We start from the raw sequence: 72,089 nt of genomic DNA, 5'->3' as shown, positions 1-72,089 counted from the left end.
TCTGTATCCTGTGATCTTGTCACACTCATCTACTCACTCTAGAAGGTTTTATTATTGTTGGTTTATTATCTAGAAGGTTTATTATTGTTTTATTATTATTATTTACTAATGTCATGGGTTAGAAAATCTAGTAGAATGTTGAATGAGATAAGTATAAATGGACATCTTTGTCTTGTCCTTGATTTTAGGGGGGAAACCATTCAGTCTTTCAGCATTAAGGATGCTAGCCATATGTTTCTGTAGAAGTCATTTATCACATTGAGGAAGTTTTCTTCTACTACTAGTTTGTTTAGAATTTTTATTATCAATGAGTGGTGGATTTTGTCCATGCTATTTCTGTGTCTATTAAAATAATCATGTGTTTTATACCTTTTGGTTTAATAATAAAATGTATATTAATTTAGTTTTGGATGTTAATGAAATGTACCTTCCTGGAATAAATTTAACTTGGTCATGATTTTTAAAAATATTTTATAGAAGTCATATAATTTTGCTGAGGAATTTGCATCTATGTATGTCTCTCTTTGTCTTTAGTAACATTTCTGATCTTGGAATCTATTTTATTTGTTATTAATATAGCTACTCCAGCTCTGCTATTGTTATTGCTTGCATATTTGTCTTTTCTGATCCTTCACTTTCAACCAATTTGTCTTTGAGTTTAAAGTATGTCCCATATAGACAGCATAAGCTTTCTTTTCTCAGTCAAGTCTAATCATCTCTGACCTTTAAGTGAGGAATTCAGTCTATTCAGAATTATTGTGATTAAGAATATTATCATTGTACTTACATTTGTCATTATGCTGTTTCTATTTGTCTCATCTTTTTGTTCTTCCATTCTCTATCTTCTTTTATATTAACTAAATATATTTTCATTTACTTTTTTCATTGCTCTTTTGATAGCTATCTATCTATCATGATTTGCTTAGTGATTGCCCTAGGGATTATAATATGAATTTTTTTAAAGTCTTTATTGAATTTGTTACAATACTGCTTCTGTTTATGTTTAGGGATTTTTGGCCATGAAGAATATGGAATCCTAGCACCCTGATCAGGGATTGAACCTGTACCCTCTACATTGGAAAGTGAAGTCTCAGTCACTTGACCACCAGGGAAGTCCCTATAATATACATCTTAATTCATCATAGTATACTCCAGAAAAATGCTAACCTAGTTCAAGAAAGTATAGAAACTTTGCTCCAATATATATCCCCCTCTTTCGTACTGTTTTATCATATATATCATATCTATATATGTTATAAACCCAACAATACAAATTTTAATTACTGCTTTTACAATCTTACCTATTTTTAAGAAATTAGAAAAAAGAAATTTGCATTTATAGAATCTTTTATATTTGCCCACATTTAACATTTCTTGTACTTTTCAGTGCTTTGGATTCCTGTTACTCTCTAGTATCATTTCCTTTCCGCCCATATGACTTCTTTCAGTTTTGTTATAAGGCATGTCTTTTAGCAACAAATTCTTTTAGTCTTTGTTTATCTATAAATATCTTTATTCACCTTCATTTTTGAAGAATCTTCTTTTGGAGACAGTACATATGGTTGACAAGGTTTCTTTCTTTCATTTGAAGGTGTCATTCCACTGACTTCTGAACTCAACTGTTACTGATGATAAATCAGCTCTTAATCATCTGCTTGATGTGACAAGATATTTTTCTCTTGCTGCTTTCAAAATTTTTTCTTTTCCTTTGACTATAAACAGCCTAATGTGTCTAGATATGGATCTCCTTCACTTTTTTTCTAAATGAGATTCATTGAACATCTTGGACTTGTCGATAAATATTTTTATTAAATTTGAGACATTTTAAATCATTTATTTGAATATTATTTTCTGCTCTAAATTATTTTCCTGGCCTACTGTAACAAAATGCCATTCTAACTAGGTGAAATTTATTGTCTTTCAGTTCTGGAGGGTAGAAGTTTGAAATTAGGGTGTCAGCAGGGTTAGTTCCTTTTTAGGAATGTGAGGGAGACTTCTCATGTCTCTCTCCTAGCTTCTGGTAGCCTCAGGCTACCTTGCCTTCTTTGTGTCATCACTTCTTCCTCCTCTGCAGTCTTTCTCTGTGTCCAAATTTCCCCTTTGTAAAAAGACATCAGTCATATTGCACTAGACCTCATCTTAACTTGATCATCTTCAAACTCCCAAGTTCCAAATAAGGTCACATTCACAGGTACTGGGAGTTAGAAGTTCACCATCTTTTTGGAAGACAAAATTCAATGCATAAATTGTTCCTTTGGCTTTTTCCTTTCCTCTGGAACACCAATTACATATATGATGTATGTTTGATGTTGTTTAATAGGTTCCTCAGGCTTGCTCATTTTAATTCAATCCTTTCTCTCTGTTCCTCAGACTGAGTAATCTCTATTGATTTATCTTCATATTCACACTTTTACTCCTCCTTCCACTCAAATCAGCTCTTGAGCCCGCTAGTGAAATTTCTAAATTCCAGATATTATAATTTTCAACTCTATAATTCCCTTTTAGTCCCACTTTATAATTTTCATATTTTATTGTGACTATTTGTTCAGTCATTGTCATCATGCTTTTCTTTTGTTGTTTAAACATAGATTCCTTTAGTTTGTTGAACATATTAACAAAAGCTCTTTTGATGTATTCTGCCTGTTAATCCATCATCTGGGGATAATCAGAAATAGTTTTTATTGACTGCCTTTTCCCCCTAAATGTTGACCAAATTTCCTTGTTTCTCTACATATTCTAGAATTTTCATCAAATACATTTTATGTAATATATTATTATAATTCTGGATTTTAACTTTTCTCCTATAAGAGATACTAATTTTTGTCATTGTTTTATTCTTCTGGTTAGTAATCTACATGGACTAAGTCTGTGAACTTTGTCTTTCCTGTAAGTTACAAATGCTAATGATCCTACTCAGTGTTTTCATTTGCTTTGGTTTTATTTTTAAGCCAGCTTCCTAGGTGTCAACTTCCTAGGTACCTATGTCTGCTTAACATGGTGTTCAGGCAAAGACTGGTAAGAAGTTATGCTCAAACATTTTGAGCCAGTAAGGTTCTACTCCTGCAAATGGGTCTGTGTGTAGGCTAGGACAGCTTTAAAATTTCAGGTCATTCCCAAGTTTGTCCTGAATTTTCCTTCCTTCTAGATGCTATTTTTTCCCCTCTGAATGCTCCATCAACCAGGGATGTTTGAATGGCTTGAGCCGTCACAGTCTTTCCTGCACATCTGCACAGTCCAGTCAATTTGGGACATGTGGAATGCTTATCAATTCTCATGTGCCTATCTCACCTTTCAAAATTTCTTGTCAAATCTCTGGCTTTTATGATGGTCTAGTCCATTGCTTGTCCCATCTGGGACTATAACCTTGGGTTAATGAAGCCTCTAGATCTCCCGAGTGGCTTAAGCTGACCACTTTAACTCCCGAAGCTCCAATATAGATGAACACTCTCCAGCATGGTAGCAGGGCTGCTCCTTTCATGAGCTAATAGAGCTGGGAGAGGGGTGGGAGAAGCAATTGACAAGAATACCAAAGACACCGTTTTTAGCCGAAATTACATATTTCTCAAGAACAGTGGTTGGTGGTTTAGTAGCTAAGTCATGTCTGACTCTTGTGACCTCATGGACTGTAGCCCCCCAGGCTCCTTTGTCCACTGGATTCTCAAAGCAAGAATACTGGAGTGGGTTGCCATTTCCTTCTCCAGGGGATCTTTCTGAACCAGGAATCAAACCAGGGTCTCTTGCATTGCAGGCAGATTCTTTACCAACTGAGCTATGAAAGAAGCCCAAATTCTCCTTAATTTGTTCTGTGCTTTTGACTGAATGATTGTTTCCGAGGTTTTCATTCAATTGTATAGTTGCTTTTGGGAGAAACAGCTTGTTTACCTCCTCACTTCATCAGGCTTGAAGAGAATGAGCTCTCATATTCGTAGCTTTTTAACAGTCTTTTCTTTGATTGTGCATTAACTCCATTGTGTCCTAACCATGATGTTTTCTTTCATTCCTTTGGTCCTAGCAGTTTGGATATAGATTACCCAAATTCTAGAGACGACTGTGACAAACAAAATGGATAGGACCTTCATTTCCAATTCCTTAGTTTATCTCTATAAAAATAGCAAGTTTAGTTAAGAACCCATGAGTTTTCTCATCTACTGGAATGTGCCACCTCCTCCTCTTCAAACAAGTTGCTGCTCTAAGACTGTGCAAGACCACTTTCTTATAAAGCCATTTCTAATTATTTCAACCTGCTCCAACCTCCCTTCTCTTTAAACTCTTTGATTCTTATTTTTTGCCATTATTTTTGGAGATTATACAGATTCTATAATATATTCTTCTCCTAGCTATTCTTTTTATGCACTATTCTTTCTTTTCTCCCCAGGGAGATCACATTTATTGAAGGTAGAAGCAAAGCTATTATTATTTTGCATGTCTCATAGATTTTACTGAAATCCTAGATATAACTAGTGCTCAATTTAGAGTTAGTAGGTTGAATTGAATATATCATGAATAGTTGCCTGATTGGTGATCATGTCCTATACTTTTAGAAATGTTGGAATCATAAAAGATGTTTTATACTCCTCTTCACATGGTACAGCAAGTCCCTGCATGCTTAAATCACTCTACTTTTCAAACTATAGATTGAGGACCTCCTTCATGAAGCTTTCCTGCTCCTCTCCTTCCAGAATTTTCATTGCATCCTGTGCTCTGCCTGTGGTGTTTATAACTTTCTGTCCTGCATCATAGCTTTATGTGCATGCCTTTTTCTGTTAGATATGAGCATGAGCTTCAGGCAAGGACTAACCCTGTGACTTCATTGGTAGAATGTTATAGTATACAATGAACTTGGTACTTGTATACTAAATAAATGAGTGAATGAATTGAGGTTCAATCTTGGCTTTATAAGTTATACTCAGTTTGCAGAATATAGTCATTGAAAATATGATGTCCTGTGAAGTTGAAGGAGATCAGCACTTAAAAGGAACTTACAGACGATCTAGAAGAGTTTCTTTTCAGATGGGATCACTGAGGTCTCACTAGATAAAGTGACTTGATCCAGGGAACGAATAGCAGAGTTCTCTGGATGGCTGATGAATTTTTGCTCATTCTTCCTTCAGGGATGCAGACTATAACTATGGTTTTGTATTTGTTACAAGCAACTATTAACTTTATCAGGATTCCAAGTTTTATTTAGTGCTTCTCTTCATATCCATGACTTTATATTCAATCCTTTTACCACCAACAATAAAGCTGACCTTGTATTCACTGTAGAGTAACAAATAAATGGGCTCACTCGAATAGCAGAGTTACCAGGCCTAACAACCAAGGCTTTTCCTTTGATTAGAAGATATTAATAGACCCCAATGTATTGACTGGCCCTTAACAAGGAAGTAAATTCAAAACCAACAAGAAAATGTAAATCTGATGTGATTTCCCTAGCCAAAAAAGAGAGTAAATAGACCCCACTGTCTGTGAAATGTAGAGCTACTAAACTTTAATGACAATATCAGTTCTGCTTGATGAGGGCAATAGTAACTCCTTGGTTCATCTATTATAAAGATTGGAATTCAGGCTGATTTCATTGCATTTGGCAGGTGGCCAAGCATTAGTGAGCTAATGTGGGCCATATTCTAGTTATACTTAATGAAGGCAGTGCCCCCAAAATAAAATTTGAGCAAAAAGCTTATCTACATATCTGATTCAGAATTAACAGCAGAACACTTGTGTTTATCATATTGTTGATGTTTAAGAGAACGTTAACCTCAAATTAAAGAAATGTAAAATCACAATTGTAGGTTCTTGAAATTGTTAGGTAGCTAACTGTCGAATTTATGCTTTCATTTTAATGAGGCGGGGTACTTTGAGAAAGGGTACTAGCAGAGTGTGGCTGACACACCCATAGAGAGATATTTCCCTCCTGTCCTTTAAAAATGGACCAATTTTACATCTTAAAATAAGCTATTATAAAAGTTGTCCTAGGTCCCTTCTTCTTTACCCATTCTGCTCCTCTGCACCATCCTACCACCTCCCGTAGCACATGAGGAAGCTACAGCTAGAGATAACTGCACTCGCTAATTCAGAATGCTTTACATGCCAGGCTCTCTTTAGATGCCTTACATTATTTCACTTAATCATGAGTCTTTTAAGTTAGGCATTTTTGTTACAAGCATTTTAAAGATAAGGCACACAGGACGCAGGGAAATGAACTGACATGCTCAGGGTCCTATAGCCAGAAGGGGACAAAGATAGGTTTTGACCATCTGACAGCCTTTGCACTGATACCTTGGTTTTATATTTTTCATCGTTGATTTTGACTTTGGGTGCCCCAAAGGCATCACACCCAGCTTTTGTTCTCCATCTTCTGTGTCTTATTGTCAGGGAAAAGAAGCTCATAACCCAAGCCAGGCTATAGTTCCCTAGGGTTCACCTGTTGGGGAAAGGGGTTACATAACAGGGAAAAGCAACCCAGGAAAAGGGACTTTGAATAATTACTCTCCTTCAGTTCTATGTGCCCAAATATCTTTGGAAAGCTATCCATGGCTTATACTGCTATGTGTGCATGCGTGCTCAGTTGCTTCAACAGTGTCCAGCTCTTTGTGACCCAATGGACTGCAACCTGACAGGCTCCTCTGTCCATGGGATTCTCCAGGCAAGAGTACTGGAGTGGGTTGCTGTGCCCTCCTTCAGGGGATCTTTCTGACTCAGAAATCAAACCTGAGTCCCTTGCATTGCAGGCAGGTTCTTTACCCACTGAGCTGGGAAGCCCTTACACTTCTACAGTATGGTCTATCAGACAATAACAATAGAAATATAGGGAAATCCAAGAAAATTTTTATTGCTGTATTATATGCACAATGCCAGGCATAGTGGCTCACACATACAAATTTGACATTTTCCGTAAGGACTTCTTGGTTATTTCATGGAGAAGGCAATGGCAACCCACTCCACTACTCTTAAATGGAAAAATCCCATGGAAGGAGGGGCTTGTTAGGCTGTAGTCCATGGGGTCACTAAGAGTCGGACACGACTGAGCGACTTCACTTTCACTTTTCACTTCATGCATTGGAGAAGGAAATGGCAACCCACTCCAGTGTTCTTGCCTGGAGAATCCCAGGGATGGGGGAGCCTGGTGGGCTGCCGTCTATGGGGTTGCACAGAGTCAGACACGACTGAAGTGACTTAGCAGCAGCAGCAGCAGGTTATTTCATGTAATAATATTTTGTCTATTCATTACACACTTATAATGTTAAGTGAAACAGAGAATAAAATCTTATCCACACTATAGTTACCAGGAAAAACTATGAGTGCATATGAAAAAGTTGGAAGGGAGTATAAAAATGGAAGTGTGGTGGGATTTGTATGGGTAGAATTATGGGATGACATGCTTCTCTCAATTTGATTCCTATTACATCTATAAAAGTGTTGTTTTGTGCAATAAATAATTTTAAAACATGTAACAATGAATACCAATTAAAAATAAAATGTGTAAGGTGTGTGCCAACACCATCAGGAAGAATAAATGTGGCATTTCTATTTCTGCTAGAATTCTGGCTTTTATAAAGCCCGAATTTATTCTTCTATCAAGAATTTACTGTCACAAAGTACATTCAGCCCTCAACTATGTGAATGAAGGGAAGCACTGATGAGGGTCATCTCAACATGTGGATGCTGAGGGGTCCAGGGTATCTTACCAGCTACTTCCCTGGAAACCATTTTGTCATGTGTGGGCCTGAAAGCCTACTAGGCATGGTTCTGTGAATCATTTCTAAGTAATTTATACTGACAACCATGACAGCATCTATACTTTGGCTTCTTTATCATAGTTTCACCCAATTGCAGTCATCATCTATTATACCATGTGATTTGATAACAACCAAAGGCACTGCAAGATCGGAACTAGTGGCTTCCAAAGTGTGGTCCCCAGGTAGAAACACTGGGGACTGGCTAGAAATGCAAATATCCCAGCCCTCCAGTCTTTCTGAATCAGGAACTCTGGGGAGGGGCACAAACCCAGGTTTTAACAAGCCCCTCCCAGGTGATTTTGATGATGAGTAAATTTTGAAAATCCCTGGATGAAACAGCTCCAGCTTGCCCCCACTGTCCACTGGCCAAAGGGTCTCAAAAGGATTGACCATTTAGCTCATATTATTCACTTTATTTCAGGGTAAAACAATGAAAGTTATTTAAATGTAAACGTGTTTCACAGACAAGGTTGTGTTTTAGGGTGTTATGTGCCATTAACATGTTAGATTGAATTAATTTATCAGTTTGCTTTGAAAGATCAAGTTCTTTAGGGTTTGGGAGTTGAGAGTTTAGCAGTGGAGAGAAGGTATGAGAAGATGAAGCCTGACTATGGGTGGACAAAGCTATTACATATGTAGTTGGGGCTAAGTGGCATTAGGACACTCGGGCCTGCAAGTAAAGCTTACCTACCTCTTGCTGCTGCTGCTAAGTCACTTCAGTAATGTCTGACTCTGTGTGACCCCATAGATGGCAGCCCACCAGGCTCCCCTGTCCCTGAGATTCTTCAGGCAAGAATACTGGAGTGGGTTGCCATTTCCTTCTCCAATGCATGAAGTGAAAAGTGAAAGTGAAGTCACTCAGTCATGTCCGACTCTTAGAGACCCCATGGACTGCAGCCTACCAGGCTCCTCTGTCCATGGGATTTTCCAGGCAAGAGTACTGAAGTGGGGTGCCATTGCTTTCTCCGTACCTACCTTTTAAGACTGCACTAACCAACATGCTATGCATTCAAACCAGTTCAATGTTCTCCTTGGGAAATGGCTCCCAGTCTACCTGTCTTTGTTGTTAAGTAAAAGGTGGCTGTACCCATTCTCTGAACACACATTAGGAATTTAACACCCAAAATGGATCTTCTTGGAAGCCTCAATTCCTGTCCAGAAAACACTACCTTCTTATGAGATGCAAAACTATTTTCAGAGCAAAACTAATATGCAACTCAAACCTTGCCTTCATGTATAATTATGAATCATTTATCCTGGATTGAGCCCTGCTGAGTGTGGTTTCATCCTAGGCTCACCATAATCCTCCTGAGAATACAGACCTCCTTGCTTTAGCACTTCCCCACTGAGTGCTTATTAGAGAAAATACACAGAAGCTACACGACCAAAAACAAAACGTTTACCTGAGACTATCAAAGATGTTACCTACAGCAGTGACCTATAACAGAGGACCTTGGGGCTGCACACCCTTCACGTAATGCCACCATTCATTATCTGTGTGTCACTTTGGGTTTGGCTTCACAGCCACATGTCTTGCTAAAAATGAGCAGCCAGAAGGAAACAGAGTGAAAACATAAAGCTGCTTTCTTGGGCACTGAAAGAAAACTGAATGCTGAAATCATTAACACAATTTCCTATCTAGCAGGACCATGGTCAACCCTAAGCAGATTTATCCTGTGACAAAGTTTGTTTTCTTCCATTGCTATACCCTTTTCTCCCCAAAGAACATCTTTTTTCCCCAGAGTGCCAACCATTTATTCTGTAAAACTATACTGACGAACTATACTTATTTTCTCATCTAACTTGCATTCATGCCTGTTCTTGTTCTCCTCCAGGCTAAATATCTGCAGTCTTCTGCCTCTTTGCTCATGACTATGTAAGGAAGCTGGAGATAATGAAAGTTATGAATATGGGCTCCTGGGGAGAAGCCCATGATGGTGTAATAGAAGGATGTGTGCTCTTCTTCTTTGAGTACCCCCAAATCAAAACTAGCTGCTGAATGACCATCAACAGCAGGGTGTTGGAACCCACCAAGAAAAAACACCCCACATCCAAGGACAATGGAGAAGCCACAGTGAGATGGTAGGAGAGGTGCAATGACACTAAAATCAAATCTCATACTCGCCAGGTGGGTGACCCACAAACTGGAGAAAAAAAATACCAAAGAAGTTCTCCCACTGCTGTGAACGTTTTGAGCCTCATGGTCAGGCTTCCCAACCTGGGGATCTGGCCAAGGGACAGGGAACCCCCAGGGAATCTGACTTTGACGGCCAGTGGGATTTGACTATAGAACTTCTAAGGGACTGGGCGAAGCAGAGACCCTTGGAGGGCAGAAACAAAACCTTATGTCCTCTTGAGCTGGAGTGTCTGAGTTCAAATCCTGTCTCCACCACTCAGTAGCTGTGTGACCTTGGCCAAGTAATTCAACCCTCAGGCTTGTCAGCTTTCCATCAATATTGTTGTGATGTATTTAGTTACCTCATGGTGTGGTCACAGGGGGTTGAATGAGATAACACGTAGATATCCCCTGGCACACAGAAGGTGCCTATGTAGAAGTCTGCTTTCTTTCTCATGCTGGACTACAGCCTGTCTCCTTCTCATCCTTCTCCTCTGATCATACTCGTGATCAGAGTCACCCTGATCCTGTTACCCTTCCTCCAAAAATAGATCACTAAAAGTATAGCACACCTGGAATGCACTGTTTTCTCCTGGACCCTGTATTTCTCTAATAAGAAATACATCTTTATATTTAATCCACTTTTTATAAAAGCTTGGGAAAGCCTGTCAGATGCAATTTATTCATTTACACATATTTTACAATTCTTTTGTCTTATCAAACAATAGTGAAATGCCCTTCTTAAGATGGGAATAAGATAGAAAAAAGGCTTTGGTCTCACACATAGCTGAATGGAGCCTGGTTCGCACCCCTAATAAAACTTCAGCTTCATTTCTAATCATGATTTAAGGTCTTTTTACACCCCTGGTGCTCTCTCTTTCAAGTTCAATATTCACTGGTACGATACATTAGTAGTTTTAAAATGTCTCTTTCAGGCAGGAAATGTGAGCTATTAGCAGCGCTGTAATAGGCCAACTAAAAGTAAGGGTGATAGGTGTGGGTGTGGGCGAAAGGTGTTTTATACAACCCCACTGGGACATCATCACTTTAGAAAACAATTTTACAGCCATATAGTTAAATTAACTGGTAGTTAGAGGCAATTAGGTGATAAAGTAAAAATATTTATGTTCTTTAGAGCTCCAAAACTGTCATTTGAAGTGTGACAAATTTTTAAGTAATTTCACCTGCAACTTTTGAAAGATTAGTTCTATGACTAAGGGCATAAAATTGAAACAGGTTGCCACTGTGAAATAAAATCAAACTTATCTCCTCCTTGTAATTTCGCTTGAATTTAGTGCTCATAAAATGTCTCACTGTCACAGTTCTCATGCTCAAAATTTTTATTTTCTAAACAACCACAGCTTGGAACTTAAAATTTAAAAATGCCATCATCCCCTGAGGAATCTGAAATAAGCGCACACGTACATGAATCCGCACGTACATACATTTCTTGGTGCCTTGCCCTATAATTTTTTGTCATTTTTCTTGATGATAAGCATAAGCTCACATTTTCCCCCTCATTCTTGTTAAAAAGTACATTGGAATCCATAAGCCATAAAAAGAACGAAACCACCTACTATCATATCGTTTATGGAGCTGTTTTATGGATGTTCATTACCATTTTTGTCTCTGCTCATGTACATTTACATTTTTACACAATTGCAACTACATAGTTGATACAATTTTGTATTTTTCCTCGATATTTTATATTATGCATTTTTAGTGTTGTTATGTAGACTTCATGACCATCACATTAACAAGCTGCAAAATGGCCTTCTGAATGACTGCACACTATTCTTTCTTCTACTGTTGGGCACTTAGATGGTTTCCAGTATTTCACTATTGTATACAGCACTGTGATGGACATTTCTACGCATATGTCTTTCTCTTTCTTTTACTCTCTTTCACCGGGCTACAATCCCACAAGCGGGGTTTCCAGGTTAAAATGTATGCACTATTTGCTTTGATAGCTCTTGATACCTAAGGTCAAATTGTTTTTCAAAGTGTTGTATCAATCTAAATGACCTCCAGCAATGCATAAGTTCATCTATACCTCAGTGTATTCCTATTTCACAGAAACATGTTTATTTATATGGCTTCGGTGATATTATACCAAATTCTAAGGTATCTACTATGCCTCTGAATCTTTGGCCTTGGTTAAGGTCTTTGATTCCTGCAGTTTTTAACAGGTGTTAATATCACAGCATTCACATGCAAGTGCATGCACGCACACACACGCGTGCGCACACACACACAGCCCCAGATGTTAGACTTTCACTGGGGTCGGAGGTAGAGAAATCAGTCAAACACATATCCCTGCATATTGGAAGCAGAAAGATGCAGAGAAGAATGAAATGTAGTATGTGGAGTTCAGAATACACGCTTTCTTACTTCATCCTTACCTCTTCATCAACTCACTGCTTCAATCCTAAACTTTGGCTCCTGTAGAGGCTGTACCTCTTTTATCTGAGGCAGGATACCAGCCTTTATACATTACTGTAGGTTCACTTGGCCTTTTGCCATAGTTAACTGCCTCTGAAATTCACAGTGCAAATATGTGTATATTCAGTCCATCCATTCCCCCACCCTACAAACTGCTCCCAACAAAATAAACAAAGGATGGACCAGGGAGGCATGCATGGCACAGGCTGGGGACCGCAGGGAAGCACAGGAGTAAGTATGCTCCTGGTTGGCCAAGCAGTGGTGACCTCTGTGAGCTCCCATCAATACGGCTCATGAGTTGTGGTCATCTGAGCATGAGAGACTGGATCAGAGCCCACAGCTCATTGCATATGGGTCACTCAGGAGACAGACAGAAATAAGTTTGAATCAACACAATCAAAAGGTGAAAAGCTCCATATAACTAGAGATGTAAGGAGCAAAGTTTACAGATATCTAGAGTTGTTCTCAGAGAAGGCAATGGCACCCCACTCCAGTACCCTTGCCTGGAGAATCCCAGGGATGGGGAAGCCAGGTGGGCTGCCGTCTATGGGGTCACACAGAGTCAGACACGACTGAAGCGACTTAGCAGCAGCAGCAGCAACAGAGTTGTTCTAGCTCTCATAAAAAATCATAGCTTAACCTTTCATATATGATGGTTTTAGTCTAATTTTTATTTTAATGTCATGAATAATGTATATCTGTTTATAGCATATGTGCACTTTTCCAAAATGATAATGCCATATTTATTTTAAAATTTTCTTCCATATAGAATTTAGCTACCATTTTGGGTAGTTTCTACTTGGACTGTAATCATAAGGGTCAGCTTCTTGGGGTTACAGGATATTAGTGTCTCAGCCACAAGACAGTGATTGATATAATAATACAGGCACCGTTCAGCTCTGTAACAAATCTTGCAAAAGAGCTTTGAGGGTTACTTGAGTTTGAAAAAAGAACTGTTCTGTACCTCTGAAGAAGATGATGCTCACTTGTCTATTGCAGCTGAGAATGGGCCCTGCAGGGATGGCTAGATGGGTTCCTCTAAGCAGAGGGATCAGCTCAACAGTGAAGATGAATTCAGTCACAGAGATTCTCCATAAGCATGTTCCCAGATTCTTTTGCTATAGCAGTTTGGTTCTCACACTAAGGGACATATTTTGTATCTTATAAAAAAGAGGTTGTTTCTATCAAGATCTACATACAAAATGAACTAAAATCAGGAGCAAATAGCATGGAGTTACTTATTTTTTAATGGAAAGACGTGAAGGAGAACACTGTATCTGCTATAGTTCTCTTTTGCTCCCTCTTCTGTGATAATTCTGCCCTCCCTACCTCTCCTGCTGCATTAGAAGAGTATTTGACTTTTGTTTTACTTTACATCCTGAATATTCAAAACCAAACCCAGAAAAGATGACTGGCCATTCTTCCCCTTGATCAAAACTTCAAAACTTGGAAGAGAGGGACTTCTCTGGTGGTCCAGTGGCTAAGACTCTGTGCCCCCAATGCAGGGGGCCTGGATTTGACCCCTGACTGGGGAACTAGATCCCACATGCTGCACCAAAAGATCCCATGTGCTGTAACTAAGACACTGCGCAGCCAAATAAATAAATAAAAATAAACATTATAAAAGAAAAACTTGGAAGGAGGAAACCATGGCTCAAAAATTTGTTTTTTCATTCACTTGCTCACTCTTTTTCAATTTTAGCTTCCTGAGATATATAAAAGTCTCTTGAAAGGTTTATAATGTACCATAACAATGTGCTCTATATTCTCTCAAACAAACCAGCACATGGGTGGTGACACTTCTCTTCTGTCTCTTTAATGAGAACAGAGAGTCCTTTAAGGAAGGAAGAACACCAAGTGGGCAATCCAGATTTCAATGATCTTTGTCATATCACCTGTACAACTTCAGGCTAGTATTGGCAACTCCAGGCAAGTTTAATAAAAAGAGTGAGACTCTCAAGGATGAACAACACTTGCCTAGGTCTACAGTGAAGACCTACTTTCACACTCCTAGAATCCCTTTCATTTTCTTAGTTATGAAAGGTTAGGGTTAGGGTTATGTTAAGACCTAGGGTGGAGAGGCAGGTTATACAAATCAGTACTATAAATGTTTATAATCTCCATCTTCATCTTTTTGTGTTAGTCTCTAAGTTGTGTCCGACTCTTTGCAACCCCATGGACTGTATCCCACCAGGCTCCTCCATCCATGGGATTTTCCAGGCAAGAATACTGGAATGGGTTGCCATTTCCTTCTCCAAGAGTATCTTTAGTTACAACTGACTTTGATTTTGGTTATGCTATTTGACAGTACACAAATTTATTTCCTGTGTATAGAACCCACAGTGAAAAGTTCACTGATACTCTAGACTTTTAAAAATCATATTTAAAACATTTCTTCCATTTCCTGGAAGATGGGATTAAATGAATTTGCCCTCAATAAAAGCTGCATGACAGGGAATATCACTGTAGCCATGGAGAATCTGATACCACCACAGACTTGTCGTAGAGTGCCTTCATGCCCTGATGGGAGCATCACAGGAAATCAGCAGACTGTGCTGGGGAAACAAAAGGACCCTCGAGGGTACTATGACTTTGTTGCCAGAATCTGAGCAGCTTTGCTTCATGCACACAGCTGGCACAAAGTTCCCTAGGGTTCCTCTAGCAAGGAATCCTGGCTGGGACCCCCACTCCCGCTCCTGTAGGAGCTCCTCCCACAAGCATCCTTTGCCCGCTGCTGTGGGAAAGAAGTATGTAGTTGGCTTCACAGGGGCTGGGGAATAATAATACCCTGTGATACACATAGTTAAGTGAACATGTATTTTTTCAGCCTTAAGGGTTGAATGAGTTGATTCAGATCAAAGTGTAATGATCTATAGCAGTATGTCCTTATGATTCATGAGGTGAGTTGAAAAACACGGATGCCATGCTTCATGCTCCATGATTGGTGCTGTTAATAATATTGATGATAATAATGACATATAATTAATAATAATAATATAGTAATAAATAAAGAGTTCTCGTGACCCAGGAAAGCCCATTATAATTTTATGGGATCATGCTCCTATATTTTTCTAAATGTTTACAACAGACACATTATTTTGGATTTAGAAAAAAAAATTATACATGTATATGTGTATGTGATAATCTTCATATATATATATGTATGTATGTGTGATATATGTATCAATCATCATACTGAAGTGAATTCTCTTATTCTGACAGCCATTTTTGCAAGCATAATGTGCTGTCCTAGGAGTGTTCATGCTGCTTTGAACAATGTCCAAATGGCAACTGAGGTGACTCAGGAGAGTTCCATGAAAGCCACGTTGAAAGGGCAATGGCTCTTTCCACATTTTTGAACATGTGTAAATTCCCTTGCCTATTCTTTGTATACTTCCCTGTTTCTGCATCTGCTTCCAGAAGGGAAAGGGCCAAGAAAGAGCTGAATTTGTTCCAAAGGGAGGTGTTTCTGGCAGGTGCGAGGATTTTAAGATAGTAAAAACATGTAGCAACCAGCCGTCCTCTCAGCTGAGCAGTGGCTGCCTCTCCACGCTGCCTACTAAAGCCTGCTTTGGAAGTGTTCTTGGCTTCAGAAACTAAGCAGACCCACTTCTGTGTTCCCAACCATTTGATCTTCTTTCTACTCAGCCCATCACTGGGAATTCCCAACTACTAAATTAGGAAAGTTTGAAAAGCTTTTGATTTCAACACTAGTTCCCATCAACTGTGGTGGGCAGAGAATATTGTTTTATGGTAAGCACATCATTTTCCTCAAAAGGTTTGTGGCAAATAAAAGGACATGGATAAAACTGAATCAGAGAAAGACTGTGTCAGCAGTTACATATTTGTGGGGGTGGGGGTGCAGGAAACAACCTCAGAGGTAAGGACATTCCAGGGTCTTCTGTGTTTCTGGACCTGAACTTAGCACAAATGTAGGTGAGAAAAAATGGACTCTCTTTTTTGTTTTTTACCTGGTTAATGTAGGTGAGAGACACAGGGAGCTGAAACAGACTTTATTTTGATTGCTTTCATGAAGGTAGGAGATGGATGTTAATAATGTTTTAGAAATACATTTTTACAAGTGTTTTAGAAGCCTTAGGCAAACGTGGCTGGTTTTCTAAGATTTCCTTTATGCTGTTTGCACATTTTTGAACTTCAGACTAAAATTCTATGAGCCTGTTATTTTCAAGTGCAGATAGCAGCATGATTGAAACAAATCTCTATTAAAGAAGAACAAAGATGGATGAACACATTTTCTTCCATTTTATTGGGACTTACCAAATCTTGAAAGTTTAAAAAAAAAAAAAGTTGAAAACCAATATAGCACAGAAACTGGAGCAGTGGCTAGAATATTTGATGTTTAAAACAAGAACAAAAGCAAAAATACTAGTCAAGATATTTCACAAACAGTACCGGAAAAGTTTGAAAACAAGGTATTCCAGTCTGCAGCAAAGTCTTTTTCAGGCTTTGAGCTATATTAAACTAAGCAATAAAGATTAATTTAGCCCCATAACAATTGTTCTGCGATTAGTGCTAATAGTATTGTTGCTAATCTTTCTGGAAGGAGATCAGGGGTTTGTGTGGTCTGAGGGTTTGTAAACTGGTGGATTTTGATATGGACAGTGTATTTTCCTCATTTCCCCCAGTCATGTACATCAGGATCCCCCAGAAATAATAACAATCTCCCCAGGTATTTATGGGTCTGTATCATAATTTGATTTACATGTAAAAATAGTGTCATTCACAAGTGCACCTAAAGTCTGAGTTATTTGTGTGTGTGTATTTTTATAAGCAATGATCCCACCATTGACTCTCCCCAGAGCAGGTTAAGCCAAGAATAGGTTATTTCTGTCAGCTAGGATGTCTGGCTCTTGAAGCACAAATACTAGACAGAATTGGGTTGGAACAAGGAGTGATGGGGCTAAGGTCACACGCTGGATACCAATCAGTTTTGCACAGAGGATATAAGTGTATCCTAGGGGCAGAGATGCCCCCAGGTCATCTGACTGTGAGCTGCATACAGTAGATCTCAAGGGAAATCCAAGAGTGAATGGTTTGGCGTGATCAATCAAGCACATTGAGACACATATCAAATGCATATGTCACACCACTGTGGGTTTCTCCTTCACAGTCACAAGGTAATGGTCATAAGGTCTAAATGAAAAGGATTGGTTGGGGTTGAGAAGAAAGGTCTTCTGGGTTCCATGGCATTAATTTCTAGGTCACCCACATTGGAACTTTTAAGTTGAGGTTTGATTGTAATTTGAAACCATGTTCTGCACTGAGAGAATCCTATCTCAAAATACTCAAAAATGTCATATACTTACAGATACACAACTACATCTTATCCAATATGGGTTTCTTATCTGGATTTCATTTAGTTAGGAAGGCAAGACAGTGCAATACAAAAGAAATGTAACTTTGGAGTCAGCTTTAAGTTAGAATCTCAACTCCATACTACTTTAAGTTGAATAACCTTGGGAAAGTTAAATAATTTACTGAACCTCAGTTTCCCAAACCATAACATTGAAAATGGTTGATAACTGTCTTTTCCCCACTTGGTGATACTCCAAACTCCTCCTTGTCCTTCCTCACACTATTTTCCACTCTTCTCACATGGTTTTACATTTCCTTAAATGAAAACTCCCTATGCATATTAAGAACAAACTGTGAACACCCTCCTACCCCTCCCAGCAGGGTCAGTTTCTATCTCCTCTATTCCTAACTTCCATACAAATGCCGCGAGTGTGTGTGCTTGCATACTGTGTTGGCAACAAGAGCTCCAGGCAGTACTTACCTCCATGCCCCTACACTTTCTCTCCTTGAGTCATATGCAGCTTTCTGCTTCTGTCTGGAAGGAACCTTTCACACAGCCCAGCTGCCATGTTAGGGGGTGGGGAGAAGAAAATGAGGGAGAAGAGCTAGGGAAAAATGGAGTCACAGCTAAGGACAGAAGACCACATCAGAACTGGAAAAGAACAGGATGTCCTCAGATGTTCACCCCTCAACACTTTCATTTGTCCTGTCCTCTGAATGGCAGAAGATATATATTTTTCATCCCCTAGCTTGTTCATAAAATATAAGAGGGATATTATGGATATATATATATTAAAAATTGATCATGTTTATTTAAATCTCAGAAGCTAGATTTAGAGTAACCTATTCATGGACATACAAAGTAAAAGAAAACTCAATTCAATTCAGAAACTAATAAATTGGGAATACATGTTGATGCTCTGAGCTAATAGCTCAATATCAAGAAAATGTGACATTTTGCTACTGTCCTGTGGTAAGGCTAACATAGCATGAAGCAAATTCTAGCCTGATGACATATTATAGCCTAAGGAATGTCTTTCAGTACAGACCACCAACAACCTTAGTTATTGACCATGCAATCCAGAACAATATGTATTGGTAGATAGAGTGCAAGTCGATAAATGTCCACTGTACTCACCCAGTGATGAATAACTTAGCAGCCTATTTTAATTTACCTTAATTTGCAGTTCAACTGGTTACACATTTCCCCCCAAAGTGCTAATCAATTTTCAATCAGAGCAGATTAAAGTATTGCCCCACATCCCTTCTGATTCCTAAAGCATCATTTATTTTAGAAATAAAGTCAACTCCTTGGTATATGTCTACATTTTCCTGGCAAGCTCTGAACTATAGATTTGTTGGTTTACTGACCCATTTGTACAAATACAGGTCACCTCCTCTTCCTCCACCCCATGTGTTCTTGCCAAGAAACCAATTCACATATTATAATGTCCTATTATGGCAGCTTTAGATAAATCTACAGTTTTAATGACAACTGGAGAAATGGCAACCCACTCCAGTACTCTTGCCTGGAGAATCCCATGGACGGAGGAGCTTGGTGGGCTACAGTCCACGGGCTCGCAAGAGTCGGACTTCACTTAATGACAACATGCCCTCCTCCGGTTTAGATTTTTCCATATAGTTATCGTTAAGAAGTGTCTGTCCACTTACTGATTGGCACAACCATTCAGGTCACTTAATGGATTGCTGATCTATGTTCCTAAAACAAAACATACTTCAGGCTGTAGCTGTATTGAAGGCTATCCGAAGGAAATACCAGTCCTTCTGCCCATATGTTTGTCTCTCTGATACTTCTAGAGTTCTTAAAGCTGTTGTCTATGGAATCACATATACAAGAATCCTATTCTGCTCTGTATTTCCAAGGTCCTTCATGTTCTAGATACCTTCCTTTTTTTATAAGACTTTATTCATCACAAGTTCCATTCTCCCAGGACTTCTTGATGAGAAAAACTAACCTGAATTATTAGATAGAAATAATGGGCTGTGATGATGATGATGATGACCTAAGGTATTAATGCATCAGTATTTTAAAATTTAAGAATGAACCACAGTATTATTTTAACTTACTTTTGAGACCTAAGTTCCCAGCAGAGTGCCAGGCAAATAGTTAAGTCCTCAATTTTGAGCCCATAATAAGTATTCAACAGCTATTTGTTGAATTAATGAATAAGGATACTTAGTTGCATTCTAACAAGGAACTTCAAAGTTTTAACCCAAAGGGGTTTAAGATGATAATGTTATCAAAACTCAGAGCACGCTTGTAGGAGTATTTGGGGATTAGGCTACTCCAGAAGGTATGCTAAATTCTGCATGATATTAGATGCCTGGACTACCAAAGGCAAGGATAATAAAATCAATTTCACACAAATATATTATTTGTAATAATTATTTTATAAATTCATTTAGCAGACAGTAAAATGTTCTAATTCATTTAAACCTAAACTTTGAGCCCACTTTCTTTAGTTTGGTTGAGTCTAATGATCAAAATTATAAATATAATTTATTTATTGATACTATGTTATAGGGGTTTCCCAGATGGCGCTAGTAGTAAAGAACCAGCCAGCCAATGCAAAGAGATGCAGGTTTAATCCCTGATCAAGAAGATCCCTTGGAGGAGGCCATGGCAACCCATTTCAGTATTCTTGCCTGGGAATTCCCGTGGACAGAGGAACCTGGTGGACTACAGTCTATAGAATCATAAAAAGTCAGACACACCTGAAGCGACTTAGCACATACTCACATGGTACGTTACAGATGCATAGTGAAGCTTCTAAACAACAGTAGACTTTTGAATATCCAAGTTAAGCCTACTAACCAACCACAGTTTCTTTATTTATATAACTTTCTCTAGCATGGCAAATTCTAAATTTTCTGATCTTTCATATACATCATTTTTGCTTTATTTTTACTTGTTTAGAAGAGAGCCCCCAAATTTGACAATGTGACAGTACCCAGAATCAATTTTACTAGGTTAACATCTTATCATAGACTCATAGGTCTGAAATAACCCTGCAACAATCATAGTATTTCAGAGCTGGAAGGAAACACTAGAGATAATTTGGTCCAAATTCTTTAGTAGAAAGAACATATTTGACTTAATAAATCATCCAGAGTGACACAGCAAGTTTAGTTTAGAATATAGGCTCACTAATTCTTATTTCAGAAATTTTCTGTAGCATAATTGTTCATCCATAGTATTCATTATTAATTCATTCAAAACCCTTACTATTGAGCATCTATTATGTTTCAGACACGGCTAAAACCTTGGTGATGCAGGAACACAAGACAGTACTAGGTTGATGATGCCATACTGCACTGCTCCAGCTCTCAAGGTGCTCACAGCCTAATACACGTGACAGGTGTCTAAACATACCACTCCCAGCAATATGAAAAGACAGAGCATTGTGGAACCACCTAGCAGGGCACCTAACTCAATCTGAGGTCAGAGAAAACACCTGAGCTGAGGCTTCTCTTCTAAATTCCAGGGCTAAGCTAAGAGACACATGGAATCATTGCCGAGAAGAACATCTGACTTAACCTGGTCACGTTTACCCCAAAGTCACACCAGTCCTCTTATGACTTTCTAGTGATCTTCTCCATAGGGTATTGACTATAACCAGCAGAAAAGACTGACTTAAAGAAAACCCCAAATATCTCAGAAAAAAGAATAGCATGGCTTTAAGAAAAATAGTATTCTACACTTTCAGAATGGATAAGAAGGAAAAGTAGGGAGGCCAACACCTCTAGCTTGGTAAGATGTGAAGCCAAAATAGGTCACATGTTCAATGTGTCGCTACTAGTGAATCACACACAGGTTTGGCCAATTGTTGTCAGTCACCAGGCAAAGTAAGTACTTTCACAAGAGCTAGTGTCCAAGAACTTCATGTGCAGGATCAGGAAAAAGATGTATCTCTATGGTCAGCTGAAAGGAAGTACAGCTCTAGCAGAAAGGAGATCCAAAGGTTGGTGACTTGTTGCTAAGTTCAGGAAGCCATATATGTTCTCCAAGGTTTATATATTCCAGATACCATGGGATTGCCTTTTAATCAGTTTCTCAGCAAAAATAGTCCTGTCACACCCCTGGGTTATTTCACTTTGGAGAGGAATATTTCTTGAGTATTATGGTGGAAGTCAAGAGGAAAACAGCATGTAATATTATCTGAATTTATGATTGGCTGGTTATTATAACATATCGATAAGCTGAGGTGCACCTGCAGTTCAGTTCTATGATTGGTCTTCATGAGGATTTCACTGACTGTCAGTGTCTCCAGTTTTCATGTTATAATAGCAACCTCACTTGTATATAGGCCTATATAACAGTTTTTTAAGAGAATGTGAAAATGTTTTGAGGGGTCTTTTTAAAAATCAAATAAGCAGCTGCAAATGGGGAAATAACCATTCTAACTCTGTTTGGGAAACAGCTCTGATCACTCAGGGTATTCAGAGACTGCACAGGGAACTTATTTAGAACATCTCTGAATATACCACGAAAACCAGTCCTAAGCTAATTCATCTGATTGTACTCTTGGCAGCTCTTTTTGGATTGCTAACACTTTGCAGCTGTAAAAATAAAACAAAAACACCCTTGAAATAAGTTAGGTGCATATATGAAAAGCACAGCTGGGCTACTCCCTCAGATCATCTGTAGATATAGGATTCTGTTTTTAAATGCTAGTCTGCAAAGGGGAAAGACCGTGGCCATCTCTGAAGAAAGGCCAACATTGCAAAGAGAATTCATTCACAGTTCCTTTCCTCTCTTTACCTTTTCTCTCCTGTATCTCTGGCACAGTTTTACTGAGCTCCATAGAAACTGCTGTTAGAAACATCAGTTTCGGATAAGTCTACACAAAAACAAGTGAGATCAAGTAATTTTTGGAGGCTCAGAATAACAGAGAATCTGGATTATTTTGGGAATGAAAGTTCCTTATTTACTGTAGGGATTCTTTCATCTCAAATTCTTTGGATAATTGTTTATATTCACATGGTCTTCATGGAAACACTTTTAGGAGTTAGGGGGGTCAAATTCCTTTATTGACTTTTTAGTGTAGTGGAGTTAACATATCTTTCTAGAAAACTTTTTAAGTCCATCTTGCATCCACCTAATGGTGGTTCAATTGGTAAAGAATCTGCCTACAATGCAGGAGATTCTGCATTCGATTCTTGGGTCAGGAAGATCCCCTGGAGAAGGAAATGGCAGCCCACTCCAATATTCTTGTTTGGAAAATTCCATGGACAGAGAAGACTCGCGGGCTATGTAGTCCATGGGGTCACAAAAGTCGGACATAACTTAGTGATTAAGCCACCACCACTAATAACATTTAAAGAACCATACACTTGAATATTGCTTATTTGCAATTTTCTTTAGTTTATTGCACTTGACTGCTTTATCATGTCCAAACTTCAGAATGCTCCCTAGGAAACCATCTACATTTCTTACACATAGCATCCTTGCCTAAGCTCATCACAAATGTGATCATGTCATTAAAATGCTTCCATAGTTCATCTTTATTTTTGTCATAAATCTTATAATTCACACTTGATTTTTCTTCCTTTTCAGTCTTACCTCCTGCACTCTACTGCAAGAGTTTTATTCTCAGCCAACAATGGACACTTGTTTTTCTGCAACACTTCGCACTAGCTCACACGTGTCTGCTCTGAAAACTTTTTCCTCCATCTGGAACATGCTCTCCATTTCTGCCGGGGCTGCTTCATTTTTCCTTCTTGTTCACTATGACCTTTCGTTTGAAGTCTTCTTTAACCTCCCCAGGGCAGTGCTACATGTCTTTTTCTCTGCTCTTCTTTAGGATACTGTGAATTACTTCAATATGGGATTGATCATATTGCCTTTCAATGAGACAGAACACTCCCTGGGGCCAGAGCCTTGCCTTTTCATTCCTGCATTCAGAAGTGATATAGAGGCATTGGCCAATTAGGACACTGGCCACACATGCCTCGTTCATCTGCACTGGGCCATGCTGACTGAGTGCAGCCTTATTGTACCACCAGCACCAGCGGCTATCGCAGACCCATTTACCATTTACTGAGCAAACAGAGATTCAATGGATGAAAGAATATATGAATGGATGGATGAATCAACTGTTGTTTTTTAATTCAAGTTCACGGAATAACTTACTAACTTGTCTATTGGTGACAAAGGATGCTTTTCTAATTTTGAAATATTATCTCACATTTATCAGTCACTCACCATAGAAACCTGGAAATAAAGTTTCCAGATGTTTTATTCAGATCTTATTTAAAGTGTATCTTTCTAAGCTACAGGTAAATCTCATTTATATGTGAGTAGATTCTTTGAATTATGGTTTATTCACAATAAGCCACGTTTTAAAGTTCTTATTAAGAATTAGCACCTACTATAAGTTAATTAAGTGTTCACAGTGTGGCTTCATTATATGGCTTGAAGTGTTGTGAATTCCCAGAGCAGCAGACACATCCAGATTTAAATGTAAGCACAAAAATTAAAAAAACACATATCATAGTTAAATATAAAAGCTTTTGAGATCATGCTCCTACTTATCTCTTACATGGGTATAGTCCTTTAGACTCTCCAAAGTGTCTTCTCATGCATTTTATAAAACTACAGAAGCTTTCAGATGATAAAATAGGTACCAATAGGATCAATGTTTTGACCAGTGAAATGCAACTTGATAATGACCCAAGTTGATAGACCCAGATCCATAGCTGCCTGGATCAAACCTGGATTCATGTCTTCTGTCTGTTATCTTTTTGGCTACACATCTCTGCAGTTGTACCTGTGTTTTCCATGGGGTTAATTAAGCACACAATCAACAGATGTATTTCCTTTCTTTGCTCCTGTTTAATATATTTAATTCCTTCAATAAAAAACTGAGCCCAGCATTACGGGATGAATGGCCTGTATCTCCGAGGCATTAAAAATTACATTATTATAATATTATTAGTCTCTTGATTATGTGAGCCCATTTCTTTAGAGAATAAATTTACAATGTTTTAATTGTCACCATGGTATGTGGTAGCTAGTGACATAGTTGTAAGCAGATGTTAGTAGAAATTTCAATGGCAGTACCAGGTGATGACAGATATATCACAATATAAGAAACACTGAAATAAATTTTGTACATCCTAAATTGTCTGGCTATATCAGAAAATGCAGCAAAGCAGGATATTTCTTATAATATGCTTTCTAACACCTTGTCCAAGAAAGACACAGTTATCAGTTTCCCTGAAGCTTAAGTCACAGCTTGAACATATTCAGTAAGAAGAGGGTTTTTTTTCTTTTCAGGATTGTTGGTTTAATGTCCCTTTTCTCAGTTTTATCCCATGAGCTCTAGTAGATCTTCTTGATACCAGGGAAATTATTTCCTCTCTTCCTCTGGGTTTACACTGTCTGCATGGTTGTTAAAGGTGTATCTGTGTTTTCTTCCTCTTTAAATAATTAAGTTTTCAAAACTTTTTATTTGCTAAGATTTTGCCATATATCAAAATAGTGTTATGCACTGACACCAAATAATAATTTTAATAGATTTTATAACAACTAGAAAATCCTGAAAAGGTTATCTGTTATTAAGCACAATAAAAAATGACTTCTTTATTAGATCATTAAAGTTTGCCTGACCTAAGCCTATTCATTACTGTTTTAAACAATCATCTTCTCATATATCATGATAAGTGTCAATAGCTGTTGTGCTCATTCCGCACCCCTATCAACAGACCAGTGGATCCTGTACAGATAATTGGTTTAACTCAACAAGATATCCTTGCCAAGCTGTTGGTTTTCTTTTCTAAAGTTGATATAATTTATGTTTACTACTAGGCCTTGATTTGAATTTTTAACTTAGCTATAAAATACCTGGGGCTCTCCTAGTCCTCAACTTGCCTGATCTGCTCCTGGGTCTTATGGGAATTCGAGAGGAAGTTGAGACACATGGCAAAAGTCTCTAATCCCATTGTGACAACTCTCAGGTTCTTCATACTCTTCTTCTGGTAAATATTTATAGGCCAGTCACTGTGTCAGATGTGAGGAGCATATTATGAGCTTATGCATTCACTGCTCCCAGGTAACTCAGGAGCAAACGGAAGAAACCATGGTATTCAGATAATCATACTAAAAACTTTTCACCTGCAGATGCTTCCAAGGAGAGAAATATGATTTGATGAAAGTATATAACAGATTTGATCTAAACAGGAAGTAACTGATAATGAATTTTAGTCACTCTACTATAAAAAGATAAGGAGGGATAAGAAGATTGGGATAAAGGGCTGAGGGTTCAGGACAAGTGGGAAAATATGAGGCAATATAGAGAGAAACATGGAAGGACAGAAGAAGAAAGAAAAGAGCAGGAAGGAAGAAAGGTGGGGGTTAGACACATGAAGGCAAGTGCAGCTGCTAGAACTTCTCACAATGGACTTCACCATCTAGATCTTCACACCATCTGGGTTTTGTGGTGGTGAGGAGACAGTAACAGGGTAAGATTCATAAAAGAGAAGGGGCCAGAACAGAGATGAATATGTAGAAAAATGAGAATCAGGAGGGGTCTGGATTAAAACAAGAAGTCGCAGTTTGGACAATTGACTGTATTCAGAATGTTCTGGGTCTTGAGCAGTCAGAAAATAGATGATTCTATCAAATTACTAGAATTTTTGAGAAAACATCTCATCATGCTTATCGTTTTGCCTATCTGATCACATCTCCTCCGGCTCCCTGTGTGGGCCCCAGTTTTGTATGTGCCCTCAAGCTTTGGTTGTCCATCCTGGCTGCTTCCTGACTCACCCCTCTGAAGAGCACTTTTCATGACCACAGCCATATCACTGACTTTCAAACCCACTGCTCTCCTGTACTACTACAGTTTCATATTTTAAATTTGGATAATCTGTCAGCAACTCTAACTCCATACATGTAAATATAAACTTTAAACACTCTCCCCTCTCTACAGGATCTCCAGCCAGCATCCTTAGTTCTGTTAATGGCCATGTATTGTCCCAGACACAAAGGTAGAAACCTTGAGGCATGATTTGGTCCTTGATGACTTGCATCCTTGTGCCTTCATAGCCAGTTTATCACCAAGTCCCATGACTTTGAGATGACACTCAAGTTCATTCCATTTTCTTATTCAATATTCTGACCTAGGCCAACAAGTTTTCAAGATTGACACACGGCACAGCCTTTGGTCTGTTCTCCTAGGCTCTGGGGCTTCTGTCTTATCAATATATTCTAAAACCACCAGTTTAATATCCCATAAATTAAATTTTAAACATGACTTTCTCCTTTTTAAGAACTTACAATGGCTCCCAATACCTTAAGGTATCTAGTCTAAATGCTTTGCCTAGCCTAGTTAAATAATCTCCCCACTGCCTCCCTCTGATGCTGGGCTCATTTCTACCTTCTGTTTTGTACTTTGATTTGCCATATTTCTTGACCTGAGACTATCTTTCCCTATCCTCTTAACTCACACAGACTGGATGTTTTCTTTAGGTGTTCTTTATTGCTTTAAAATCTGTTTAAATCCATCCCTACTAGCCATGATATATTTGTCAAGCTTTATTTGGTATTATTTGAGTTATGAAAATAAGGAATGTTTGCTTTTGTCCTTTTAAAATATAAAATAAATTCATATTTATTGTGATTTTCTAAATTATGAACCACCTCCAAGTGATTATGATGACTAGCCTTCCTTGTCACAGGTTCTACACATAAAAGATGCTTCTTACACAAATTGATCCTTTGTGACTTTTGTATCTAAATGCTTATAGATGCATCACTGAGATGTTTTCTTAATTAAATGCTTTCATGCACTGTTATTTAAATGTATCATGAAGATTCTTTAACTTAGACACTTTACAAGGACTTGAATTACTTTTACTCTTTATAAGCAATAAAGATATTTGATAATGAAATCAAAATGGTTCCAAAGAATTTTCTGTTTTGATCTGGGGAATCCAAAGTGGATACAGAGTATTAGAAAAAGTAAATACAAGTAGATACTTTATAAGATAAGGCAATAGGAAGTTTTAAAAAGCATTCAGTGCTTGTAAATAGGGAGATAATTTCCTAAGTGTTCAGAGATGGCTCATCTGAGCCCAGTAACTTTCTTGGTTTTTCCACCTTGCCAGGTTTTTCCATGACTTCTGCTTTATAGAATAATACAGTCATTGGAAACTGTGGATTTTATTGTTAGAAACCTAAATCCATTCTGGCTGGATTAAACAGATGTTAAATAGCTGATGGTTCTTTTGATAGTCATAATTAATATTTATCTCAGAAATACATCCTGGGGCCAATAATGAGATGTACCGTCTATGTGAAGAAATGGACATCATTACTGATTTTTGTTCACATCCAGTAATTCTTTCAAATGGTCCCTCAGTGAGGCCATGTCATCTGGTCCAAGCTGGAAGTCAACTGTACAGTCTGACAACTGTGACCGAGCTTGCATTGGCTAAGACGGTCAGAAGAGGCTACCCACAAGCGAATCCTGCACAAACCTTCACTGTGCCCCCATCAGAAATAACATACCATTCCTCCTGGCCCTCACAGAACTTTGCACATCCTGTAAAAGGCTCCTCAAAGTCAAGGATAATATCTTCTTTATTTCTATATTCCACAAACCCACCACAATACCATATTCCTAGGAGGTTCTAGATAACTATTTCTTCCATGGAAATGAACACAGACGAACAACTTTATCGATCCTAGACATCAGCATTTTAAGTAGCCATGCCATTCTCAATAATGGATTGATCTTCCCAAAACATAGTTGAAAAATTTTTCATAGTTCCCAACTGAATAAAATCTAAATACTCTAATAAGACTTTCAATATTCTTCATGGCCTGAACCTAATCCAAACTTTCCTGCCTCACTGTCCAATTCTCTTCATGAAGACAACACAGACGAACAAACTACCTTCTGCTCCCTGTATCCAACCCAATTTTACTGTTTTTTTGCTTCCCTGAATATTTCAACCTTCACATATCTACATTCAATTCACCTTCTAAATGTCCCCTTCATGAGGTTTATATCATATCCTTTCCTCTCTACCCACATTCCTTAACCTCTAGTAGCTAAAAAAGTAATTGTTTTTTTCAATAATTCCCATACTATTCAATGTATGTTGAATAGAAGACTATTAATATCTTCTTTTTTTTAAAAAAAGTTTATGTTTCAATGCCATTCTCCCAAATCATATATGAAACGAGTCACCAGCCTAGGTTCAATGCCTGATACTGGATGCTTGGGGCTGGTGCACTGGGACGACCCAAAGGGATGGTACGGGGAGGGAGGAGGGAGGGGTGTTCAGGATGGGGAATATGTGTATACCCGTGGCAGATTCATGTTGATGTATGGCAAAACCAACACAATATTGTAAAGTAATTAACCTCCAATTAAAAGAAATAAATTTATTTATAAAAAAAGTTTATTTCAAATTGTACCTCATATCAGAGTGGTGGTCACAGTCGTCTTAATTCCCTTTAGGGTAGTGGCCTAACTGACTTTTTGTTTACTTCCCTAAGGTATCTAGTATTTATGCATGCATGCTGCTGCTGCTGCTGCTGCTACGTTGCTTCAGTCGGGTCCGACTCTGTGCAACCCCATAGACAGCAGCCCACCAGGCTCCCCCGTGTCTGGGATTCTCCAGGCAAAAACACTGGAGTGGGTTGCCATTTCCTTTCCAATGCATTAAAGTGAAAAGTGAAAGTGAAGTTGCTCAGTCGTGTCCAACTCTTAGCAACCCCATGGACGGCAGGCTACCAGGCTCCTCCGTCCATGGGATTTTCCAGGCAAGAGTACTGGAGTGGGGTGCCATTACCTTCTCTATTTATGCATGCTGCTGCTGCTGCTTCTACGTTGCTTCAGTTGGGTCCGACTCTGTGTGACCCCATAGACGGCAGCCCACCAGGCTCCCCCGTCCCTGGGATTCTCCAGGCAAGAACACTGGAGTGGGTTCCCATTTCCTTCTCCAATGCGTGAAAGTGAAAAGTGAAAGTGAAGTCGCTCAGTCGTGTCCGACCCTCAGCGACCCCATGGACTGCAGCCTTCCAGGCTCCTCCGTCCATGGGATTTTCCAGGCAAGAGTACTGGAGTGGGGTGCCATTGCCTTCTCTGAGTATTTATGCATAGAAGGTGCTTAAAAAGCATTTGCTGAATTTTAATAGAATTGTTTCTCAGAATCATCTAGATTCTCTGCTCATTATAGAGATAAGGACTAGGGGTTGTTTACTCTAGTAGTTAATAGTATAAACCCTGCAGCATAGTGGCTCTGTTCATATCTCATCTCTGCTTCTTCCCAGCCAGTGACCTTGAGCAAGTTCCTTGACCTCTGTCTGCCTCCATGTTTTTATCTGAAGAATGTGGTAACACTCATAACTACTGCATAGGGTTTAGAATTTAATGAGTAATATATAAAGAACCTAAAACAGTATCGAACCTGGGTCTCCCACATTGCAGGTAGATTATTTACCATCTGAGTCACCAGGGCAGCTCTCTTTTTTCACTTCACTTTCATATAAAGAACCTAAAACAGTAGTCTTTGGTACTATGTGAGTATTATATACACATTAGCTCAAATCCTCAGAGAAGTTTTCTCAGGTTCCACTACTAATTTTCGGAAAGGTTGTTCCCCTTCATCTGGCTGACTTCCGGTCACATTTTTCCCTCTCATTCCTCTCAGTTGCGTGACACTGAACAATATGGTGTGGAATGATTTTACCCCTTTAGGTGTTCTATTCCATAACAAGTTTATTTCCAGTTTAATATTACAAATAGCTACATTTACATTTATTATGCATAAGCTAATGTCCACATATAGAACAAAGTGGTAGATCTATAATATGCAAATAGGTTTTTTTATTGGTATGGCCAGGGGAGATACGGAAGACAGTACTGTGGTAGAAACAGTAATATAAAAGGAATTGTGTATGTGTGTGCAGGTAAGGGGGGGGGTGTGATAGGGGAAAAATTCAGGCTGAGTGAAAAAATATCATTTCCACATGGGAAACTTCTTCAAGAATCAGAAATTTCAGAAGTGTTACATGGTTTCTTCAACAGTGGATACTGTCAGCCCAAACTACTTGTCACAGTCAACACATGAACATATAATTAGTATATTAACATTAGTAACTATTCTATTTCTTTTCAATGAAAACTAAATTATTAGGCCACTTTAGCATCCAGCTTTAAGTAATAGTTGTTGGCTTAGATGACTTTTTGATAGTGGGCACACAGATGGGCACATACTTAGCATTTTTCAACATTTTTCTCTTTGCACTGTTCCTTTTCCTGGTGATAAGCACCCCTGACAATCTCTGCCCACAAATAACTATATAACTTTGGATTGAGTTCATATGTGATGAGTTAATATCAAATATTCAATACATACTGTTATGTCTTGTACCTTAGTTAAAGTTAACGTCTCAGTAACATTTTCCAGTAAAGGTTTTAAAAACACTTACATTCTTTGCAAATCTGACACAATTCTGCCATTTTGAATTTTAAGTTTTTTATCCAATTAGAGTGATCACGGAATATTCAGCCTGAGAATCACAAGCCTATGTGAAATCCCAATTTTGGCTTCTATGTTAAGTTCAATAAACAATTTCCATCCATCCCCCATCCATTTAAGAAGTCAAAGAACTTCTCTCTGCACATTCTTTTTCCAATGGGCTCCCTGTCCTCTCACGAATAAAATATAATGGTAGGATGTGGGCCAAGTCAAGGGGTTGCCGCTTTGGTAGCACTAATAGCCCTCACCTCCCCAGGAAGCCATCCTCCTCTTATAGTCCATCTCAGCTCAGTGAGCTGTCAGTTCTCTGTGTTGTCACTTCCTTTTCTTCCTACAAACCCTACAGACAGCAAATCTACGGCCTTTATTTTGAACTTTAAAGAAAATGACTAATGAAAACTCTCTGCTGACTACTCTACCCTCTGTATCTCCAAAGGTGTAATAGCCATAAATAGTATTATTAATTTAATGAAGTCCACAATATGCTTTACAAATAAATCCTATGTTCAATTTACTGTCACCTGTGTTTTCAGGATTTCTAGGAGAAATATTTTAAAGGTCATGTTAACAATTTTCAGAAGACACTACAGCTCTCTTGTTGCCTTGCAATATTGTTTTATTGGGTTTATCAGCTTATATCTACATCTGCTGAAGTAGATTTCAGTTTTTTTTTTTTCAAATTTTCAAGCAGGTGATCATTATAATTTCTTATCATCTACAGTTCTATTATGCAGATAGGAAAAGAAAATACAACATTATCTCAGGACTAAAAAAGTTTTGATACAAAGTGAAAGTGGAAGTGTTAGTCTCTCAGTCATGTCCAACTCTTTGCGACCACAGCCTGCCAGCTTCCTCTGTCCATGGGATTCTCCAGAATATTGGAGTGGGTTACCATCCCTTCTCCAGGTGATCTTCCTGACTCAGGGATCAAACCGGGGTCTCTTGCATTGCAGGGCTTCTCAATCTTATCATAGTCATCTGTGAGTTACCAGCAGTAGGTAATACATAAAATATTAGTGGCATCTGAGGACATGTTTTCTATTTTACTTGTGAATGTGACATACAAGATGGGCCTATTCCTCCTCAGGCTTAGCAATCTCATCATTATCATCATCATAGGTATCTTCAAGCAATTGTTATTAAACGATCAAAATGGAATGTCATCGTGCTGAATGATAAACACTTCACTTTATACCCATGCCAACTGAAATAAGCAATGAGAACACTGAAATGTATATATAGTAAACTCATCTGCTATCTAGAACTAGTGAGATTTGAAATGTTCAGCTTAATAGAAGATTAGAGTGAAATCAAGATACTGAGTCAATTTGTCAGGCATAGTCAACTTCCCCTTCTTGTTTAATTGGCCACAGATAACAGCTTCGAAGGGCACATCTCCGCAGGATCTCTACCAGCCCCTGCTGATTAGGCCAGTAGTGGACAAGATACTCAGGAAGACTCAATCCACTCACTGACCAGCCACCAATTAAAGATTCCCTCTTAAGAATTTTACCTGAGAGAACCAGAATAACAAGGTAGGGTGAAACTCTGACATTTGATAAAGGTTTGGGGTCACAATCAGTGCCATAACGACTCAGAGTTTCATGAAGCCCAAAGCGATGAAGAGCTGGATCTAAGAGCCTTGGGGAAAAGTCAGTGTGCAGTGATAAGAAAAGAGGCAGCGTAGAATACAGGTGAACAACAGTGCAAACCCGGGGGGTGGGGGGGGCCAAGACGGTCAGATTTCATGAAACTGGATTCATGCGACTTTATGTAGACTTTGAATTAATGCTTTTATTCACTGCCATTTCTTTCCAGGAGTAAGTTTTTTGAAAAGCTGTTATCCTGTTCCCATCTAGCCTCATCAATCCCTGTTCTAATGAATATCCAGAGAGGAAAAAGTGAAAATGAAAGTCACTCAGTTGTGTCTGACTCTTTGTGACCCCATGGACTATACAGTCCATGGAATTCTCCTGGCCAGAATACTGGAGTGGGTAGCCGTTCCGTTCTCCCTGGGATCTTCCCTACCCACAGGTGGAACCCAGGTCTCCCACACTGCAGGCAGATTCTTTACCAGCTGAGCCACAAGGGAAGCCCAAGAATATTGGAGTGGGTAGGCTATCCCTTCTCTGGCTCAACTGTTGATTCACTTGGCAAAAAGGAAGAGCCTCATAAATCCATACACATATATGCTTATGTCCTTTAGCCTGAGAATATATGCAATGATACAGAATGCTAGTTAAAATAGCATCTTCTGAACTGTAACTCCTTTATAATACCTGATAATTTCGGTCAAAACTATGTTACAGAGTTTGGTGTGTGTGGCCATATAATGAGAGCCCAAATATAATTTGTCTATGCATATGGAGGCAAGGAGCAGAAATGAGGTTATCATGAAGATTTCCTGTTGGAATCCTAGTTTTCTGTACACTTCAAATCACAATCTCAAGGCCAGGCATATATTTTGCACATATAATTGTAAAGCGTCTGTTTGTTACACGGGTATTTATAGCCAACTGACAATACATGGCTTCCTTCGCCAGACTATTTTGGTAGGAAACTTTTCACACACACACGTAAACAATACACATCTTTGACCTATTTTTCTTTTCACGTAGATTTTGTTTTGGTTGTTTTGCCTTTATAAGGCAAGCTGGATAGACTGTCATGATTCATTTTGTCTTACTTTTAACTTTTTGTATAAGTTTGTTGTTATGTATAAATATATGAAGTAAAATAATTATATCAATAGTAATGTACAATTTGGCTTCCCTGATAGCTCAGTTGGTAAAGAATCTGCCTGTAATTCAGGAGACCCCAGTTCAATTCCTGGGTCAAGAAGATCCATTTGATAAGGGATGGGCTACCCACTCCAGTATTGTGGCCTGGAGAATTCCATGGACTGTATGGTCCATTGGGTCGCAAAGAGTTGGACATGACTGAGCAACTTGCACTTTCACTTTTAATGTACAATTATTGAATATTTACCTTGGCCAGTTAGTGTGCTAAGTTTCTAACTTGCATTATTTAATTGAACTTGTCAACAATCATATGGAATAAGCATCATTCATTAATCACATCGTGTAGTTAAGGAAACCAAGGCTATGGGAAGTTTTATAATATCCTCCAGAATCATCCAACTAATGAGCAGCAGTGGCAAGATTCAACCGAATTGCCTGTCTTTACCATCAGCACTACTGAGTTGCTTCTCTCTAGATAGACCCTGTAAAGGAAGAGGATTTAAGCCTAAATTTTTATTTTGGGAACATGGATCTTAAAAACATTACTCTGACATGTAACATTTAGAAATGCCCTTAAGTACACACACTGCATTCAAAATCCATCTGAGGTCTCTTTAAATGTCTTGTGATCTTAATTATATAAACTAACAATCTAACTATGTCAAAAAATAATCCTAGACGATATTTTTAAAGGAGCAGAAGGAGTTTGAGTTTAGTTGTACATTATATATAACAACAGGCCCAAGTTCATACAAATGGCCCAAGTTTAGGAGATCATTGGCTAATTATGAAGTGCCTAATTTTGTGGTTTTAAATTAGGGCATTTGGTCATTCAGAATGAAACAGGTTGATGCATCTGTTCAAGTCTCTTTGGATTACTCAGCAGTTAGATGTTCTACCTAAAGGAATTTTTCCTGACAGGTAAGAATGTGGGAAAGACTATAAAAATAGGAAGTTCACTTTTCCTTACAGAGATTCTGTTGAACTAGAATTGCCCTTGTGGTGTGTAGGCCGTCACAGCAAACAGCTTCAACCATTTTGCCGTGAAATTCAGGGCCTGAGAGACTCAAGCAAGGAGCATTTTCTTGGTCCAAAAGCGAGGGAAGACATCAAGATATGTTATCCCTTTGCTTCTGTCCTGACAGCCTAGCAGGGCTATGGAAACCATCTCCTCCTCCCTCTGGAGCTTCGTAAGCTCGCAATCGATTCACCACTTGTAGTGGGAGCTGCATTTCAGACAGACTATCATCCAAAGAATGAAGACAAAATATGTGAGGCTTTAAATATCTTCCTGGATCCTGGTCTTCCAAACTCGCAGCAAACTGATGGAACAATGATCCCTTCATATGAAATAACAATGATTAAGATAAACGCAGGCTTTGAAGAAAGAAATGCTACATTCTTCCCCAAACCATACCATTTCCAAAAGGCTTATATACCAATGATTCTCATTTGTGGAACAAAAATCTCTTTCCAAATGAGGCAACTGAAGACATCATTAATTAAAGATGAAGCAAATAAGTTAAGAAAAGGAAAACAATATGCCTCAAAGGAAGGCTGATTTTTCTTAGTGTTAGAGACTTGGGGCTAAATAGGGAAAGATCCTGAAGAATAGAAAACACTTTTCTGAATGCAAATGAGTTAGCCTTCTGAAAGAGATGGGCATACCAGACCACCTGACCTGCCTCTTGAGAAACCTGTATGCAGGTCAGGAAGCAACAGTTAGAACTGCACATGGAACAACAGACTGGTTCCAAATAGGAAAAGGAGTACATCAAGGCTGTATATTGTCACCCTGCTTATTTAACTTATATGCAGAGTACATCATGAGAAACATTGGGCTGGAGGAAGCACAAGCTGGAATCAAGATTGCCGGGAGAAATATCTTAACCTCAGATATGCAGATGACACCACCCTTATGGCAGAACACGAAGAAGAACTAAAGAGCCTCTTGATGAAAGTGAAAGAGGAGAGTGAGAAAGTTGGCTTAAAGCTCAACATTCAGAAAACGAAGATCATGGCATCTGGTCCCATCACTTCATGGCAAATAGATGGGGAAACAGTGGAAACAGTGGCTGACTTTATTTTTTTGAGCCCCCAGATCACTGCAGATGGTGATTGCTGCCGTGAAATTAAAAGATGCCTACTCCTTGGAAGGAAAGTTATGACCAACCTAGACAGCATATTAAAAAGCAGAGACATTACTTTGCCAACAAAGGTCCATCTAGTCAAGGCTATGGTTTTTCCAGTGGTCATGTATGGATGTGAGATTTGGACTATAAAGAAAGCTGAGCTCCAAAGAATTGATGCTTTTGAACTGTGGTGTTGGAGAAGACTCTTGAGAGTCCCTTGGACTGCAAGGAGATCCAACCAGTCCATCCTAAAGGAGATCAGTCCTGGGTGTTCATTGGAGGGACTGATGTTGAAGCTGAAACTCCAATACTTTGGCCACTTGCAAAGAGCTGACTTATTTGAAAAGACTCTGATGCTGGGAAAGATTGAGGGCAGGAGGAGAAGGGGACAACAGAGGATGAGATGGTTGGATGGCATCACCGACACAATGGACATGGGTTTGGGTGGACTCTGGAAGTTGGTGATGGACAGGAAGGTGTGGTGTGCTGCAGTTCATGGGGTCACGAGGAGTTGTACATGACTGAGCGACTGAACTGAACTGAAGTAGATAACAGCCTATTTTGAAGGCTATATTCTCCTGTCCTCCCACCTCCAAGCCTTCCCTACCAGCTCAAGTCTTAATACTCAATATCTCCTTTTCCTTATTGCATAACATAGAGTTATTAGCTGGGTACATAGACTCCCAGGATAGACTATCTTTCCCAGCTTCCCTTGCAGCTAGATATTGCCCAGGTCTGGCCAATGGGATAAGAGAAGAAAATATACCTCAAATTTTTGTATTGTAACTTTACAGGAGAAGTCTTTCACATCCTCCATCCTGTTACATAGTGGTCAGCCTTCTTGGACTGTGCATATTAAAAATGCCCTCTCTATAGGAAAATATTCCTTCATCCCACAATTACGGTTGAGGCTTAAAATAAAATGTCTCCTAAAATGCTGTCCAACTGAGAGGGATTCAGGGGAATAAAATGATAAAGGTAATACAGTTAAATGGTTCTACAGAGAAGCTTTTCTAGTTTCCAGCATTTTCCAAGTTGAGCTCCTCTTACTTGAGTTTGAGGACGGTTCTCTAAGTTACCTTGAGAGAAGGACTGGACAGTCTAACCTTAGGAGGCATGGAGGGATGAGAAAGATTTAGATATGTTGGACTTTCCTCTTGAGAATTCTCTCTTAGTTATTACCTAAGTAAAAACAGAAGTAAAAATACACGGGAACTGATTATTCCTCTGATCTCGTATACAGTGAAACAGTGTGGAAAGAGCTCAAGATGCGCTGCTTTTGCTCAGTTAAAATGAATCCAATGTCCACATTAAAGTTTAAAACAGAGACTCAGGATTACATCAACCAGGTGGCTTCCACTTTCCTCAGCTTTGTTCTGGGTGCAATCAAGCATGAGAGGTTGAAATGCTGATCCTCCCACCCAGAGCCTAGCCAGCAATAAAATGATACTACCTTTTGTCTGCTAGGAAACAGTTACTCACACAGCATAGGAACTTTTCCTTAGTTGAAGGAATACTGGAAACAAGGTCTTAAAAAAAATAATAAAAAAGAATTGCGCTTTACTACACTTGACATGCAATCTATTGAAATCCGCAAGGGTTTTCCTACCTGCTGGGGGTTACAGGGTGTGAAAAAACAGCTGTTAGCAGTTTCAACAGTGGATTATTTTACAGAAATTTTCATGAAATAAATCCACATGCATTTTCCAGTATTTTCTCCCCTCCTTCAGGAAGCATCTAAAGAGGAATATAAATTTAGTTTCTTTCTTTTTTTCTCCCACTGTTCAGAATGCCCTAAAGGGAACAAATGTAGTGGGGAAATAAAGTAAGGCTATGAATTTTATAAGATTGGCATACAAAATTGCCTTCCTCATTCTGTGCTGTGAACTCAATAAAACACTTTATTTTCTCTAGGAAAAGAAATCCAACATAAAAACACACCTACACAAGAACACCTTTCATCAATTACTTTCACAGAAAACCTTTGAGACATTGGTTTTCTTGTTCTCCTTTGGAACCAGATCTGTAACAAACTCCAGAACAATCTACATGTGGTATCACAAATTTTGTTGGCATTTCCATACAATTATTGGTCAGAACACTCTTTTGCCGAAATATGTACCCAAGATATACATACTTTATTTCTTATTTTTTGGCCATGCTTAGTAATTGTGAGATTTAGTTCCTTGACCAGGGAGTGAACTTAGGGCCACAGCAGTGAAAGTGCAGAGTCCTAACTACTGGACTACCAGGGAAATCCTCTCCATAACCTTTTAAAAACACTTGGATAATAGAATCAAAACATGTATTCTTTTCAAAAATTTCTCTTAGAAAACATGTATATTTACTCTGTCACTTGCCAGTTTGAAAATTGGAGCATCATTTTTGGAGACTATTTTGGCTGTTTCTGCCTTTTTATTAGAAAAGCACAATCATTGCTGTTCAAGCCCAGTTTGCACCCACTCAATCTGACAGGACTTTAAAGAACTTGGGAAACATTCCTCTTTGGGGGATAATTCCTGCCAGAAGCTAGTTATAAGCAAAGTCCTGAGACACTGGGTAAATGAAGGACAGTCCAGTTAAGAGTCACTAGTTCCATTTTGGTGCCAAACATACACTTGTTGTTTGTTTGTCGCAAGTTGTAGCCAACTCTTTTGCGACCCCATGGACTGTAGCTCACCAGGCTCCTCTGTCCATGGGATATCCCAGGCGAGAATACTGGAGCAGGTTGCCATTTCCTTCTCCAGGGGATCTTCTCAACCCAGGGATCAAACTCGCGTCCCCTGCATTGGCAAGCAGACTCTTTACCACAGAGCCACCAGGGAAGCAAAAACCCAAACCACAAACAAAGAACAATTCTAGCAGCCCAGGACAGCTAGTTGCCCACTGCCATAATGATGATTCTATTTACTGATTACTGGTTTAAAATTAAAAGGCTCATCACAGTCTAACAGGCATTGCTGAATATTGGCTATGTCTCCAAAGGCCAAAGCTAGACACTTTGATCTGAATAAGGACGGTCCTTGAGGAGAATTATTATAACATTCAGGTCCCCAGTAGTGCTTCTCTGGCTGCAGCCTATCTGTAAGCCAGTCGTTTATGAATAGATAGATGTTCACTTACATGGAACATTTTTAGAGATGCTGCTCTGGGCAATCAGTCCTCAGTAAGTTCTCCCATTCAGTGTTCTTTCTCTGTTATCTTACATGATTGAGAGAAAGATTAGAGGTCTTGTTTCAAGTTTCCTAATAAAAGGCAAATTGTTTTAAGAAGAGTGGCCAATAGGCCTTTAGTAGTTCATAATAAGGACAATGGATGTGGCAGTCGGTTGAGGGCACAGTCCTGTAGGAATGGGCTGCCAGCTGGTAGCAGGGAGGGAAGGAACAAAAACGGAAAAAAAAAAAAAATTAAGGTACAGACACTGGAGGTAACAAGATGCCAAACAATGACTCGAGAAGAGCCTAAAGTGTAGTTTGAAAGCACAAATTTTCATTTCTTACTGCATTGCTTGCTGAAATCCTACAACTCAATAAAGAAAGGAAGTGGAAGTGCGAGTCGCTCAGTCGTGTCCGACTAAAATGTGAGTGTTCTTTGGTTTTCCTCCCCATGAATGCAGAGAGCTTCTATAGGAGGGGGTCTGCCTCTTCCCTTCTTTCACATCACTGGACTGCTTTGTTGTTGTTTGTCTTTTAATTTTAAATGGCTGTAAGGATAAATGGCCTAGGAAGCTGCCTATCTGATTTCAGAGACCCTGGTGATGCTCTTTTGCCTTCACTCCCCTGTTGGCAGCTGAAACTGTACAGACAGAATTACAGGATATTTCAGTGGGGTCAGATGTCTGACAGCATATTAAATCAAGCTCTAGCCAATTCCAGGCCTTTTCCTAACCTCCTCAAGCAGATGAGTCATAGAGAGCAATTATTTTGGAAGTGAGGATCCCTGTTAAAATGATAATACTTATTTTCAACTTCTGACCCCTCTTTTTAGATGAGTTTTTAAAATCCAGTCTGAAAAGCAAGCACTGATGAAAGAGAAAGGGGAGAGGGTGGAGAGACTGACAGAGTAAGAAAGTGGAAGGGCTACTTACTCAGTTCGCAGAATAATTTGCAAAGTCCAAGAAGCTCAGAAGACTTTCTTTAGGTAACCAACTAAGTAGCCAACATCCCTCTCTGGCTTGACCTGAAATCTCTAGGTCTCATTTATGAAGCAGTTGTTTGCAAAAACATGAGGACTACAGTTAGGTTTACATAAAAGGCCCATGGTGTAAGGGCTGTGTTTAGGCTGTGCTCAGACAACTATAAATCCCTTATTTCTGCTCCCTTAGAGGCAATCATTTTTCATCTTCTCTATATCTTTAAATCACCTATTCTCATTGATCCATATCACCTAAGGGGGGGAAGGACAGAGACTGAATTAGTGGCCGGAGGCAAAGCCACATGGCAGAATGACAGGAAAAGACATTGTTGCGGGCAGGGGAGAGACACTCTGTGATCAGGAAAAGAGAGAAGCAACAGGGAGCCCATTTCTTCCATAGGCAGCCCCCCTCTGCAAAGAGAACAGCTTGGAGAGATGCTCAAGTCACCATGACTATTATGAAAATTTGGTCCATTAACATTGTCACGAGCAGATTCTTTGTCATCTCATTATTATGCTCATTTCTACCTGGTTCCTGCTAGACACACATGACTTCTGCTATGGACTGCATGTTTGTGTTCCCCAAAAGTCATCTTAGCAACCCTAACACCAATGGGATGATATAAGGAAGTGGGAAATTAGGGAGGCAATTAGATTTGAATGAGATCGAAATAGGGAGAGTCTCTATGATGGGATTAGACGAGAAAGAGAGCAGAGCAGGCTCTCTCCCCACCATGTAAGGATATAACAAGAAGATAACCATGTGCAAACCATGAAGAGCACTTTCACCAAGAATCTGACCATGCAGGCACACTGATCGTGGACTTCCAGCCTCTAAAACTGAAAAATGAATATCTGCTGTTTAGCCATCTAGGCTATGGTATTCTCTTATAGCAGCCTGAAATAACTAAGACAACTTCTCTGATCACTGGTCCCAGGAAAGGCCCTAACATTTGCTGCTTTGGCCTAGTCCAACAAAGCAATTACTAAGCAATACATTTCAGTAGACTGAGTTGAATTCATCTACTCAGGAAGATAAATTTCCTTATTTGCCACTGGGATAATGCTAAGTACGAGTGGAAAAGAGACTTCCTTGCATTAATGGAGATCTTGATACTGTAGTACTGTCTCCCTCTAACTAATTAGGTTTCAGAATGATCACACTCCCAAATCTTTTGGCTCTGACTAGGTATTAAGTCATTTATAATTAGGCATAAACTACAGCAAGTTTTCTATTTGTCTGTGATTTATCCATGGTATCAGGCATCTTTAGGAAAGTAAGCCCTTTATATATATATATATATATATTTTTTTATTGGCAGAAAACTCATTAATTTGTTGTGTTTTTTTTTCCTGATAAGGCTCAAATTATTACCAAGGTAATCTTCAAGTAAGTTTCAATCAGCAGCTTCACAAGAGGGAATGGTATGCAGGCAAGTGGAAACACAGGCCCCAGCCACCTGCATGAAAAGCCTTCTGCTCAACCTCCTGCACGGTTTGCAGTCTCCCGGGGAGATGAGGATTAGGTTGAGCATGTTAATTCAGGATGGAATAAAATAGCTTAAATCCCTAGGCAGTTCCATCCATACCTAGATACAGCAACATTTCACCATGCAGCAATCTTGTCAGCGTGGAGACAGAATGCACAAAACTGTCATTAAATTATAGGCCGAAGCCAGTTTGTATCAGTGGCAATAGATTTTATGATAGATCCTACGCTGCGCAGGGCACATAATTTATATCTATCCCACGTCTCTCGCCTCTCCTTGATAAAAGTCAGGAGGAAGGCATATTTGTATTCCACTGCTGAGGGTGTTTAACATGCTTATAGGCCAAATGAAGCTGCTTTGTTTGTTATCTCCTGGCTTCCAGAAATAGTCGTCTCTGATAAACTTGCCACTGGAGTTCTGAGTTACCACATCATGATGTAATGGCTTGGGGAGTACAGTGAAACCACAAACGTCCAAATAAATTGACACAATTTCCTGCACAGGAAGCAATCTGAAAATAATAGGCAGAAATTCTGGCTCCTTTTACACATAGAGGAGATGACAGTCATCACTGAGTGGGTATCTGGGAGTGTTCTGGTTGATCCACAAAAGGGAATGCTCATAAAAATCAGGCTTTTCTAAATGTACAGTGAATTAATCAAGTCTTTTTAATCTTTCTCCTAAGAGCAAACTGGGAGCAGGCTTGTAGAGTAAATATCCAACCCTGAGAAACATCAAGCCACCCTGTTTAGGTATAGGTGTCACTTCAAGAGTTCCACAAAGAATCATGCCCTCTTTTACTTCCTGACTCTGCACCTTCCATTTCCTCCACTTGGAAAGCTGCCTTCCTCCCCAGCCACTTCTTCTATCTTCCTTTTCTCCACCCTGACCCCTTCCCAACCTTGAATCACAGCTTCACGTAATTCATGTTGGCCTCCTTTGGGAGGTGCTCATTAAAGCAGCCTGGAATTTTTCGTCCCCTTTCAGCAACCTTATCACCTTATCTTAAAGCACAGTTCTGTCCACTAGACTGGGAGCCTCCTGAAGGTAGGCACAATGCTTTATTCATTCATTGTTCTGCCCCCAGCAGCCCCCACATGCCTGGTACAGAGGAGATATTCAATCAGTGCTTAAAGAATATTGAAAGAGCGTATTCAAACTACAGGACTTTGCTTTGCTGTTGAAATTTGTTGTTTGGGGCTTTACATTTTAAGCTCAAAAAGCTATTTACAAGTTCTCTCCAGCAGATCTGTAGTCTTTGCCATGCCCCCCTTTTTCTGGATATTCCAGTTACCCTTCAAGATCTATTCTCTACTTTTCTGAACCCTGTTCCATGTCCTGGGAAACCGACCTCCCAGTCTCCAAGGTGCCCGTGCTCTCTGGCTTTCAGCTGGATTCAGCCAATGAAGGACACCATCAGAAGATGCAAGATGAGAGTGAGATGAGGATATTCACTTCCACATGCCAAATCCCCACTCTCTTTTGATAGGTTGGCTGTGTGGAAGACCCTGTCCTCTTCACAAGTCTTTTCCTATAGCACTTTGACTCCATGAGTCTGCTCACTGCGAGGCACAGATGACCTCATCATCTCTTAGAGGTCTCTCTTAATACGTGCATAACTTAGTGAGGGTAAATTTATTACCTTCTTCCTAGTTACTTGGTTTGAAAGTTTTCACTGGTTTCCTCCTGGGCCCTTAATGGATGTGACTGCCTTACCTAATTCTGCCCATGATGAATGAAGAAGACCACACACACTCATTGTCACTACCGCCACTATCACCCCGTTGGGCGGACTTCACCACCACTAGTTGGAGTCACTATTCACACCATCTAAAGACCCCCTTTGCTTCCTCTTTAAGAGGAGAGACCATTAACAATTTTGGGGAAGAGGCTGACACACTTAAATTTTCATTTATTCATCATCTAACAAACATGTATTGAAGCTCCATGCTTTCCCCTGGAGGCAGAGTGTGAACAAGACAGGCAAGTTCCCTGACCACATGGAGCTTATAGACCAATTTGGGAAATCAGACAATAAACAAGACATATAATTTATAATTGTGGAAAATGGTGCAAGGGAAAAATGCATGGTGTCAAGAGATTTCTGAAATATCCTAAAGTTTATAGATGAAACTATTTCCTATATGAGTTTCTGTATTTTAAAAAAAAATCTAATAAACTTGGTTTTGAAATAGAATTACAACTGTTCTGCTTTGTTCTTGGAAAGCACATATTTTGAGACTCCCTCTAAACCCCAAGTGCATGCTTTCCCTGGTTTCACAGCAGCTCCACAGGACACACTGTGTACAGTCTACCAGGTGCCCACAGAGCTGCACTAGCTACCTGTGGCTTGGAGCAAGCTGGACAAGTGTAGTTAGATTACAGGTAGATAAAGGGATATAGTCTCACTAAAGTGCATTTGTGGTAATGAATCTTTATGATATATTTGTTTTCTAGGCTTGAGGAAGGATTTTCTTTTAGTTAAAATAATTTATTATTGCCCAGTGTTCTAAAGAGATTGCAATCTGGAGGGATGTTATACTCAAAGAAAAGAAGACTCTTCTTACTTGTATCAAGGAACAATCATGGAAGGAGTCATCCATTCATTCAGCCAACATTGGCTGGATGTTTGCTATGTGTCAGCTCTGGCACAGGCACAGGGGATATAAAGATAGATACAAGGCAAGCAAGGCCTTGAAAATTTTACATTTTAGTTGAGGAGACTGCCAAGAACGTCAAGGCAGGAGAAGAGGGAACCCTCGGAAAAGCAACTGCCCTGGGCCTTGAGCAACGGCAGGTGGTGGAAAGGTCTCCTCTACAAGGATCTGGAGACACCTGTAGAGTCCAGAGTATTATCTCCACAACTGTCCCCCAGCAGCTCATTTAGGCTATCTCTTCCTCTTTCAAGTGCTCTCAAAGAGCACTACAACCTCTGTCCAGCCAGGCTATGTGCATCAAGGCAAAACAGAATGAGCCCATATTGACCCATGCACTCACAAGATGGCCCAATGAACAGCATGAAGTTGCTTCTGTTGGTGGGGCACCTCTGAGCCAAAACCTGCTAGAGGAGGCGGTTCTACACTGGTGTAGTGTACAAAAAAGGCAGCTTTTCCACTGTCCCAACCCTGACTTTGGCCTCACTCACTCTGCCTGAAGCAGTATAATTAAAGCTCAAAAAACACAAACTCCAAGTTTTATCTTGGAGACTCTTTTTTGCTTCAAAACCACAGCCAGCATAGAGACACCATGAGTAAGGCACATTCACCTTCGTTAGGTGTTGGCTCCTCTCTGGTACCTTCCATTTCCCTGTGCTTTAGTTCCACAGAGCCAAAAAAAAAAAAACACCCCAAAGTACCTGGTACTTGTATTAGATTCTCCACTGTCATAGCCCATCATTTGACTTTTGACCCCCCTCAACCCAACTCCTCTATTTCACACTATCCCCCCAAGGCCCTGCTGTTTGTGGTTGAGATCACAGGTGTTCATGGGGGTACTTTTCAGAAATAGCTATCTTCAAAAATTTTCTGAAACCAACAAAAAATGCATATCTCTTCTAGCTATTTTTTGTACTATATTCTGACAGCTGCAATTGGAGGAAACATTTTCAGAGTCAGCCTTCTATTGCATTATATAGGTCTTGCCCAAGACATGAATAAAAAGGTGTTAAAGCACGTTCTGTCCATCTTATGTCCTCTCAGGGTGAGAGCATGTGATATGATGAGAAAGAAAGGAGCACTACTTCTTGTCCCAGGAGACCTGGTTTCCACTCATCACTCTACCCCTGGCTGAGGTCCCAGGGCCTTAGCTTCTTTGGGTCTCCATTCCTTATCACTCTCTTCTACTATTAGGATTTATTATGTGTGAATAAATTCCCACAGCATTATTCTCTAAAGTAAAATTTAAACTATACTTTAAAACTCAGGGAAAATTGATTTTGTATCATCCACTGATTTCTCCATTGTCTTACCTGGTGAGAACTGCCCAGGTTTCATGAAGACACAGAATCACACAAAAACAGGCCAAAAAAGATTGACAATTCTGTTTATCATTTTCTGAAAGGTCTTGTTTAATCAAGAAATTCTTCTTCCTCTTCTCTCAACTCCTTTAGGGAAGACCTTGGAAGGTCAGTCAGGCCTCCCTGGTGGCTCAGACAGTAAAAAATCCACCTGCAATTCAGGAGACCCATGTTTGATCACTGAGCCAGGAAGATCCCCTGGAAAAGGGATAGACTACCCACTGCAGTATTCTAGGAGCTTGGTGGGCTACCATCCATGGGGTCACAAAGAGTCAGACATGACTGAGCAGCCAACACTTTCACTTTTCACTTGAAAGGTCAGTAGTATGAAGAAAGATCAAAATAGGCCAAGAAACCAATGATGAGAACAGGGTCTGTCCTAGCATAGAGCACATTGTGAAAACATTTTCACAATTTGTGATGATGATAATAAGGACAACTCATGCATTTCTTCAAAGAAGCTCAAAAAATTTCATGGGCCTCACATTAATAATTCTTGCCACTGCCCCATGAGGGAGGAAGAGGGCAAGGACTAATATGATACAAATGGCAGGAGTAGATGGAGTCAGCAGATTGAACCAGAGCCTTATGAACTGTCGGTTGCCCCTTGTAACCAAACAGCAGCTACAGCAAAAGGCAGGGAGGGGACTGGGCCCAGTTTCAGGCCAGAAGCTACACCCCTTGAAGGCCTCCCGCCAAGTCGGTGCACCTGACTTTTACAAATGCCACTTTGGACAACCATTTATCACTGATGAAGGCCTGTCAGGTCTCATATTTTGAAAGTCATTTTTGCCATCCTAATGTGTTTTTACTGCATAAAACCTGGTTTCCACAAACTGATGATTATTGGATTTCCCCTTAACCCTCTGATTGTCATCTAGGTAAACAACTACTTATCACTCACTCCCTGCTTGCCATCTGAGTTCTTCTTCTTGGGTTCTTTTTGTGTCTACAAAGAATGGGAGAAAGCACTTTTTAGGATGAGTCAATACCTTTTTAAAAACAAGGAAAACAAAGTCTTTTCCCAGGACTGCTCTAGCCTAAATGTCTCCCTCTCTCCTTCGGCCTCTCAGTCCCTCTGTGCCTCAAAGTCTTCTTATTTTCCCCTTATGATTAAAAATTAAATTCCTCTCTGTGTTCTAAATCATACCTTTCAGATTCACACAGAATTCCAGTTTAAAAAATAAACAGCCATATCCCTGGCAGTTGTAATTGTCCTCATCTCACTACTGCTTTCAACATTTAATGAGCCCTCAGAAGTTCACTGATCACTGCAAAGAAACAGAGGAAAACCATAGAATAGGAAAGACTAGAGATCTCTTCAAGAAAACTAGCGATACCAAGGGAACATTTCATGCAAAGATGGGGACAATTAAGGACAGGGATGGTATGGGCCCAACAGAAGTAGAAGATATTAAGAAGAGGTGGCAAGAATACACAGAAGAACTGTACAAAAAAGATCTTCACGACCCAGATAACCACAATGGTGTGATCACTCACCTAGAGCCAGACAACCTGTAATGGGAAGTCAAGAGGGCCTTAGGAAACATCACTATGAACAAAGCTAGTGGAAGCAATGAAATTCTAGTTGAGCTATTTCAAATCCTTAAAGACAATGTTGTTAAAGTGCTGCACTCAGTATGCCAGCAAATTTGGAAAACTCAGCAGTGGCCACAGGACTGGAAAAGGTCAGTCTTTATTCCAATCCCAAAGAAAGGCAATGCCAAAGAATGTTCAAACTACAGCTCAATTACACTCATCTCACACACTAGCAAAATAATGCTCAAAATTCTCCAAGCCAGGCTTCAACAGTACGTGAACCATGAAATTCCAGATGTTCAAGTTGGATTTAGAAAAGGCAGAGGAACCAGAGATCAAATTGCCAACATCTGTTGGATAGTCAAAAAAGCATGAGAAAAAAATCTACTGCTTTATGGACTATGCCAAAGCCTTTGACTGTATGGATCACAACAAACTGTGGACAATTCTTAAAGAGATGGGAATACCAGACCACCTGACCTGCTTCCTGGGAAATCTGTATGCAGGTCAAGAAGCAATAGTTAGAAGTGGACATGGAACAACAGACTGGTTCCAAATAGGAAAAGGAGTACATCAAGGCTGTACATTGTCACCCTGCTTATTTAACTTATATGCAGAGTACATCATGAGAAACACTGGGCTGGATCTTTATCCAGCTGGAATCAAGATTGCTGGGAGAAATATCAATAACTTCAGATATGCAAATGACATCACCCTTATGGCAGAAAGCAAAGAAGAACTAAAGAGCTTCTTGATGAAAGTGAAAGAGGAGAGTCAAAAAGTTGGCTTAAACCTCAACATTCAGAAAACTAAGATTATGGCATCTGGTCCCATCACTTCATGGCAAATAGATGGGCAAACAATGGAAACAGTGAGAGACTTTATATTTTGGGGGTTCTAAAATCACTGCAGATGGTGATTTCAGCCATGAAATTAAAAGACGCTTGTTCCTTTGAAGAAAAGCTGTGATCAACCTAGGCAGCATATCAAACATCAGAGACATTACTTTGCCAACAAAGGTCCATCCAGTCAAACCTATGGTTTTTCCAGTAGTCATGTATGGATGTGAGAGTTGGACTATAAAGAAAGCTGAGCACTGAAGGACTGATGCTTTTGATCTGTGGTGTTGGAGAAGACTCTTGAAAGTTCCTTGGACTGCAAGGAGATCTAACCAGTCTATCCTAAAGGAAATCAGTCCTGAATATTCACTAGAAGGACTGATGCTGAAGCTGAAACTCCAATACTTTGGCCACCTGATGTGAAGAACTGACTCACTAGAAAAGACCCTGATACTTGGAAAGACTGAAGGTAGGAGGAGAAGGGGACGACAGAGGATGAGATGACTGGATGGCATCACTGACTCGATGGACATGAGTTTGAGTAAACTCCAGGAGTTGGTGATGGACAGGGAAGCCTGGCATGCTGCAGTACATGGTGTTGCAAAGAGTCAGACACAGCTGAGCGACTGAACTGAACAGAAGTTCAAGAGACAGAACTAGTGAAAGAGAACTGTAGCAAGTCAAAGTCTTTGCGCTGGGGCAAATGTTTCTGGAAATGAGTTGGTATGGCCCAGCTTGGAAAACAAGCGGAAGATCGGTGTGTGCTCAGAGAGGAAAATAAGCAGGAAGCCTAAAGAGGAGGTTTCAAGACATTTCTAGGAGATTAAGAAAAAACAGTACCCCTCACTTGTTGATAAAAAATAAAGCAGTTTTATTAGCTGTTAGGGTAGAGGCCAGCCGATGAGGGGTTAAGAAGGGTTTGGTTGAGGCCCCAGAGGCACTGCCTGTAGGTCACCCTTCTTTTAAAAAATAAAAAGAAGTGACATGAAGGAACTACAACTGCTAAGGGTCATTCCAAGGTCAGGAGAAGAATCTCCCAGATAAAAATTTCCCAGGGGGAGCTGGGGAGGGGGGAGATAGGAGGGAAGGAAACAAATAAACAAGAGCAGCAGACACACAGAACCTCTCAATCTTGTTATTTTAAGCTATGTTTTGCTCCTAGTCTCAGTGTCCTGCAGTACCTCTAAAAAAGAAAAAGGAAAGCTTGAAATAGAATTCACTGCATTCCTTGTACCACAATATAGGTGTGTAATGAATGCATGGAAGGGAGCAAATAGGTTTTTTTCTATAAAAAACAACTCAGCTGTCATGCCAGAGTCCTTCAAGTAGGCGGATTTCAGAGTGAGACTGTCTGACCTCGAAGACATCTGCCTTCTCATCTGAGAGTCTATGATCTAACTTCCAATACACCCACTTTGAAAACTCCTAGTAAGCAATAACCGACAATGTGATCACAATGGAAAAATCAGGCACTCAGGGAATCAGGGATTGCCATACAACTGCCTAGAACAGTGTCTTTCCCCTGAATATGTATGGATAATGTATGGACAGTTCTTTCTTCATCCATTATAAAGTTAAAGACCTAAAAATTCTATGGACCAAGATATTACTTTTCCCAAACTGCAGTTGAAAGCTACAAAATTAGAGAGTAGCACTGGCTCTTGAAATGAGTGGTTTTCTAGAAAGCATTGCTGTGTACGCAATAAGACTGCTTCAGTCCAGCACATCCCTCAACAAACCTTCATTCTTCTTGGGCACTTAAAGTTTATTAAAAAAAATTTTTTCCTTTTTAAAGAAATTAAACAAAATGTATTATTCAGAACAGCTACCTCTGAGTCTGGACTCCTTGCTTCACTGAAGACCCAATGCTCAGGATCAGCTGCTAGGAGAATATTTTGGCACTTGGCAATTATTTTGCATGAGCAAGTCTTACGACTCATCAATACTTATCACTTTAATGATGTCCCCTTTTAATTTCTTTAAAGAAGTGAGGCGAGTCACCTCACTTGTTAGCTTGGTAGAGCTGTAGCCAGGGGCACACTTCTAGGACAGATATTAATTCACAGTGTCCCCACCAAGCACGTGGGACCTTCCTGTCCCTGAGCTGTCTGTCCATAAAAGAGCAGCAGGGGAGAGCTTGGAACAGTTAGTATTCTAGTCTCCCTTCTATTCTCTGGAAAGGTACAACAGGTTGATGAGACAGTAAATTAGGTTTTTGTTAAATAGGCTCAGCTTGACAGTAATGGTTAAATTCAAAATTGGGACATCAATGGCATTTGAAAAGCAAGTTGATTCTGTCACTTTGATGTGCCTGTGGTTGCTGTGATCATCTGAGAGCAAGCAGACAAGGCACACCGTTTCATTCCAGAAGATCCTTTTGTAATTTCATTTAAGTTTGTTGTGAGGCCTGACTACCCATATTGTGGCACTGAATTGAAGTACCGTGGTGAGGCTCAGTGCGATAATGAGCTCAGGTTACATGATGGTAACGGGGTGCTGATACCATTCACAACATTACGAAACGACTCTGACAGTCCCAAAATTAGAGTCTGTGAAGTCACTATAAATGATAGTGTTGCTACCATAGAAAAGCCACTGATTCTACATGGCTCAATGGAGGTCACTGTAGAGTGGCATCCAGTACTGTAGCAAGTCTAAGACTCCCTTCTGCAGCCAACCTGCCGCCCACAATTTGAGTTGTGGTTTTCTGCTTTCCAAAAGTAACTTTCCACCTCTGTCTTCCCTTTCAGATCCACCCAAATTACAGCTCTGGCTGTGAAGAAGGGTTGGAAGAATGACTGCATAGTGAAAAATGTATTTTTGAAAGGTAATTGCTGGTTCTGTTCCAAGTCTAACCCACGGAGTCAAAGTATATCAACATGACGCAAGAAAGCCTCATTGAGTCCTGTGTGTGGCTCATGCCTTCCACTAACTGAAGACATATGCCACCAATAACCTGTTGTAGACCACGTTGTAGGGACATGATAGACTTGCTCTAATAACTCAGGGACTCTCTAAGAGGAAAGGAAAAGTCTCTGGGCAAACTCCATTTCTGCTGGGGCTGCCTCTAGGAGGGGGTCCTATCTTCTTCCTTATACACTTAGACCTTTGTACTCTATCTGGGGATGAATCCCTACTATTACAGGAGGATTGTTGCAGAAATGTAAATCCATCTCCAGATTAGCAAGCAACAGGATATTTCTATTGCATTCGTTAATGTATTCAACAAGTATTTATTGAAAGGCTGCTATGTGTCAGGGATAATTTTAGGCACTGATGTATCAGGGAAGCTCCTTGTGAAGCTGACATTTGGAACAGGAGGGAGCGGGAAGACAGATGATGAAAACAGACATAGTAAGTAAATTGTAGAATATGGTAGTATTGAAAAGTGATAAGGGTTAGGAAATAAAAGATAAAAACCAGATAAGGGTGACTGAGAATTGTGGGAGACAATTGATAACACTAAAATTGTATTATCAATTTTAGTATAGGGTAGATCTGTAGGCCTCTTGGAGAAGGTAATGTCTGGCCAAAGGCTTGAAGGAGGTAAAATAACTGGTGATACTGATGTTTGGAGGCAGATCATTTTACGCAGAAAAAAACAGTCAGTGAGGAAGTCAGGAGCATGCCACCACCTTTGAGAAAATCTAAGAGAACAGTGTGGACCCTTCTAGCATGACTGCAGAGGGATGGGTGAGGGGTAGGAGATAAGGTCAAAGAGTAATATGAGTCCAGATCATGTGGGATCGAGTAGAGCAGTGCTTATCAAACTTTCAGGTTCATGTTGATCACCTGGGATCTTGTGAAACTGAATAGCCATTATTTACTTGATGTGGGGTAGGGCCTGAGATACTGTATCTCCAGTTCCTAGTTGCCTCTGGTGCTGCTGCTGAATGGCCCACACTTTAAGAAGCAGAATTTCTGACAACTGTCAAATGACTTTGAGTAAAATGGGGATCCATTGGAAGCTTTTGAAACTATTGAGAACAGACTGTGGTGGCAGAAAAGGAGAGAGGAAGGGAGACCAGTTAGGAGGCTGTTGTAGTAACACGGGCAAGAGATGGGGAGGTCTCGGTGGAAGCAGTAGGATTCTGGACATGGTTTGAAGGCGGAGCTATAATGATCTTCTACTGGGTTAGAAGCTGTGTGTGAGAGAGGAACCAAGCTGATACTGAAGTGCTCGACCGGAATAACTGGAAAATGGAGTGACCATCCACTTGAAACGGGAAAACTGCTGCAGGTGGAAAATGATTTAGAAAGTAGGTGTGAGTTCAGTTTGCATATAATGCATTTGGGGATGTTGGAAAGGTCGAGTCTGGCACTTGGAAGAGAGGGCTGGGCTGGAGGTGACTGTGGGAGTGGCTGACAAAAGACACAAAAAGCCCTACGACTGGAGGAGATCACCCCAAGAGCGAGTGTAGATAGAAGAGCCCCGTGGCCCTCACCTCCTGGAGTTCTGTCAGGGGTCTCCTGCCCCCAGAAGACAACACAGAAGAAGCCTGGAAAGAGGATTCTCTCTCAGGGTTCCCTGGAAGCAGGGAACCTGAGGGCTCCAATGCGACCTGAGTGTCTAGTCTCCTCAGGTCTCCCGCAGCTCTGTCATGCAGGTAACGAGGCCTTTCGGAATGACTGCTGGACAAACGCGGACAGTGAAAAGGTGTACTTTTCCCTTCTACAAACTCAGTCTCCAAGATGAAGCCACATCCGCCAGCATGAATTATCATTCAAGTGGTCAACACCTTGGAGCTTTCTCCAGTTTGTTGAAACAGATGAAGAACAAACATCCATTTGAGGTAGCAGTGTAAATATTTACTTATTCATTCAACAACAAAGAGTGAGAAACACAATGTGTAAATACTGGTCTAAACAAAATAGAAGCTACAGAGAACATCACTTGTGGGTCTTACTAATCTAATTGTTTCAGTACTCTTAACAGCTGAGCTTGGCTTAAGATGCTTCAAGTACTAAACACAGACATGCGCACGCACACACGCACACACACGCGTGCGTGTGCACGCGTACACGCACACACACACACACCCCCCTTCTATTGCCTGGGAATATATCTTGGATTCACTTCTTGAACCTGCTCATTCCATCTGGCCAAGCTTCTGCTGCAGACTTATCCCTTCACTACCTGTCACCTTTAACGGAATTTTAGGTTCATCTCTTTTCCTGGATTATATATTTGGCTCACTTCTACTCATGCCTGAGGCTAGAAGCAGTTCTCAAGGCCCACGGAAGGTGAAGCTGTAAACCTCTGCTCATTCAGGACTGGAGATAATTAGGTACTCTCCGTAAGAAAATTAGGGTGTAACAGTAACAGAGATTAGTATTCAGGTTGCTTGAAAAATGAGCCAGAGTATGTATATGTGCTTATATATCTTGATTTACACACAGAAGTGGACTATTAGTAGCAGACACTATCATGTAACTCATGGCCCTTTGGTCCATTCTGCCTTGTGTTCCACCTCAGACTATAGCACCATTTTTTTTTTCCAGAGGGAAACGATTGTCATTCCCTGATATCCACCCAAAGGTTAACTGTATGCCTTAAAACTTTTTTAGTTTCTATTAATAACCCACACTCTGGGTCTCTCATCCATGAATTTTATCTATACTTTTCCTGAAGCTATTGACATTTTAGAATGTACTACCTCCTGGGGGTAATGACATAGCATTTTATGCATCAGGGGCAAATGCCAACGAAGAAGACATCTGTCAAGCCCTACTTTGGTTCCCGCTCCCACGGCCTGCCGCTTCTTACTGCCGGGGACACATTCCTCCCACCCACAGACTAAGCCCTATCTCAGGTTCTAGCATCAACCCTATCTTAATCACAATGATTTAAAGAGTTCTCCTTCAACATTCAAGTGACTCTGAATCAAATCACCATAGCTGCTAGTTCTTTAAGACCACATGACCCAGTTCTCTAATTGAGCTTCTGTTTTTATTTCTCAGATCAGTTTCCCAACTTGTACCCTAGTTCCAGCAAAATCTCCCTCTTTTGTATCAAAGTGCCCAACTTGGTAACCTTCCCAGTACTCAGCCTTCTAGGAATATTTCCTGTCATTTTATCCCAGGGCCTCTGCCCAAGGGATGGGAATCCTTTCTCATGAACCCCAGAAACGCCAGTGTCTCCTGATGCTACCTGTTGGCATGTCTACCTGCTTGATGATCCCACATGAAGCTCTGTGCTCTGCCCATCTGCCAGGACCACACAGTGTTTGGCATCTGACCCTCCACACTCACTGCCTGCTGGATCTACCTGCTGTTGATGGTTTAACTGTGTGGACGCTGGAAGTGATGGATGTATGGACGGTATTTGCTCTATCATGTACATATATGCAAGAGAAATAAAGAACACTAACCTGAGCCACTGCTGACCACTATACAGATTACATTTGGCTCAACTGTAGAGTGCACCATACGCAACGTCTGAGAGGCACGGGGCTTGCAACATCAATGGCACCCCTTGGAGTTGTACTGTGCGGTGATCCTGATGCTAACCACTGCCTGATTGATACCCTGGGACCACAACTATTAATAAGTGATTGTGAGTAGAGCAAGTTAAGTGGTGATCAGCATATGCATCAGTATTTAACATATGATCAGCATTTAAGTTTCAGAATCCTGACTTAAGGCTAGATAAATGTTTTCTGTTGTTATTTAGACTTGTTTAGTCATTAAGTCAGCCCCGGGGACTATAGCCTACCAGGCTCCTCTGTCCATGGAATTTTTCAGGCAAGAATGCTGGAGCAGGTTGCCATTTCCTTCATACCCAGGGATCGAACCCATGTCTCCTGCATTGGCAGGTGAATTCTTTACTGCTGAGCCACCTGGGAAGCCCCATATAAACGTTAGCTGGAACTTAATAACAGGGTCAGATTCAAAGGGAAAATGTGGGGCAGTATGCCTAATCTCAAACATTTGATAATGTTAAATAATTTAACAGAAAATATGAATTAAAATTTTCTTGATTGAAACTGCTTGCCCGGGACGGGTGGCTTAATCCTAAATGATAGTACATATTTCAGATGCAATGGTCCTTGGAGCCCATGGGTGGCCTGGGGTGTAGCCTGAAGGTGTGCAGGCATTCTTGCTTTCAATCACCTCCTCCTCCCACCTGTCATAGAACATACCTCCTCAACATTAAAATCAGGTTTTAGGTTTATTTGAATTGGAGCCCTACTCAGTTCTCTCATTTTCCTCTCTAACCTCCTCCAAAAAATTTGATCTAGGAAACCTACTTAGGTATTTATCTTAACACAAGTCAGCATTGCTGACTTAATGGCTCATATGTAAGTTTCTGGAGAAGGAAATGGCAACCCACTCCAGTGTTCTTGCGTGGAGAATCCCAGGGACAGGGGAGCCTGGTGGGCTATTGTCTATGGGGTTGCACAGAGTCGGACACGACTGAAGCGACTTAGCAGCAAGTGATATGTCTCAGGCCAGGTGGGTGGAAGGAAAGGAGACCATAACGTCAAGATACTCTGTGCCACGCTGTGCTTAGTTGCTCAGTCACGTCTGACTCTTTGCCACCTCATGGACTGTAACCTGTTAGGCATCTCTGTCCTTGGGGATTCTCCAGGTAAGAATACTGGAGTGTGCTGCCATGCCCTCCTCCAGGGGATCTTCCCAAAGCAGGGACTGAACCCAAGTCTACCACATTGCAGGTGGATTCTTTACTGTCTGAGCCACCAGGGAAGCCCAATGTCAAGATATAGGGGCAACCTAATAAAATTGGCTGGGGGAAGAGGAAACTGATCTGAGAGGCAGGAGAGGTTAGACTCCTTGCCAACTGTGCAGCTTTGGTGAAACCATGATATGAGTCTGGGCACCTGCCCTTTCAACTGTAAAGATGAAGGGGGTTGTGAGATGACTTCCAAGGCACTTTCTAGCTCTAAAATTGCAGACTATGAATCAGGAAGTTGATGCATTCTCAGCATGTAGTCCCACAGTGGTGATCTTTGGATAGCCCAGGGATAAAGACTAAACTGATGGTAAAGAAATCTCTGACAACGGTGGAAGAATATCCCAGACTGACTCCACCCCCTCTACCATTTGCCACAGGGCAGCTCTGAAGGAAGATGAATGTTTCATTACAAAGTAGCTGAAGAGGTGGTTTCATGGATACTGTTTAAAACCTAAGGAAATTGGAAGCAGTACATGTTGGCATTCTTTCAGAAGGTGGTACTGTGAATACTTATTATACACCCAGATTTTCTTCTCATAAATTAGATTATAATGTACTTGGTTAATTCTAGCAAGGTATTAATATCACATTAATCTGAGTCATAAAAATAAAGTATTTATGGATCTGATTCAGCCCTCTAAGAACTAAATGCCATATGGAAAGTGGTGTCAGAGGATGGTGTGAGGTTTGTAGATGAATCTCCCTGCTCTCATTCAAGGAAATGAATCTTTATTCATCTTGGCCCACTGACACCCTCTGCCCTTTAGGCCTAGCTTGAGCTCCATTGCTTGTGAGTAGGCCCCATCAAGGGAAAAGGAAATGGCCACCCACTCTAGTACTCTCGCCAGGAGAATTCCATGGATGGAGGAGCCTAGTAGGCTACAGTCCATGGGGTCGTGAAGAGTCAGACACGACTGAGCGACTTCACTTTCACTTTTCACTTTCATGCTTTGGAGAAGGAAATGGCAACGCACTCCAGTATTCTTGCCTGGAGAATCCCAGGGACCGGGGAGGCTGGTGGGCTGCCATCTATGGGGCTGCACAGAGTTGGACAGGACTGAAGTGACTTAGCAGCAGCAGCAGCAGCAACAGCCCCCATCAAGCCAGCCGGCAGTCTCTCTTCTTTCTGGTTTCCTGGGCTCTTCCTGCCTACACTTCATGATAACACTCTGCATTCTGACCACTTTATGCATCTCTCTAATCATCACATATATGCAGGTCTTGACATCCAATTAGATTGTAAACTCCTTCAGTTCCCATGATGAACTGCTCCTTTATCTTTTCAAGGACCTGGCACTGGAGGCTGTCATATGTTTAACGCTCAAGAAATATGTTTTGAAGGGAATCAATTTCATAGACTTGTGAGAGTCTACTATGGGCCAGGTTGGGAGATACAACAATGGATTAGAGAATCTCTGTCTTAAGTATTTATGAAGGGGAAGAAAAGAAAGACATGTTCTCCATCAAGAAGACACAAAGATAATGAAAAGAACAAACTGTTTTGCAATCAAAGAGGAGAGCAATTCATTTCAAATGATGGGCTAAGGTGTAGATCTCAAAATTTTGCACACACTGGATTCACCTGAAGGGTACATCTTGCTGGGCCCCACTTCCAGAGTTTCTTATTTAGTTTATAAATGGCCTGAACATTTGTATTTCCCACTAGTGCCCTGGTGATGAACTAGTTCCTCACTCAGCAGAAACACTTGAGAACCACTGGGGTAAAGGTCAAATTTTTGTGGTTGCTTAGTTGCTAAGTCGGAGAAGGTGATGGCACCCCACTCCAGTACTCTTGCCTGGAAAATCCCATGGATGGAGGAGCCTGGTGGGCTGCCATCTATGGGGTCACACAGAGTCGGATACGACTGAAGTGACTTAGCAGCAGCAGCAGCAGTTGCTAAGTCATAGCCAACTCTTTTGTGACCCCATGGACTGTAGCCCCCCAGACTCCTCTGTCCATGAGATTTCCCAAGCAAGAATACTGGAGTGGGTTACTATTTCCTTCTCCAGGGAATCTTCCCAACCCAGGGATCAAACCCAGGTCTCCTGCACTGCAGGTAGATTCTTTACTGCTGAGCCACTTGGGAAACCCAAAGGGCAAATAAGCCCCAAATAGTGAAAAGCATTTCAGCAGTTACTTTCACTTGCTTTAAAGGAGTGGGGGAGGACATGGCCAAAGAAACAGTATGACAAAAGGAAGAGAAATGTGGAAGCACCCACAAAGTTTAAGGGATGTCAAACAGCTTTAAAAAGAAAATTAAGACTACTGGGATTGAGGGGCTCTATTTTGGAGGGCTTCATTGTCATACCAAGGAATTTGGGATTACTTATTGGGCAGTAGAGAATACAGAGTCCAAAAAACTTGAAACAAATGTAAATGGAACAAAGAAAGACAATACAGATTCCTAGAAGAGGCTGACACAGGAGACAACAGAATAATGGACAAGAGGGCTTGATAATTAAGCCACTAAGCCAATCTGTCTTTATTAAGGGGGATAGAACAGGTGTTCTTCCAAAAGCTGCTCCATATGTTTCCAGAGCTAATCTGAGTAAGTGGGACAAAGGTCTGCATTTGGCCATCCCCAGGGTTTAGAGATTCTGCTTTTGTTACCCTCATACACACACACACACACACACACACACACACACATACACACAGGCTCACTAGAATTTAGAACATTCCTCCTCATATACCCATAAAAGTCTGTAGCTCTGAAACTAGGATTTAGCCCCAGTGCTAAATACACTGGTGTGGAAGCATTGCAAAACACACAGGGTAAGATAGTTCTTTTACTCAAGTCAGGAGCTATCCAGGATAATAACTTGATCTATGAAGTAGACCTAAAAAAGGAGGACAATTGTATTGAACCCTCTAAGTCTGTCTGAAAGAAAGAAAGAAAAAAAAAGGTTTTTGCTCTGTCTCCCCAAATAAAAATAACCAACACATAGTACCAGTGTTCTAAATACAATACATACGCTATGTTATTTAATCTTCCCCAAAGAGATGACTATTACCCCCGTTTTACAGATGAGTAAACCAAGGCTCCGAAACGTCAAGAAATGTGACAAAGTCACACAACTAATAAGAAGGGGAATCAGGATATGAGTTCAGAAAGGCCAGGTATCAGCATCTGTGTGTTAAACCACTACATTAGGTTTGCCCTCTCAGTTGGCTAAGATTCCTAAGATTACACATGCATTTGAAAACTAAAGTTGATTTGTCTCTCATTTCTTCTTCCCTCCCTACTGTCCTCCCTTCCTCCCTTTTTTTTTCAAATTATTGAACTCCCATGGTTTCTCAGGCACTATGCACATAGATTGTTGCTTCTTTTTTAAAGTGGAACAAAGAAGATATTCTAAGCTGAGAAATAATTTTAGCAGTGAACTGCATGCATGGCTAGTACACAGGGGCTTCCAAAGATCAATCCACTCCATGAGGCCACCCTCTCAGAGTGCAGCTTTGGCTACACTTGCAACTTAATAAATTCCAGGACCTCATTCTCAGCCTCATTTAGTTTCTTATCACAAACCATACTGAAGCTTTTTGCAACACCAAATAGGATTCAAAACCTCCTGGAAGAAGAGAGTGTAAAGAGGGCTTTTATATAGTTATGGGGGAAAAATATCTTAAAACACATTCATCTGAAGACTTCTTTCAATTCTCTCAAGGAATGCTAACCTTTATTTTCAGTTTGTGAGATTCATGTCAAAAGCTTGCTGTAGCCTGAGGTTTAAACCAGAGAGATTTGACTTGGTCCTGAGGCAGGTATCTTTGTAGCTTTCTAATCTCTCTCTCTGAAGTTCAGGGCTTTTAAGAGAGGTCGGTGATGTTCCCTGCAGAGGATTTTCTGTCATTTCATAGGCAGGAATGCATGGTTGCGATACTAAGAACTGAACTTTCAATCTCTTTACATTCTGCTTAATTGCTATTATTGGCCTAATTGCAGGTACTGGGCTCAAAGAGAACGCACGTCACTTGCCATCTGTAGCTGGAAGGTGCCTGAATCAAACCAAATCTGTTCAGGATGCAAAAGACACTTTAACATATGCAGATGCCTGAAATGGCTTTACAGACCCAAATCCTCTTAATAAGCTTAAGACAGGCCTGAATTTATTTAAATGTCTAATTCTAAATGTACGTATGCCTGGTAGTAATGTTTACCATCTGTCTGACACTGCCTGTTGAGGTAATTGTCAAGCTACATTATGACATATGGTGCACATATTTGGACCTTAAATATAACAGCCTTGGCATGAAACAATTGGAAACCAAGATTTAATCTTTGGTATCATTCAAGTTGGAGTTGAACAAACAGACAGTTCTGGGCTATTACTGTTTTCTTCCTTTATGATAAATACTCCTCCATAGATATACTTGAGAACAACACGGGAAGGGCAAGACTGGCTTCGGCGTACTGTCTTTTTCTTGCTCCATCTCCGGCACTTAGAAACCCAGTTGGAACAGCAACTCTGCAGTGGGCACCAAAAGCCAATCTTGGGCCCAGCTAGCTTCTGGCCTCAGTCAACAAACATAAGGAGGGTCCTACCTGAGAACCCAGAAGAGCTAGCTGCCTGGGTGGAAGGGCAGAAAAATACAAGACAATGGCGATAACTGCAATTTCTCTTTATTCTATTGCCTATCTTCTCTTTTCTTCTCCATTCTATTTCCCTAGTTTTCCCATCATCATTCTAATATGGTGAGATCTAGGAAGGAGGAAGGAAGGGTAGAAAGTGACGGTTCCAAGATCCCCCCTAACACCCTGGGGAAATACACATGACTCTAGAAGATGAGAACAACACCCTTTTCAAGTTATTTTGGTTAAACGACAGAGACCCTAGAGTGACAAACATCTCAGGCACTGCTCCCTTTTTTCCTTAAATACTGGCAGCACTGTAGCATTAGATACAGCTGTGTAGATGCCTAAAGCCTGACTTGAAAGACCTACTTGATGCTTGGATTAGAGGATGAGTGTAGCTATTGTGGTTGCAGTCACTGTCTGGATCTAAAGTGATGTAAATATGGCAACAGGAATAATGTAACTCTTGCAGTAGCGTAACTGAGAATGTGGTCAGTGCCTCTTCTCAATGGGAATGGCATGTCATTATACATGGCACTCCATACAATAATAGCTTCCAGTATAAAGTCAACATAGACACGCTTTCTCTAACCCTGTTTCTATCCCTGGAATCCACTGCCTTTTTATTTAGAAAAGGAGGCATGGGGAATTCTGGAGGCTGAGTAGGACAGTCAACAATGATGTGTGTGTGTGTGTGTGTGTGTGTGTGTGTGTGTGTGCGCGCGCGCAGATGCCTGCACAGTTTAGGAGGCCTGGAAGATGAAAATGACAATATATGAGCTTACCCACCACAATCATTCAGCCTTGGATTTTCCCCCAGCCTGAAATGACGATTTGATTCCATATTTTGGTAGCCTGCCAAGTTCTGTATTTAAGCCTGAAGCTTAACATGTCCTCTGTTCCTAATTAGCAACAAGGCTAAATTTAGCAAAGGTTTCTCTGGTGCCATCACAGTCACAAAACGATTCTAAAATCTAACATGAAGGCATGTTACTTGATGGATTTAGGAAAAGACAAACAAACTCAAAGGTGCCTCTCTGGGATCTGATGGCATGAGATGGGAAAAAATTTTAAGGCAAAGGGATAAAACTGGCCATTGTGTACATATTTAAATTTTGATATGGGAAAGTTCTCCTCTGAGGCTCAGAGTACATAATGTGGCTGCCCAGGGTTACACTTTCATAAACTTCTGGCCCTAGGAAACAGTGATAAAAGGTCAAGATTCGCTTGCCCAGCTCCCCACTGGAATCCTACTGCTCCCCTATCCGACTCCTTTTCTCTGACTCTGTACGGTCCCCAGCAGATCGAAGTCCTCTGTGCACTGCCATCCTGACCCCCACTTCCCTGCTCCCTGAGACGCTGATCACCTGGCAATAATATTCCACTTCACCTTTCCTCTGGCCAATCAGAATTTCTAGTATTTCTTCCCCACTTTCCACAACTTATTTTTAAAATTTCAAATCTACAGAAAAGTGGCAAGAATAAGATGATGAGCAATGAACTGGTTTATAACTTTTGCCTCAAGTCACCAATTATTCTCATCTTGCCACAATTACTTTCTTTTTCCTTTTCTCTTTCTTTGTGTGTGTGTGTGTGTGCGTTCACACATGCATGCATACATATAAGCACTATTTTTGCTTTTGTTGCCAAACTATTTGAAAGTTAGACATCCTGACTCCTAAGTTTTTTCACATGTATCTCCTAAGAATAAGGATGTGTGTGTGTGTGTGTGTGTGTGTGTGTGTGTGTATGTGCTCAGTTCCTCAATCATATCCAACTCTGTGACCCTATGGACTCCCCACTAGACTCTTCTGTCCATGGGATTCTCTAGGCAAGAATACTAGAGTGGGTTGCCAACTCCTACTTTTGCGGATCTTCCCAAACCAAGGATCGAACCCCTATCTCCTGTGTCTATCCACTTCCACAAGTGGATTCTTTACCACTGAGCCAGCTGGGAAGCCCAAGAATAAGGATACTACCTAGGTAACCATAAATACAATCACCATATGTTGGAAATTTAACCTTAATACTATATGATGAGCTAATATACAGCCAATCTTCATATTTTCCCAACAGTCCCACAGCATCTGTATAGGTCTTTAATGTATGATATTGATCTTTATGGAAGTCTGGGTCAGTGGTTCTGCAAAATGTGCCTACTGCTTTAAGTCTTATCCTTTTTGCTACCTCCTCAGTGTTCCTAAACATCGCTGGGCATACGTAACACTTATGTTCTTATTCTTATTAAACAGGTAAAGAATGAAGATGTTGGATGACCTACCTGCTAAAGAGAAGACGTTCGACTTGGGGCCAACCAAGGAATAGGGGCAGAAGAGAACATGTATGATTCCTTCTCTTCCCTTCACCTTCGCTCTTCCACACCATACCTCTAGCTTATGCAAGGCCTGACTTCTTTTCTTACTCCTGGCTGACCCCCACTTCTCATGCAAACAGTTACTCGGAGCCACCGTAATCCCACACTCCATCCTCATGTCTGCCTGGTTACTGTGTCTTCCCAGGATCAGATGACAGGAAGGAGACAGTTTCTCCAGAGAGGAGCAAGCCCTTACTCCCCACTCTTCTTTTTCCCATAAAGCAGGGATTCCCAGCCTCCAGGATCTAATGCCTGAAGATGAGCTGATGTAATAATAACAGAAATAAAATGAGCCACAAATGGGCTTGAGTCATCTCCAAACCATCCCCTCCTCCCCTGGTCCATGGAACAATTGTCTTCCATGAATATAGCCAAATTTGGGGACCACTGCCATACAGAACAGGGAATTTTATTCCCCTCCACAAAGAGAAGAGTTAAGGGGAGACTCTAACGGACTCATGCAGGCTCTGTGAAGTGACTAGGAAAACTGGAGGACAAATCTGAGCATGCCCAGGCAACTCCTCCTCTTTGTTCTGAGCCGCCTGTCTGAGCAGACGCGCATACATACTCGCAGCATTCTCTGTGTGTCTGTGTGTGTGGTGGGTGCTGTTAGGGAGACACGTTCAATTTAGAGGGCAGTGTAAGGTGCCTGTCGGGTGGCACATCAAAGCCCTCTTACATTCTCTGATTAGCTTCATCAAAAATAAAGCTGCTATTTTGATGTTTATCTGTCTGATGCCTGCAATTCTGTGTTGTTTTCCATCTCGGGAGGGCAAAAGGGTCTTATTTATTGGCTCTCTGAATCCCCAACTTTTCTATCAGAGCATTAACCATAATAGAGCAGCATAGGTTTCCCACTGCCCTTGCCATGGGTTGGAACGAACACCGTGCTTGCACTGAGCTCGTCCCTTGCAAGGGAGACAGAGGGTGGCCTGCACTGTGGGACAATGGGGACAACTCAGGGCCACTCCAGTGGGGGTCGGTGTTGGGGGAGAGAAGCAGCTGGCCAGCCACAGGCCCTAGCCAGTTGGTGTGCTGGAAGACTCCTCGGAAGAATTCAGAAGGTGGGAGGAGAGGTCTGTGATTCTGATAAGCAGGTGCACAGAAGACAAAGATGGACAGCAAAGTCTCGTTTTCAACTCTGATGAAAGGGCAAATCTGGCTGATACTGCCAACAATGCATTGTCTCTGGTGTTAGGGTAGGAGGTTGCAGGACCACACAGGAGCAGCAGCAGGTTTTGTGTCTAGCTGCCAAGGGCTAATGCTTTTGCGATGGGAACTGAGAACTGATGTTCCTACTGGGCTCTCTGGAGACACATGGGCTTCTTCACTAGGAGGTGACTGGAGCAGTCCTTTCTAGAACAGGCTTCCTCTTAGATATAAAGAAAAAAATGGCTGTTGTTAGCTGGGGCTTGGGGATGGGATGAAGGTGAAGTAGCAGAAAATATAAGGATTGGGGTCTTTCAGCCTTTTGCTTACATCACTAAGAAGTTAAATTATGCTGAATGATGTTTGGTTTATCTCTGAGTCCAAGAAGAAATGAAAGGAAAAGATGCCATATTCAAAACACAGGTGGAACTGTCTAGGCCTTGACCTGTTACTCATAGGGGTATAATGTAGGTTTGTGTGTGTGTGTGTGTGTGTGTGTGTGTGTGTATGTGAGCGCATGCACACCTACAGATATAAGCAAAGATGACTATCCTTGGGGGAATCCCCCAAGGATAGTCAACTCTATGTTTATGCCATCTCTACACGGCTGCCAACACTTGAATGATTTAGTATGTACTGCACCTCCATCTCCACCTCCACCAACATCACACATGCATGTTTTCCTTCCCAGCAAGTATGAGCAAAATGACACAAGGCCCTTGGTCTGCTCACTCAGTCCTAACTAGAATCACTGCCAGCCTGGGTGTGCTGAGCAGGTTTGGACACATGGATTTATTTCTCAAGTTGAACTTCTGAGATCCTGTGATCACAGGCCTAGCACAGTGCACGGCACAAGACAAGCGTCTATTAAAAGGGTAGACAGGTTACATCTTTGTGAGTGTGAAACAGTAGGATGTGGAGGGTGGTGGCATGGTTTTTTTTTTTTTTTAACTGTTTATTTTGTATTGGGGTATAGCCGATTCCCTGGTAACTCAGTTGGTTAAGAATCTGCCTGCAACGCAGGAGACCCTGGTTCAATTCCTGGGTTGGGAAGATCCCCTGGAGGAGGGCATGGCAACCCAGTCCAGTATTCTTGCCTGGAGAATTCCATGGACAGAGGAGCCTGGCAGACTATAGTCCATGGGGTTGCAAAGAATCGGACACGACTGAAACACAGCATTTCAGGTGAACAGTGAAGGGATTTGGTCATACACATGTGTGTGCTCAGTCATTTGGTCATATTCTACTCTTTGCAACCCTCTTGGGCTGCAGCCCACAAGACTCCTCTGTCCTTGGGATTTTCCAGGCAAGAACACTGCCATCAGCTGCCATTCCCTTCTCTGGGGGATCTTCCCAAACCAGGGATCAAATTTGGGTCTCCTGCACTGGCAGGCAGATTCTTTAGAACTGAGCCGCCTGGGAAGGTCTAACCATACACATACATATATCTATTCTCCCCCAAACTCCGCTTCCATCCAGGCTGCAGCATGGGGTTTTAGACACAGTTCTGTCACCTATTAACTTGATGACTTTGGATCAGTTCCTTGACTTCCTTAAATCTCATTCCCCTCACTTATAAGATAACAATAAAGACTATCCTGTGCTATTGTTTGAAGATGTCATAATTTGGTTGGTTGGAGTTGAGGATAGTGCTTTACCAATAATAATCAATTCTTACATTGCAAAAAGCTTCACTGGGCCTCTGCTTCTCATCTGCATAACTGAATGGACTGGATTAGATTTTTGAATTAACCAGAAAGTATCTGCCATTGTTTTCTGTGTGAATGTTTGTGGGTCAGTGATGGCAGGGACGTGGGTTATCCAAGGACATCTTCAAAGGAGGCTTTTGCGGCTTTAATAACTTGGGAAGTTTTCCAACAAAAACTCTCAATTTTATATAATATCTGCATTAATCCAGAGTTAGAAAATTGCCTTTCTGGACATTTAAAACTATTAAGGCATGTTGAAAAACAGTTTGATACATGGACCTTTGACAGACGTAATTAAACTTTTAAACATTATGGTCTTCCTCTGCTCATCAAATACTCTAAATTATACAGAATGGACCAAAATCTTGCATTTCTATCATACTTGCATACATGGTAAACAACAAAGGAGGCATAGCAATTTTGTGGTAATTTACAAGACTGCAAAACTCAAGTGTGAAGTATGTGACTAAATTAATGTATTTTTGCTGCCCAGTGGCATTATTTTGGTTATGAAACTTCTCCTAAGGTTGATACCATAAGAAGGAAGATTTCAGTTTGTCTTTAGAAGAAGCCAAAACTACACACAGGCTCCACAGACATAGACTCTATGTGTGCTCATGTTTGTAAGTGTGTATGCGTGTGTATATCGACATGATGGAAAGGTGCAGATACAGCTAAATGCTGAACACTTTCAATTTGTTTTGTGACTGCCATTTGGTTTATTTTTTCCCTGTGATGTTCCCATTTCATTCTTTATTTTATGGTCCCTGATGACCCAGGGTTCTTCTCTTCCACAGGCAGTTAGCAGGGGATGCAAAGAAATAAAAATGAACCTATGCCTAAAGCCCAGGTTTTCTAGCTAGAATGAGAGGGATCTGATTTCTGCATGATCATGTGAAAGAAAGGGCTTCTCTGGTGAATCAGTCTGCAAAGAATCAGCCTGCCATGCAAGAAATCACCTGCAATGCAAGAGACCTGGATTTGATCCCTGGGTCGGGAAGATCCCCTGGAGAAGGAAATGGCAATCTACTCCAGTATTCTTGAGTGGGAAAGAACTAGGGATTGAGCCCGAGTCTCTTACATCACCTGCCTTAGCAGGTGGGTACTTTACCACTAGCAACACCTGGGAAGCCCAAACTAGTCTGTGGACATTTGTAAATAGAGAGCACAGATGTGTCTCTGAAATAAAAGAACCAGGAGAGGATCCAGCTTCCCATATCTGGTCAGCATCTTCCAATGTAAAGGATATTCATATATGAGAAAGCTTGAGTCTGAAAAACATCTGTAATGATTTACAGTTAGGATGGTTCTTGGTATCCTGCCCTGGTCAGGGGCCCCCACATAATGAAGAGCTAGCTCTTCATTAAGCAATTCTTACCCCTGGATATAAATTTATAAAACATTTACTCCCTTCATTAAGCACTTGGCAAGTGGCAAGAATCAAGCAAAGATGATTTATTTTATCTTAACAAAAAGTCTACAAATATTATTTACTATCCCCATTTTTAATATATGGGAACTTCAACTTGTCCAAGGCCGTCTCGCTCGTGAATGACAGATCAGTTGGAATAATCCAAAGTCCATCGTCTTTTGAGTTCACCAGAATGACAACCTCATAATTTCTATGAGCAACAGATTTATGGGGATCTGGTGTGGTTCTACTTGCTTTACTTTTCATTCTTACAAAACAAGAGTTTACACTTGGAATGAATATGATGGATGGTAACTCAGGTATATATCATTTCAAAGAAAATCAACATATAAAAGAAAAACATTTCCCCCCTAAACAGATGTATCAGCAGAAGGATATTAGAGCTTTATCTCAGAATTCATCATAAGATATCACTAAAGATCAAGCTTCTCTAAGATATCCAACATACAATATGAGTTCCAAAAATCTAGTTAGTACAGATTTTTGTATTATATTACTTGAAGAAAGCAAGTATAACAAACTGTATAGTCAATAAAATAGCATTCAAGGCAGAAAAAATTGAATCGGCTCTAAAGGTATGTGAATACAACCATAAATATAGTTACTGATTTTACTGATATTTTGTATCATGTGTCAAGATAGAAACACAAAATGAGGCCTGGTTTTAAACAAAAATGAGGTTAGGTGGACAGGTAGGAGGAGGTCACAGTGAACCCTTCTTTTTCATTTCTATTTATCTCAGTTTTTATGGGGAAATCACAGTGAGAATACAGTTTGAGGAAAACAGTCCTCAAAAATCAATGGACACATGTAGTGTCTTTGACCTAACAGTTTGGGTCACAGGACTCAGGAATGGTGGAAGGCAGGGACAGCAGTGATGCGTGGAGGTGATGTCAAGAGACATTTCATGAACCAGTGAACATTTTTATGGTCCAAAGGGATTTGGAAACTTGCTGCAAAAGATATTCCATTCATTTGGGTAGAAGGGACCCATCTCTCAAAGACGATGTGACATGCTCCTGTCATCTTCAAGTGGTTTGGCTCATAGATTTTACTAATTACCACATAGCCTTTAGATTTCTCCATCTCATATCAATTTTCTTCCATTCACACCTCAGGCCAGAGGTGGGAGGGTAGCACCTTTCTTTCTTTCCATGTGACTTTATTCCAGGAAGCCCTTTCTTTTGGGGTCAGGACAAAACACCACAGACCGTGTGGCTGAATGTTCCAGATTTCTAGAGAAGCCCACTTTCTGTAGTATATACTTTTAAATCACAGAATTTATTTATGTTCTCTCTCTCCTTTCTGTGGTCAATGACACGGGTCAAAGGCATTTAATCAAATCCTTGTAGAGAGATGGGTCCCATCACCATGCAGTGCGATGGTCTAATTTGTCTTCTGTCAAAAAATGTATTTTGGGAACAGAGCTGAATGTGATAAGTGTGATGTCTTTTTACAGTCACTGCTGAAATATGTGTTTGGCACAGATTTGCTAGGCTCATTATTTCATCTGTCTCTGGGTAAATATTGAAATTGTTGTTAGTATGGATACTAAATACTGAGGAAAGAGGGGGACATGTTTTCTTTATTCCAATCTAAGTTCAGCTAGCTAAGAGCCACAATTACCTTCTGATCTTTGAACCAGAGTAACTGATGGCCAAGAAGGCAATGCAGTGACAGGAGCATCTACTGCCAGATGCCTGATTGCTGCTGGAGAAATAATGATATAAATGAAGCTTACAGTAAGAAAAACAGAAACAAAAAAGTCCTCCAGCCAGCAGGTGGTGCCACAATGTATAATGTTTGGCTACTGTGGGCTTTATGAACAGCTTGCTAATTGCTTTGTCAATTACTGATTGCCAGGGTTGATTCAGCTGATCTGGCTGGCTAGGCGGGTGTCCCCTTTCTCCTTCACCGCTCCATGTGCGTCCCTCCCAAAGCTGCGCGCTTGGTTGAAGAGGACGACCATCCCTGATAGAGGAGGACCGGTCTTTGGTCAAGGGTCAATTCTTCTAATTTAAGTGATATAATTTAATTTCTGCTGCTGCATCACATACTGGCTTTTTAAGAAACTCATATACAGCTCCTCTGCCCTGGGTAACCAGTTCATTATGCTAATGCTGTTAACAATTTCCAGGCACCCTCTGCTGACTACACCATCCTCCTAACTTTCAGAGGAAGGGACAAGCTTGATCCAATATATCTAGTGAAAATATACATCTAGTTTCTGAACTAGACCCTACATCTCAAACAACTCTGAACTTGTAAAGTACGAAGACAGAATAGTGTCTCATTCTCAAGATGTTAGAGAAAATCTATGTAGGTCTCACATAGGATCTTTTACTCTAAATCCATTCCAAGATATTTCCCTGGTCAGTCCTCATGTTTTCTCCTACTTATAATTTCTTACATTTTCTTTGTGAAAGAAGATGGGAATAAAGTAATACATGAGATAAAGAAGGGAAGTGAAAAACTAGCCAGAAACTTGATGGAAAGAGAAAATTCTACCTCTGTAAAGAAGTGTGTGTGTGTGTGTGTGTGTATACGTGTGTACTGTTACGTCTGATTCTTTGCAACCCTATGGACTATAGCCCACCAGGCTCCTCTGCCCATGGGATTCTCCAGGCAAGAATACTGGTGTGGGTCACATGCCCTTCTCCAGGGGATCTTTCCAACCCAGGGATCGAACCGTGTCTCCTGCATTGCAGGCAGATTCTTTACCCGCTCACCTACCTGGGAAGCCTCAAAAGAACTCTAGACAGTGATATATCTCCTAACACTTTGAGAAGGCCCTATTTAATTTCAAGCCTAGAACCCTGAAAGCTAGATTTCCAATACAAAAAGAACTGAGGAGCTTTTATGAACTGATGAGGAGGGGAAAAAAAAAATGTTGATGGGATTTCCCATTTACCCAGGTGCCAGAAGCTATTTCAATTCTCTGCATTGCCAAGTTCTAGAAATACCCAGGTCAATACTTCCCTCTACTGCTTGGAAGCAATTCTACAACATAAGTCAACCAGAATTATTCATACAAAATAGCATACCTGTTTCACAGATGTAAAAAACTGAGGCATAGGTGGTAAGCTGACTTTTGTAAAGTAAAATGAAAAGGAAAATTTAATAATGGTTCAAGACTATCTCACCTCTGAATAACATCTGTAAGTGTAGGCAAATTTACCTTTTTGAATGAAAATCTTAACGAACAGACTGTTAGGTGAAGATGTGAGGCTTGGCAAAAGGAAGCCTCTGAATAGATTTAGAAGAGTGGAAAGTGAAGGTGTGAAAGTGTTAGCCATGTCCAATTCAGCCATGTCCCACTCAGTCATACCCAACTCTTTATAACCCTGTGGACTGTAGCCTGCTAGACTCCTCCATCCATGGAATTCTCCAGGCAAGTATACTGGAGTAGGTAGCCATTCCCTTCTCCATGGGATCTTCTCGACCCAGGGACTAAACCCAGGTCTCCTGCATTGCAGGCAGATTCTTTACCATTTGAGTCACCAGGAAAACCCAAAATACATATACACCCATACCTGGGTTCTATTTTAAACTGATTACATCAGAGCCTTGGTGGGTAGAACTTAGGCACTAAAATTCTCCAAGGCATTCTAACAATTACTTAAACTACTGAAGTGTAATCCTAGCTAGTGGGGTATTTGAAAGCAGTGAATAAGGGGATTAGAATAATATCTGTTTTATTAAATTAATATAAAATTGCTTCAGTTGCTTATTTGATATAAAATGTAATAAATTCATATGCATTGATTATACCATGATCTTAATTATTTTAAACTATACAAATATACGCAATAATCACAATTATTAGGCATAGAAACACACAATTTAGAGACTGTCAGCAGACGTTGGTGTCTTTATATTTTTACCACTTGTAATTAAGCTGCCCAATTACATTTGGCTGCATTTGTTGAATAGCTGCAGACAAAATAGAAGTGCAGCGTGTGAGTATAATCAGGTTCTGCGTGACCCTCAAGCACTTATTAAGAGAGCTTTCTCAAAGGCAGAGTGGATTCTAACCAGTCAAAACCACCTCTTTCCATGAGAAGAGTCATTCTACTAGCGTCCTCTCTGACTAGTTACAACCAGAAACAGTGGTGATACTGTAGCACAAAAGGAATTCTGGCTGGGGAAGAGGGTTTGGGTTTATCATTGATGGGTTAAGAGCCAGACCATGAACAACTGCCCTTCAAGTAGCCATGGTGATGTCAAAAATTTCTGCAGGTAGGGACTGGTGTTGCCTTTATTCGCCAGAGAAAAAAGAAAGCTTGAATCATTGGGGCAATCACTCATATCACCATCTGTGAGCATGCTGCTGTATGGGGGAAAAATAACAGGCTATAAACATATGATTTACCTGCAGAAGCTTTAGAACTGCAATTTGAAGCCTTACAGACGTAGCTCGATCTTTTATTTAAACAGCCTTTTGTTCCCATCCAACAAACTATAAGCAATTTATAAACAGAGCTGAACCCCAAGTTTCATAACAGACATATTCTTGAGAAATACGTGACTTAAAATCATGTAGCTAAAAGCTTTGACATTATCTTAAATTAACCCTGAAAGATGATCTATTCATCAAATTTTATGAAGCAGAATATTTAAATACAAAATATCACAATGACATTAATAATCCTATCAAATGTTTACTATGAGTTATAATTTGATAAAGCTACACATTAATAAGCTGCTAATTAATTTTTTAATTTTACAAATGACACATATATTTTATCTTGTGGTTGGTCTTATCTGGCTTTGCAGATAAACCGTGGAAGATACACAGAACCTGGAAAAGGGAAGAAGGGCAAGTCTTGAGTGACTGAGCCTGTGTGTGTGTGTGTGTGTGTGTGTGTGTGTTTGCGTGCACGTGGGTGTTCAGCCGAGTCTGACTCTTTGTGACCTGCCAGGCTCTTCTGTCGATGGGATTTTCTAAGCAATGAGCCTGAGAATTGTGTAAAGATAAGACAGACTGTTTCTGGGACAGACAAGAGGTTTGGAAAAGAAGAGGTCATTAGTTTTAGACTTGGTCTTGGTCCCGTCATTGACTAGCCTTGCAACCTTAAACAAGTTTCTTAATCTTTTTTAAAATATAAACTTATTTATTTTAATTGGAGGTTAATTA

Source organism: Oryx dammah, unplaced genomic scaffold, assembly GCF_014754425.2.
Source record: "Oryx dammah isolate SB20612 unplaced genomic scaffold, SCBI_Odam_1.1 HiC_scaffold_26, whole genome shotgun sequence".
NCBI lineage: Eukaryota > Metazoa > Chordata > Mammalia > Artiodactyla > Bovidae > Oryx > Oryx dammah.
The sequence above is the reverse complement of the archived record's forward strand: the minus strand, read 5'-3'. Positions refer to the sequence as shown.